The following is a 72089-nucleotide window of genomic DNA, read 5'->3' on the forward strand; positions in this document are numbered from 1 at the left end:
TTGCTGAGGATACTAATATTTTTATTTAAAGGGTAGTTTTGAGGTACAACCGCTTAAGACTCAACTCATAAAGGGACTTAAATTAAGTTAATTCTTATTATTAAAAATTAAAATTGTGTATAGTTAGCTTCTAACAGAGATCAAATCTATAACACTAAACCATTACCCTTTTCTTATTTTTTTGCCTAAAGCCTAAAAATTATCAAGAACGACTTTTGTATACTAAATTTTACGTAAATTGAAAAACTAACGTCGATCAAATCAATAATCCAACGCTAACGGCAATGATATTGATTATTGACAGTGATTTACAGGTGTCAACGTTGAGTGACGCTAACACAATGTTTCAGTGAGCTTTCCACCAGAAGTTCTACTAGTCCACTTACTACGACTAGTACATTCGATGCGTGAGCATCCAGTTAACTTCAAATATAATCAATCCATAATTTTTTAATTACTTAATAATTAATTCAAATAATTTATTTTCCCTTTAATTTTTTTTATAAATACTATCAGCATGCTCAAATCTTTACCAACATTACCAAGATCCTCCCTTTATTTATTTTTCTCTGCTAAATCTTCCCCTAAAACACGGATCTTATCAGATTACTTACTTGTTATACCATTCCTTACTTCACTTAAATATTCTTTCTCAAAAAACATTCATTTTATTCCATAAAAGTCATATTTTTAATTTTGTAACAAATCCTAAGATTTATTTTTGTGTTAAACCTTGATTACACTACATTACAGCTTCTGGTATTTGAAATTTTTTGTGGGTATACAAATTTGAGCTCTTTTTGTACATTAATCAACCAAAAAATTGGAAATGATGGGTTTTTGGAAGTGGATTTTTCTGGGTTTGGTTTGTTTTGTAACATTATTGGTATTTGTTGAAGGATTTGATTATGCAAATGTGAGTCACATTTCATATTTAGAGTCTTATGAAGTTTCCAATGCTCCTCAACCTCATATGGTTCCTATTACTCTCATTCATGGAGCTGATGCAAAGGGTGCTGGTAAATGGAAATTCTCTTCAATTTTTTACTTATTTTTTTATGATGGGTTATTGTTTTTTTCAATAATTTATTGGAATTTTGTTTGGTGTATAAAAAGTTTCTTGCTTTTTCATGTTTTTGATTTGATAAAAAGTTTAGATCTTTGCTGTATGTCCAAACTATTTCTTCAGTTTGTTCAATTGGATTGGTGTGTACTTTTTGAAAAGAGGGATATTTATTGCTTAGGTTGAGAATCAATGTTTTAATTCATTAATTGTATCTGTTGCTACTGTCTGAAGTTCATGTGTGACTGATAATAGAAAAATACTTGCAAAAGGCGGAATTTAAAATACTAGTATAGCTATTTGTAATGTTACTTGGATTTGGGTACTATGATGGGTACGTGTATTAGGTGTCAAATACTTTTAAATATTCAATTTTATGTCTAAAATGAAGTGTTTAAGTGCTATACCAATGTCCGAGCATAAGGATTGGACACGGTTACGTGAAGTAAAATAAAGAGTCTACACTATTTAGGATGAACCAACTCTTTTGTCATTCTTGTGTGTCATATGCTATGCAATTCAATATTAATATTGTTTTATCAAATGACGAGAGCCATGACCTAGATAGGCAGAGGTTAGATTCTCCCCTGCATAGTTCTACTCAGTTAAATAGTAGTTTTGTGTTTTGACTGGTTATATAAATGAAACCATACTTCTACATCTCATTTAATGAGTCATAAAGTATGTTCATATGATAGTATATGTTTTCATGTGATTTTCATGTTCAATTATACTCACATGATTCTTATTTGATTTATAGTTTTCAGCTCCTGTAGAAGGATACATTTGATTTATGTCACATACACAATTTAGTGATGTATGCAGAAAAAAAGAGTGATGTCAATTTAAGTAAAACACGCTTATTATGGGTTTTAATCCTTAGTTATATATCTGCAAGGCAATATCCTAACCAATTCATCTAGGGTATATTTACATGTAAATATGTAATATTTGATTTTATTTTGGATTTTAGTGATGCCAACTGACGTCAGTGACATCACGCTAGATCCGCCACTAAATATAGGGCTCCACTGATTATGATGATAATTGTACTGATTTTCATGTCACATACACAGTTAATATTATAGTTATGGAGTAGGACCTTCCTGTTTTGTGTTGTTTTGGTTAAATTGTGAAGTGTATGGTCTAAAGGGTTGCTTTTGTGTATTCTGGCCTCTGGGTTTAAGAAACAGTATTGTGTCATACAAATTGATGAATTATATAACCTTTGTTTATTGGGTTTTGATAGGATTAAAGCACTAATACTGTTATGATGTTTGATGTTAGCATGTTCATTTTTGAAAGCTTTTGGACAGCTTTTTGTGCTTGTTAATTATTGGTCAATGGCACACAACTTTAAGGTTATTCATATTAAACTTTCAATGTATTGTATTGTTTTCATAATGGAAATAGACGACCCCATATATTGCGATTAAGGTTTGAGTAAGGAGAAACATACGATTGTTCTCATGTTTTGTGTGATTATTGATTAGAGCCATGATGAGTTCAATTGTTTAGTACTTTGTATGAATTGAAGGAAATAGAGGGAAACAAAGAGAGGGTAATGAAGTTATGAAGAGATGCATTTTTCTTCATTCGGATAACACATAAGGAGGGTACGGAAAGGAATTGAAAGAATTATATCATTCACATATTGTGAGAAACATGTCTCCGATTTGAAAAGTCATCTATCTTCCCTCTCCTTCCGTTTCTTCCTCATTTTGTATTCAAATACACTCTATATCTTTGTTAAGTACATGTTTTTCGTCTCGGTCAGATGGGGATGAAAAATATATATGATTTGAAGAACGAATTTGGCTTCAATTGTAATGTCTTCTTTTTGCAGTTTGCCTCGACGGAACACTACCTGCATATCATTGGGATCGTGGATTTGGCTCAGGAGCCAACAGTTGGCTTATTCAGTTAGAGGTATGTAGTTATTGGATGAACATAATGGATTAAGGTCTATATATCTCAAAACTTTGCATTTTTCGTTATCTGTGGAGCACTTAATCTATTACTCATCTCTGCCATCCAATATAAAATAGTTGGCTATAAGCATCCGTAGTTTGGTTAGTGTCCTATATACTTTCGGAAACCTCTCTACTTGAAAAGTTGATCGATCGGATAACAAATAGATAATTAGGCATCCACATTTTCCATTATGTTTCCTTCTCATGTTGGTTGGAAATAGAGGTGTTCAACAGGCCGGGTGGGGTTAAAATTTAAATGGGTCGGGTCTGGGCGGGTCATGTCAAATTTTAAATGGGCCGGGGCGGATTAAACCCGTTTAAATCCGACCCTTTTTGGTCCCTTTTTGAAGAGTTCATAAAATATTATTTTTATTCTACTTTATGGTCCGTTTGGTCAACCAACCTATGTGTATAATAATATCACGTAAAATTATATAAAAAAAGTAGCAATTTTTTTTCACAAGCAATTCCTATAATTATCCGACCCTTTACACCAAGGCCCGTTAATGACCCGACTTGTTATTGACTCAACCAGCTAATGACCCGTTAAAATGCGATCCCACCCTTGATCCGTTGGATCGACCCGCCTCGTTGAGCACCTATAGTTAAAAACCATGATATGCAACTGTTTGATATCGTTTTAAGATGGTGTTGTGACTTTGACAGAGGTGTTCATTCGGATCGTGTCAATTTCGGGTGAAATGTTTTGGGTCGGTTTAAAATCGGGTTTTGTGTTTATGTTGGTTTTTACATAATTATTAGTCCATTTTTAATATTGGGTCAATTAGGTTCAGTTATGGAGTTAGATGAATTTCGGATCGTTGGGTCTATTTTGAACACTTTTACTGTGTCTATGAAGTGGAAAGTTGTCATTTTTATGCTTATTTCAGGTTTTAAGTTATTTTGTAATGGCCTATTGAGCTTCTTGTGTTGCTATGTTATGCAGGGAGGAGGTTGGTGTAATAATGTTAGAACATGTGTATACAGGAAAACTACTCGACGTGGATCTTCCAAGTATATGGAAAAAACCTTAGCATTCACCGGAATATTAAGCAATAAGCCTGAGGAAAATCCAGGTCTTTACTATTTTCATGCTAAAATATTTAGGACGTTTAAATCTTTAGCCTAAAATTGTTTCCCAACATTTTATGACTAAGTTATTGTTTATGTGTAGATTTTTTCAATTGGAATAGAGTAAAGCTTCGATATTGTGATGGCGCCTCTTTTACTAGTGAAGGCCAAGACGAGGTTGGTTCTATTTCATCGCACTACTTTTTAGAGTAGATTTCTGTAGTGAATCTTCAATAGATTTTCAATAAGTGTCACATGGAGGTGTTCAATGGGCCGGGTCATTATCGGATCGAGTTAATAACGGAAATTAGTGTAAAAGGCCGAGCCGGATAATTATAGAAATTGGTTGTGAAAAACTTTTTACCACTTTTTTTTTTTATAATTTTATATGATATTATTGTATTCATAAGTGGATCAATCCAACAAGCCATAAATTAAAATAAAAAAATTATTTTTTAAACTTTTAAAAAACGGGTCGGAATTAAATGGGTTTTGACCCGCCTTGGCCCGTTGAACACCTCTAGTGTTACATGATTCGCTAATCTCCCCGCGAATCGCAAATTAAAAGAGGCAAATTATGGTCGATTTTGGTTTATTTTTCAACAATTTTAAGCGAATCCCGAATTTAAAAGGTGAATTAACTGGCGAATTACGTTAAACTATAACTTTCAATTGTCAACAAGATCCCTTTGTATGAATTAACGAAGCAAAACATACTCGGGAGCACTCAATAACACTTAGTTGCAAATATGTGTAGGTCCACCAGCTGTTTTTTCGAGGTCAACGCATATGGTCAGTTGCCATGGAAGAACTTATGGGGAAAGGAATGCGAAACGCTAAACAGGCTCTTCTTTCCGGGTGTTCCGCTGGGGGTCTAGCGTCTATATTGCACTGTGACGAATTCAAAGACTTATTCCCAGGACACACGAATGTGAAGTGCCTAAGCGATGCAGGATTGTTCCTCGATGCGTAAGTAATTGCTGGTATTGTTTGTAGTTACGTTTCTGTATGAAAATGAAAATATAGATGTATTATTATTGAAATATTGGGGTTTCAGAATGGACGTTTCAGGTGGACACACCTTACGGGATTTCTACCATGGCGTGGTTACTTATTTGGTAAGAAATAAAAAAAATCGTATTTGAATTTCTTTGGAGTATTGAATTTTTACGAAGTAATTGTACGACTTTTTTGAAGTCAAAAATATGAAATCTCATTGATATACAATAGGCATGGCACTATTGTTTCATCTGTTCCTAACATAATGCAAAATCAAGGCCGCATCCTATCAGCCATGTCCTAAAGCTTTTCAAATCCACTATTTAAATATTAATGCAATCATGACTGTTATTTCATTTTTGCACTATAAATCCGTGAAATGAATATTTGTCGCCTTATGTGAATTATGAGTCTATAACAACGTACAAGTGTCCGATTGGAATTTGTGTTTACTCTAATACACCTTTTTCCAAAAAAGTGGAAAGTAATGATGGCTTAATTTGAACATGGAGTATATCCATACTAATGTCCAAGCTTTCTTGGCCTACATAGTTTACTTTATAATGGATGGAAGTCTATATACGTTGTGGTGTATGTGCACGAACGACTACCCTTCTTTATAACTGATGTGTCTATTTAGTATAATGCTTTTCTTTGTCATATGTTGTTGGATACATTAAGAATTTGTCCTTTTGGTTTGTTTTCTCCATGAAAAGGTTTTGCTAATGTAGCTTTCTTGTTGTCTTTGATGTCATGTAGGGTGTAGGGAAGAATTTGCCGCCTTCTTGTACTAACCACTTGGATCCCACTTCGGTAATCCATCTTTTTGGTTTTTCAAAAAGTACGATGATTTGAGTTGGATTGAAATGACTCATTGAATTATGATTTGAGTTGGATTGAAATGACTCATTGAATTATGTGCGCTTCATATTTATGTGAAGCTGTAGATGATATTTGTTATCAAGGGTTAATCGAAAGCAACCTATTTGTCATCAGAGACAAATAAGGGTAAAGTTGCTTGCTTACATATGAGCCCTCAAACCTGTTCGTTTAGTTATGTTTTCTTAGCTAAGACAGTAATATTTTGCGTAAACGTTTTTTCAGACTCCCTTGCATTCGTTAAGACAATTGTCAATGTTTGCGTTTGCAGTGCTTTTTCCCTCAAAATTTGATCGCCAACATCAAAACACCTTTATTCATCCTCAATACAGCTTATGATGCATGGCAGGTTTGTTGATTGTTATCACTAGATTTAATTTTAAACAAGTATTATATATGATCGCGTTCTTTTGTGTACATTCTCCATGAAGCCAAGAGATTGATAATTCTTTGGTTTCTGATTATAATGGGGATTAGTAAATTGACTCATTGATTCATATGCACTTCTTATTATGTAACGTTGCAAATGATGTTTGCTATGAAGGGTCAATCAAACATCACAAATTCATGTGAGAGACGGTCTTTTTGAGAGATCATCTCTAATTGGGCCGGCCCGTAGAATGGTGTATGTAGGCATTTAGATATTGAAAATAGGCATTAAAGATACGGTAAATAAGCATTAAGAATAATGTAAGTAAGCATTAAGAATACAATAAGTAGGTATTAACCTTTAACGGGCTGGGCTTGAGATACGTCTCTCAAGAGACTAGTTGATCAGACATAATCTCTTTTTTTACAAGGATAAGGTTGTGTACATTAGACCCCGGTCAATTCCACGTAGGTGGAAGTCATTAATAGAGAATATCATGCATATCATTTTAATCTCAACATATCAATCAAGATAACTTTATTGATATGATGATTATCTTGTAATATAATTATTTTATCTTGTAACTATTTATAAATAATATTACATGTGATCTTTATTTTAGTATTTATATTATTCTATGTAATATTTTAGATATTTCTTTCCTAGTATAAATACAATATAAGGTTATGATTAATATTAACAATTATTTTTAAACACTTTTCTAAACTCTCATAAACTCTCTACAGTCATTTGATGGCATTGGGGTAATGGAATGTTGATTTAGAACATTATTATCGGCCAACTAGACTTTAGACGTCTTAACCATGTCCTGTTTGTTACGAAAATCAGGTTCAGGCTAGTTTAGCTCCAAAAACAGCTGATCCTCATCACTTGTGGGATCAATGCAAAATGAACCATGCACGTTGTTCTGCATCGCAGATTCAATTTTTTCAACGTAAGTTTTTCTGCACTGTAAGCAATTTATTTCACGGTCATTCTGTAATATTCTTTTTCGGTTTAAATAATTTTTTACTGCAGGATTCAGAATCGAAATGCTGAATGCAGTAAAAAGTTTCTCAAGGTCTCGACCAAACGGACTTTTTATTAATTCATGTTTTGCTCATTGCCAAACGGAGAGGCAAGACACATGGTTTGCTGATGAATCCCCTGTTCTACGAAACAAGGTACTTTCTATCAAGGAACCAACTCAACCAAAAGCTTAAACTGATGGTTGAGACCCCTGAGATATGTTATACACTCTAACACGCCCTCTTACACAAGAGCCCATTGGGCTAGAAGTGTGGATGCGCATAGGCACTGAATATTCTACTTCAAATGAGGGGTGGTTGAGATTCGAATTCGTGACCTCTTGTTGCGCTGGTTCTGATACTATGTCATGGAACCAATTTAACCAAAAACTCAAACTGATGGTTAAGGCCTCGGGATATGTTATATAGTATTTTGAATTCGTGATTCGCTTAAATGACTCAAAAATAGCTCAAAATTGACCATAGTACACTTTTCTCTATTTTCGATTTGCGATTCTCAAAGAGATCAGCAGATCATGTGAGATAATTTTTTCACAAACATTTATTTTGAGACATGAAATTTTAAATCAATAAAATATAGTGGTCAATGGTTAAGTTGTCTTGTCTAACCATTTGAGTTTATGATAATTTGAAGTTGTCTCATTTGCTAAACTATGATTAATTTTTGGTGTTAGAGAAGGAATAATAAGCTTTGGCCTCTAGATGTGGGGGCTAAGTGTGGGCACTTAGGAGGCTTGCATGTGCTTCAATAGGGAGGATTAGTTAGGATTGATTAAAGAATAAGACCAAAAGATACCATGCTTTGGTACATAAGATTTGACTCTTATCTTATTGGTATTAGAACCATAATGTAGAACTATTTAATACCTTCATAAACATTTCACAATTATTAAGTTTGTGGACCAATTTGTATAATATTGTATTCAATAAGATAGAATCTAGCCTAGCGTTTTAACCATGATGGGTCATTGAAATTGACTATGATAATTAAACGAAAACAAAGTTCTTTTTTCCCTCCATTCTCCCAAAAAGCTCTCACGTTGTCGACAAAAGTGGAGCATTAGAAAAGTACGCGATAAGTAGGACTTCAGTCTCATCAAATTAATCCCGATAATGTCACAAACTCATTCAATTCTTACAATAAACTCTTAATCATGATTCATAACTATAATTCTCTACGCCAACTTTGGCATCTCTACCATACTGTTGATGCTCCAATATATGTTACATACTTTATCATTATTAAAGGTATTCTCAAGTTAAAATTCCGACTTACTAAATATAGAAAACAATTGATTATTTTTCTCGAAACAAAAATGTGACTTATCATTTAGAGACCGCGAATAGAAGTGGCTTACTAACCCTTTGATAAAAATTAGAATCCGAAAAATCCTTATGTTTAGCTTCATCTTTTGCCTCGTTTCCATATTGAAATGTACCTCACATATTCTCTGATTTTCGTTGTGTGGTACGATTTTGCAGCCCGTGGCCATAGCTGTTGGAGATTGGTATTTCGATCGAATGGGCGTCAAACTTATTGATTGTGCATACCCTTGTGACGCTTCTTGTCACAACTTGATATTTCGATAAGACGAAATCATCAACAATATCTTCATCCTCGTCCTCATCCTCAGCATCCTCCGTGATTCATTACAACATGGTGTTTCTGCAAACGACTTTGCTCATTGAAGTCGTAATTGTAAAATTGATTGTTCAATAATTTGATATAAAGATAAGGGTTTGATTATAAGGGCCGAAAATCGGCTTACTAGTTTTAGTCTTAGAGTGGTTGCTCTTCTTTGTAACCTTTAGTTTTACGTTAGAAGTATTATTGAACCTCATTTATTAAATTTAGGCATCATGTCAAAAAAATGTTACCTTCAATTTATGGTTAAGGTATTGAAGCTTCAACACCTTGTTGTGAATTGTTATAGTATCAGCAAAGAAATAGATTTAGTTCTCTATTTGATTTGTAGTAGTGCTTTATTTTTTTAATGTTGATGGGTATATTATTATTTGTGGTTATTTATTTTCATTGGATCGTCATTTTTTTGACAGTTTTGCCAGTGAATATTTTATCGATTGAAAAATACTCTAACAAATCAAAAAAATGTGAGTTGCACAAGTGTGCGACTAGACCATTATTCAATTTAATTATTATTATTATTATGGAAAGAAACTTTTACACGAAGTTGGTGGGAGTTGAGAAATAAATTGAGCATCCACACCCTTTTAAAAACAATATTATTATTATTATTATTATTATTATTATTATTATTATTGTTATTTGTTTATATTTAATTTATATTAGTTTTGTTTATTATCTCAAATCGTATATTTTATTTTGTTAAAGATTTATTGTTTAAATAATAATTATTTATCATTGTTGTTGATGGATATTATTGTTAATAGTGAATGCTATTCAATAACTTTGGTTTAAGCTATATTAATTTTGTTTAAGATTAGTGATTAATAATTTGTTTTGTTTAAGATTTATTGTTATTATAGTTATTTAACATTTTCGTTTACGCACATTAATAGATAAATAGTGAGGATTATAATCCACAAGCCATTTGATCATTGGTATGAAATGGCGAGAATGAAAATAAATTTTAGCTTTAATTTTTATAAAATATATTACGTCATTTTATGTGTTTTTCTTCATAATTTTTCCTTACCTTTATATCCCTTTTCAAATGGTAATAGATGATAATAAATTTTATGAGAAAAATAAATATTAGAATAAGATAAGACTAGTTATATAACTTATCATGTAGTTTTTCCAAACTAAATTACATTTAAAATATCAATAGTATTTCTATCATTAAGTTTATTTCAATATACGTACAAAAAGGAAATAATAAAAGTGGTATAAACAAATTTAGATTAGTCTAATAATTTTAATTTTTCTTTTATGCTTATGACAACAATTTAATTATCACCGGATAGGAAAAATAATTATCTTTCCATGTTAACTATAAAAATCTTTTAATCTTCTAACCTATCGTTAAATAAAAAAAAGAAGACGAACATTTTATTACCGGGAAATATACTATCAATGTTTTAGTTACTATTGATTGTGTTCTTTGTGTATGTTTTTAAGAGAGCTAATAGATTCACCAATTGAGTGTCGCCGTTCTGGTCGATTATTTAAATTGATTACAATACTAAATTAGAATTGCCTAACGTTAAATTATAAAAAGGATTTAAATTTGAACTCATAATCTTTATTTCAATAGTCAGTCTTTTTAGTGACCGTCTTTTTGAGAGATATTTCTCAGATTCAACCCACTAAATTTTAATGTCCAATTACTGTATCCTTAATGTCTACTTATATTATCCTTAATGTCTACTTATAATATACTTAATGCCCACCAAAAAAGTACTTAAAAAGTTAAAATGCCTACTTACCATATTCTTATTGCCTACCGAAAAACTTAGCCTACTAGCCAACTTATCATATCTTTAATGTCTACTTACATACTTTAATACCTACTTACAATATAGTTAATGTCTATCGAGTAAAAGTACTTACTATATTCTAAATGCATACTTACAATATTCTTAATGCCTACCGAAAAACTTACTCTATATTTTTCTTTTTAGGCCAATCCATCTAGAGATGGTCTCTCATAAAAATTTATGTTATTTAAAAAACTGTTCTCTTTACCATATAATTAAAGCCCTAAACCCTGTATTACCTGTTTTCAATATGAAACCCTATATTACCTTTTGGTATACCGTGTATTAAAAATCGTAGCTGCTCTTATAATTGTACAAAGAATAATTTAAGAGGGATTTATTTTGAGACAATTTTAAGTGGAATAAATATTTTGTTTAAATTAATTAAAATAATAAATTTGTATTCAAAATACTCACTTTAGTTTCTTAATATTTAATATGTTAATTTAAATATTAAAATTAACATTTTAAATATTAAAATATCTAATTCATTAATTATTTAAAAAAAATCAATTTGAAATTATATCACCATATGATCTCAAACAATGCCAAATTAGTTGGGACTTGGCCACAGGCCCACAATAATGCGTAGAGTATTGACTCTACAATCGGCTAAAAGTTTTTTTCGATAGGAGTATTATACAATGATTATTTTAAGTCTTTTAAGAGATTGTCTTTTTAAAAGGCTATTTTAAGTCTAATTTATTAAAGATTAATTTTTATTTATTATATTCTTAATATCTACTTATATTATTCTAAATGTTTACTTAATGTATCTTTAAATGTCAACTTATATCATTTTTAATGCTTACTTATAATAATTTAAAAAATATATAATGAGCTGACCTAATTAGAGGTGGTCCCTCAAAAAATTTGTGTACAATGATTATCACCATGGCAACTATTTTTGTGTTTGTTGGTACGTGGTAATATTTCTGATTTAATTTTAATCGAAGTTAATTTATAATAATCTATTATAAAATATGAATAAGTTTTATGATTTAAAATTTATTGTAAAAGAGGGTAGAACTTATGTTACATACCTTGAACTATTTTTTGAAACATCATAATTTTTAATTTTTTTCCTTCTTTAAAGTTGTATTTAGATTGATACTACATATTTCCTCCTATTCTAATGAAAGGCCTCAATTGTACCAGGAGTACTAAACATTATTGTTTTTAAAAAATTGCAAGGACTTATCGTTTATAACATTTTCTCCAAATTGCAATTCACATCTTTTAAAAAATGGAAAACAAAGTGACCAATTTTAAAAAGCAAAAGTAATCTAGAATAATCAAACTTTTTAATGATTTTTCTAGAATAATCCCACTTATTGATTAACTATAAATAATCCCAACTTTAAGGGTATTTGCCTAGAGAAACTTTGGGTAATCCAATGATATGCTATAGTATAGTAAGTCATTCACCAAAAAAATTAAATTGAAAATTAATGTAAAATGAAAGAAAAATTTTGAAAATTAACATAAAAAATTTTGATAATTAAAAAATTTTTTTAAAAAAATTTAATTATTTTTGTCACATTTTTTCTGTCATTTTATTTTAATTTATCTTTTTTTTAAAAAATAAAACTTATTATAACAAGTCATCGGGTTACCGAGTTTATTCTAAGAAAATATCCTTTAAAGTTGGAATTTTTTATAGTTAATCAATAGGTGGAATTATTATAGGAAAATCATGAAAAGGTTAGATTATTCTAGGTAATTTTTCCTTTTAAAAATTATTAGATTATCAACTTATATCAACACTATAAATAGAAATCATTTTATAAAATTAAGTTGCAAAATAAATTCTTTATAACTTCTTTTTTAAAACAGCTTCTTAATACAATAAAAATGTTCATAGCTACAAAAACAGAGATAAGTGACGTCAAGACTTAAGACTATGGTAAAAATATAAAAATATATCGTTACGATCTTTAATTATGTTAAAATCTTTTTTTTTTCACACGTATTTCTTCTAAGACATAAATAATAATATAAAAAAAAGAGAATTTTAAATTAGTCGGATAGAAATAGGGTTTTGCTTTTACATTTATAGCAAAAATTTAATTTTTACTACATACAAAAATAAATAATTAATTTAATTTCCTAATCCTTTTATCCTATCTTGAATAAAAAAAATGCGAAAAGTATTCTCCCCAAAGGGTCACTAAGCGCCACAAGTTGACTGAGAATATGCAAAGACAGATAGTTTAGAGACTTAACAATTATACAAACAGCTAGCAAAGTCTTCGAAGTAAAGAAAGAGAAAGGAGAGGTGTAGAGCCGCCCCAATGATTTCAATGCTTAGCCAATAGAATATAAACCAAAGATTTTTTATATATTCTTGCTATGCGTATATTAATAATAAGTATTTAAAAATAAAAATATATAATAACGATTTTACTAGTCTATATGCACCAGGTGTATAAACTTAGACAATAAAATTGATAACCATTTAAAATTTCATATAGAATATTCTCTAACATATTATTAAGTTTACCTATTTTAGAAAATATTTCCTATTAAAATAAAAATAATTATCAAATTTATCATTTAAACCTATACACTAGGCCGGTGTGTAGATTAAAAAATTACAATAATAATAATAACAATATTAATATAGTTTATCCTTTAAAAATAATCTTCATTGAAGTTATGTAGGACCTTAACAAAAGAACATGAATGACCCAATAATTTGATTCACATGGGGCTCAATCACACTATGACAAAAACTTATGTACATTCATGCATATACTACTATACTATACAATTTTTTTATTTCTTTAGTTTATTTCTTTGATAAAGCAATAGTTGAATTTTCTTTCTTATCATATATGGTATGTTTATTTATTCTTTCAAAATCAATCTATTTTTATCAATACATATTATTTTATTTGTCAAAAATTATTAATTTTGTGTAATAGATCAAATATCGTTTACATATATGATTATAATTATAGTGTACTTAAACTCTAAACATTTTAAACTCAATATCTCTTTTAATATGTAAGTAATAACTTAATAGACTTGAATTAGACTTTTTTGTGATATAATAAATAAATATAAACAAAACATGTATACTATTTTCTATGGTTATGGTGTATGTGGGTGCACGTGGGCATACACTCCTACAAAGCCCAAAAGTACCCTATGTGACCATACCCTTAATTGAAAGGGACATCCTCAACCCATCACTCTCTCTTCTTCCTCTTCCCTTATCGTTTGTCAATATCATGTACGGAACCGCCTTGTTGAGGGTGCTCCAATACTAAGTACTAACCGTTGTGAGTTGTGTGTGATATACTCTTACTATAGCCTTCTAGTGCCCTTAAATACGAGTAGAGCCATTAATTTGGTATTTTTGTTGTGATTTTGTGAATAACTATATTAATTGAAAGTAGGCACATATGAGTGGACAAAATTTTTTGGGAGGTAATTAGTATACGATAAAAACGGTTAGTCGAGTGAATTTAAGTTATGTTATTTTTTATCAGATCAATTTCAAATCAAATCATTCTGATTTGTGATTTATTAGCTGTTTATAAAAATGTTTATTTTAATTTGATTAATAATTCAAGATTCAATTTGATCGTAAAGATATAGTATGCATAAATTAAATCACATTGACATGTTAATTATCTACACACAAAATCTTATTAACTTAAATTCCAAATTCAACACATAGTTCGAACTTTTTAGTTATTTGCATGTAAAGTTAAACATATAGAAAGTTACTTGAAATTATATATGTTAAGTTTGTCTAATTACAATAAATTTAATAATACTTCAACAAATTAATATATCATGTTTTATTTGTGACTTGAGCTAATTTTCCAACTTGTTTAATGTATTAGCGTACGATAAAACTATGTTGTAATTAATCTCACGTAGGTTAGCAAAAATTCTCTAAGATGTATAGTTGTAATTTGTGTGTTGTTTAAAACGTCTAACCCAAAATACAATTATATACAAATAAAAAATAAAAAGGAATTATCACAAATTTAATTGGTCCCCATGTTTTATTTATTTTAAGAATTGAAAATAAAAAATTTGCTAGATGACATTGGAAATTGTAGTCTCTATTGATGGATTAAAAGTGATGAGTTGTGGTCCTTAAACCTTCATATAAATGCACCCAAACTTGCAAGGTCTGTTTGGAAAGTAGAAGTTGACTAATTGACTTCTCGTATTGGTTTGTGATCCGTACAAGTACATGGTCAAAAACAGGTTTAAATTTGTTCATTTGATTAAGTATGTCAATTTATGTGGTAAAATTAATCCATAGTGACCAAACAAAGTTTAGATTAATATGTGACATATATAAGATAATGGGTAGACAACTTAATTTTATTTATTAATAAATAATAATTATAAATTAAAATTTATTATATTTATAAAACTGTTAATAAAGATCAACGAATGTTTTAATATGGATTAAATATAGCCAATGAATTTAATTTAATTCACAACTAATGTAAAATCACGTACAATCAATTAAGTAATAAAATGGAACTTTGATAGTTCTTTTTAAAATTTGATCTCAATTGCCTGGATTTTAGAGAAAAAACCATGTGATACAAATATGACGATGTAATACAACTTTAAATACATGATACAAAATAAAACTTAGTTATTATCCTTTTAAGTTTTAGGAACTCATTTCAATAGTTATTTTTGTACAACATAAGCAAAAACTTTTTTAAATTAATGCTACTAATATTCTTGAATCTTGATATTAGAAATGATATACTCTCTTCGGTTTCTTTTTATTTGTCTATTTTACTTTTTTACGTATTTCAACGTAAATTTTAAGCTTCGATATCTCATAGTATGCATAATAAAAAATTGCAAAAATCATATATTAAAATTATTTGCATCAAGACGAATTTAACAAGATGCCACATGAATATATTTTGTCTTCAATATATACTTTAAAAATCAAATTTAAATTTCTCTTTCATAAAGTGGAAAAATTTAAAATGAAAAAAAAATAGAGGGAATAAGTCAATTCAATTTAGTTGAGTAACAAAACCAAGGATAAAGAAATGAGGAAGCTAGTGCACAAACACTAGTCCCTTAATTTCTTTTGTTTCACAATAACCGTTTAAGATACCATACTAATGACTATTTAAAGATTTACACCTACTTTAAAGATCCTATAATTAGATAGTGAAGAACTTTAATATGTTGAATCCAAGTTGCAATTAGCAACTAATTAAATCTTTTCATAAGTTTAGGTTAATATAGAGATTAGACATCATCTTCACATCCCATTGAAGGGGAACAAGCTCGAGATTAGAGATACCCAACAATTTTATCCTATATTGGCCCCACATCCTCCAAAGGCTAGAAAGTTCTTTCAAACTTAGAGTAGCTTTTTTGAAAAAAAAAAAAAACCCTAGCTACTACCACTAGTACTATTAATCTTCCCAAAATGATAGGTTTTCTTTTTTCTTGATAAGTGATTGAAACAAAACTACCACAAAGTTTTTATATTCTCTCCTATTTACTCTCATACTTTCATTTGATATTTTTATACTAATAATTTCATTTTGGAATTTTTATACCGGGATGTTTGGCAATGTAATTGACTGTTGGCTATGGATTGTTGGCTTTTAGCTTTTTAGTTGGCTTTTTTGACCAGTTAGAAATGTTAGCTGTTTTTGTTGGCTTTTAAACTAGTTTAAAAAACCAGCTGTTTATGGAGATGTTTGGTAAATTTAGTTATTAGTTGTTGGTTATTTATTAGAGAAAAAATCGGTCAATAAACCAAAAACCAACTAAAAAAAACTAACTGGAATAGCTTTTATTTTTGCTTTAAATATTACTTACCAAACACTTTTATTGGTTGTTTGATCAATCAATAAGTCAAAACTAACAAAAAAAAGCTAAGTAAAAAACCATCAACCAAACACTCATTATTTTTCGATCACTCTAAATTTATTTTTTATTAATCACTAAATTCATAATGTTAACTTAGTGTATTAATTCCTGACTTGCATTTGTTTATTTTGTTTGGTCTATAACGATTTTAACTACCCATTCTACAACAATAAACAAAAGTACTGCATCACTTTCTTTTTGGGATTAAGGGTACACTGAATTGCTTTGCACTAATACTATTACTAGGTCCCCTTCACCAATATTAGGTCTAACGCAATTTTTTAGTTTCGAATTATAATGAATTATAATGTATTATGGTATAACAACTCATAATTATCATATATATTTTTTTAGTTATGTGAAATTACATATAATATTTAATATAAAAAATTGATGAGAAACAACCTGTTTGATACACTATTCTACAGATATCACTAAGTAAAATAAGATTACGATTATGTACATCTGACCATTCTAAACCTGTTTGATATCACTAAGTAATAACATTGAGGTTATAGAAGTATATAAAATGTCATTAATATTGTTGTTTCAGTTTAATTATTTTTTTATTTGTCCTTTTAAATTTGCATTACGATAGATTTTTTAAAATTATATAGTGCAGACTCGAGAGGAGGATAAAAACATAATTCCACCCAAAACTTAAATAAATGAGATTGGTGAAAAAACAGGATCCGACAATGGACTCGTACAAAGTCGGAATTCACTCAACATGAAACTGACTTTCACTTGTGAATTGACAATTAGACAATGGTAGCCTGGTACAAGTATTACGTACTCTCTCTAGGATAGTAATAAACAAATAGAAAGTTTGGTTGTTTTTAAGAAAAAAATAGATATTTATAAAATTAGAAAAGAGTTAAATTGTGAGGGTGAGATGGTGAGATTAATGAAAATAAGTGAATTATTGCCTGAAAATAAAAATAATACAAGATAAAAGAAATAACCAAAAATCCAAAATAATGTTAGATACTTCGTATTCATTATTCAAGTTATTTTATATATTGCAATTAATGTGTGAGAAAAAATATAATTAAGTAGTACAATTCTGTTTAAATTGTCTAATCACATATTTTTATAATAATATTTTTTTATAAGATTTAATTATAACATTAAATTGCGTAAAAAGTTAATTATAATGGATCGGAGAAGTGAAAGACGAGGGAATACTAGTATAGATACATTTCCTTGAGTAGACTTTACAACTCAATCAGGATGTGAACTTTAATGGGTTAAATGTACAGATTCACCCTTGACATGAAATGATGTATAACGTAGTATATGTGACATGCTACTAGTATCTTATCTATTTTGCAGCCCCTATAAATGGCATGTCGATGGTGCATGTCACATATAGTCATATACCATGTTTACATCATTTCATGTCACATTAATTTACGTAACGTAATAAAAGGATAAAAAAACTTTTCAAGTTACAATCGTATTTCACTCATTTAATTTTCGATATTATAGGAACAAATTATTTTTGAATTACGAGTCAAAAATTTTTTATTATGACCAATTAATTCTCAATCAAGTTTCATATTAATTTCAGATCAAATCAAAATTTGACATGTCTACTTGAAATTAAACTATTTAATATTAAAAAATAAAGGAATAATCTCATTGGAGAGCTATGAAGCATACCTATTTTACAAGGTGGAAAATTGTCTTTTTCAAAGATTAAAAACATGAAATTGCACTCATTAAATTTGCAAGGAGCATACCGAGAAATTCTTTGACTGCACTCTTCTTTATGGGTATGAGCTGCCGTTGTTCTTCTCTTTCCAGACCCTAATTATAATTTTCTATGAGCAGAATACAATGGGTATTATGATAATAATATGTAGTTTCGTGGTTAATAATTATTATTACTCTATAATATAATATAATTTGGAAGTATCCTTCCTCTGTCCTAGAAGTATCGGCATCGAGGGATGCTTGTAAATTAAAGGACGACACTATTGTTTCGCCCCAATAACTTGGGGTCCAAATAAAAACCAAATAAGTAAGCCACGTTACTATCCTCTTTAATTGATAGGTACAAATTTATGTCTTGTATTGTGTCTTTGTGACTTATTTAGTTGGGAAAATTCAACTAATTAAGAATGTTCCCAACTAAATAGGTCACAAAGATACAATACATAAGACATAAATTTGTACCCAATTAATTAAAGAGAATAGTACACTAATACCTCTGTTTAAAAATAAAAGCGATGCGTAAGTATGCAGGAACTATAAAGGTATCAAACTTCTAAGCCACATGTGGGAAAGAGTAATAGAGAGGAGAATTAGACAGGAAACAGTAATTAGAGAGAACCAATTCGGTTTTATGCTAGGAAGATCAACCATTGAGGCAATTCATATTTTGGAGGAGACTGATGAAGAAATATAGGGTGCAAAAGAAAGATCTGCATATAGCATCCATTGACCTGGAGAAAGCATATGATAACATACCATGACATGTCATGTGGGATAGCCTCAAGGCTAGAGGTATTTCCGGTGTACATTGAGGCTATACGAAATATGTATGACAAAGTTTCGACTAACATTCAAATACCGGTGGGGATAACAGAGTCTTTTCCGGTTAAAGTTGGACTACATCAGGGATCGACTTTAAGCTCTTTCATTTTTACTGTCATTATGGAAGAGGTTTCTAAATCTATTAGGGAGAGGGTACCGTGGTGCATGCTATTCGCTGATGACATAGTGCTGGTAGCAGAAACTAGAAAGGAGGTTATTAGTAACAATAGTGGAGGGGAGCTTTAGAAGGTAAAGGGTTGCGCATTAGTCATACGAAGACCGAGTATTTGCGCTGTAACTTTAGTGGGACAGCATCGGTAGGTGAACCAGAGGTGTCCATTGATGAAGCAGTTGTTAAAATTACGACCAAATACAAGTATTTGGGATCGATCATTCAAAGGGATGGGAAGATTGATGGCGATGTAAATCATCGTATACAAGCGGGTTAGCTCAAGTGACAAGCAGCCACCGCGGTACTATGTGATAGGAAATTCCCAAGCAAGTTAAAAGAAAAATTCTACCGGGCGGCAAATAGACCTGCTCTACTATATGGGACCGAATTTTGGCCTGTAAAGAAGATATTTGAACATAAGATGGAAGTCATAGATTTGCGTATGCTGAGGTGGATGTGTGGGCACACATTGATGAATTGAATTAGAAACAAAGAGTTTATGAACAAACTAGGGGTAGCCCCTATTTCTCGAAAAATACGCGAAAATAGATTGAGGTGGTTTGGACATGTGCAGAGAAAGATTTTTGCCGCCTGGTTGAGAAGGGTAGAAAGTATTATAGTAGAGGGTAAGAGAGGTCGAGGAAGACCCAGGAGAACTTGGGATGAACAAATAAGAGTTGACTTACATGAGTTAAACCTCTTTGAGGGTCTGACTAGGGATAGAGGTAGTTGGAGGCGCCATATCCATGTTTTAGACTACTGATATCCTCTTAGGTTACCTTTGGGTGTTCTTGCCATCTTGCTTCTCTCGTTTCTTTTATTATTAGTTTTGTATTTTGTTTTGTTTTCTTTTGTAGTTGGTTCATAATTATTTATTTTAGTCATATGATTAAATTTATCTTTTCGGGGTAGCTACGTCTTATTATCTTTCTCGAGCCGGAGGACTCTTTTGGTCGTGCTCTCCTTAGTGGGTATGAGTTGCCGCCGTCCTTCCCTCCCCAGACCCTGTCCATAGTTTTTCTATGAGCGGGATACGCTGGGTAGGATGATGATGATGATGATTCAACCAATTGGGAATACTATTTAGTTGCTATCATGTAATTTAGTATTTTAACTAATTTTGTTTTTATAATTTATATAAAATTGATGTTTATAGATATTATATACACCACCTATTCTCTATAAATGTTTCATTTCAGTTGGGTACATACATTAAGAAGGGGACGAGACCATAACAATTATATAGTTGTTGAAGTGTTTTAAGACAAATTGTAAAGTTAATAGAGGTATTTTTTAATAAAATAGAACTTATAAAGAAAGAGACCACAACAATTATAAAGTTAATAGAGGTGTTTTTGTAATAAAATAGAACTTATAAAGAAACAGACCACAACAATTTACCAAATAGGAAAATGAAATACTTAAACAAAGTGAAAAATTACCAAGAATAATTCAACATTTTCATGATTTTCTTACAATTATCTCACCTATTGATTAACCATGAATAATCCCAGTTTTAAGGGGTATTTTCCTAGAGTAAATTCGATAACCGGATGATTTGCTATAAAAAAAAAAATTTAAAAATTAAATTATAATAAATGTTGAAAAAAAAATGATCTTTTTGGTTATTTAGAATTTATTATGTAAGTTTTTAAAATTTTTCTCCAATTAAATTAATTTTCAGTTTATTTTTTTGGTTAATTACCTACTATAGCAGGTCATTGGGTTACCCAAATTTACTTCAGGCAAATACCCCCTAAATTTGGATTATTCATGGTTAATTAATAATTGGACTTATTGTCGGAAAATCATAAAAATGTTATATTATTCTAGATAAATTTTCCTAAAGAAAATAGGAGGAAATACTATTTTAAAATTTACAGAATTCAATTTATCTAGCATAGCAATATTTACAAATTACTAAACACGAGAAAAAATATAATATATTTTACATGTGTTTTAAATTTTTTTCCCAAATACCTGTTGGACTTATTAAGTACAATGATCTTTTATTCCATCTGACGTTCTAATCTAGAAAAACGTTTTTACTTGAGATTCAATTTAAATTTAAATCGATCAATATATAACTTTTACATACCATATTTTTTATACTAAAAAAAAGGTTTTGTACTTTGTATGGATTTTTAGGTTAAGTTATGAGGGTGGGATAATCTCATTGGCCAAGTGGAGGTAATAGAGAGTAGAAAGTATGTGGAAGGTTTTTCTACTGCTTTCTTTGTTCTTTGTTATTTTTGTTTATTTTTAATGGTTAATATCTCTAAATACTTATCATAAAAAAATTATAAAAAATATATAATAAAAAATATACATTAAGATGAATATAACGAGATTTCATATGAACATATATATTATTGTCAATATATATCTTAAAAATTTTAATTAAATTTCTCTTTCCAAAATAGAATATTTTGAATGAGAAGAACATTAGAAAATCAAAGAAGTAATAATTTTACTGGTTATGATAGGTACTCTAAAGTCATATATACCTGTAAAAAGTTTGAGTTATCATTGATTTGGTATGTTTATTCAGCGTTTATAAATTTTTTTGACTCATTTGAGCTTTTGTGATTTGTAGTGCATCAAATAGTAGTGTTTTAAAGGGGAGTATCGGGCTTTGTTTTATTTTGTCATTTAGTATAATAAATGAGATAAGAAAATAAAAGATAGATTGACTTATGTGGATTATACTAAATAAAAATTAAAATGTGTGGATGAGATTAATATAGAATATCGAAATAATATAAAATTAGTAGAATAATTAAAAATAAAAATTAATGCAAATTGAAAGAAATAATAAACGGTAGGAGCATACTAATAGAGCATCCATAACATTAATCTTTGATTATTATACATAACCTCACAATACTAAAACACATGTATGACAATTTAAAGAATTAGAAAACGACATCAATAAGAGGTTGTGACATTATTTGAAGTAGTAAAAATGTGGCAAAAAATAAAAACTAAGATGAGTTATGATAAGACTAATGGAATGTGAAATGGAAGAAAAGATATAAGAGAGAAATTAAATGCCCAAATAAAACGACATCATTTTGGGTGCTCCTAAGGATTATTCGATTTGAATTAATATTTTTGTTCAACGTTCAATTCATTTAAAATAATATGATTTTTAATTAAACATTTTAAATTGACCTAGTATTTCATTTTAATACTAGTGTTGGGGATTTATTTTAACATTAGAATTTAGTTAGTAGAAGGAAGGGATACTATTGGGACATTTATTTATAACCATACACAAATAAGAGTTAATCAAAAGTTCTTTTAGACTTGATTAAATTTCATGTATTTTTATATTTCGGTTAATTTAATATTTTTATATTCAATATATTATTTCATCAAAAGATACACACACCAAAACACACACACAAACATATATATATATATATATATATATATATATATATATATATATATATATATATATATATATATATATATATATATATATATATATATATATATATATATATATATATATATATATATATATATATATATATATATATTGTAATAACCCTTTTTTTAAACCTCTTTTAATCTTAGCTTAAACAGCCTTGAGTATGGATTAGTGCTAGTAACTTATCTAATTATTTATCCTTAAGTGCCAAACATAATGAGAGTTTAATTTTTACAACTTTTAAGTTTAAATAAACTAAGTCTTGTTTTGTTAAATGTTATTATTATATTTAAAGTAAAGATTTCAATGTACTTAATTTTATAAAAGTTAATTTGATTTACATTAATAACATAAATTTCCTTCTAAACTTGGTTGATTTGATAAATACATTAATTTGGTTTATTGTTGTAAAACTTTATATTATTTGCAAATGTCTTCACAAACTATGATGACAAAAGCTTATTTTAAGTTCTTTAATAAAAGTACTTATATTTGAATCTAAAGAAAATATATTCATCTAAATAGAAAAGATTTAAAAGATTTTATAATGATATTATAGTCTTTTTGTTATTTAAAAATAAGTTTTAATTATAGTTTTATATTAGTTTTAAAGAAAATATATCATTTCCTAAAAACAAAGATTTTAGAATTTTGCTTGAAATTATTAGTTGACTTCTAAAATTATTTTTAAATAGTAAATGAGTATATTTTGACCTCATCTTTTACCGTATCATCCACATGCATGTTATTGAAGATATCAAACCATTAGATTGAGGTAGCTTGTGGTATAATTAAAGAAAAGAGTGTAGATTTGTACAAAGGTTAGGTTCAGTCAAAGTTTTGCAAGGTTTGAAAATACTCTAATTTACCTAAGCTATACACTATATAATTGAGTGCTACCACTTGAAAAAATTTCCTAACACTCTAAGATTTCTTTAGGTACCTTACACGACCTTATATCCCTCCAAAAATGAGAGATTCATCCCCATCTTTCTACCCCTTCACCTTAACTGTTTCCGGCAGCTTATATAACGTCAACAAATCATCCTTTTTCTCCCACGTTCTCTCATTAAGTGCCTCATATTTTTATACTATAATATTTTAGACAACCTAAGCTTTCCATTGATACCCCACACGCACATGTACAAGCTCTATAAGTCCCTCATCCTCAAGCAAACATTCACAATTTGTTGTTCCTTTTTGGTCAGTTGTATACATGAACACAATTTAAAGTGTTTATCCCTCTTTCTCTTCATGTATGTATAAATAAACCTTATAGTAATCTTACACACAAAATTCCTCACATTTTAGACCCAAGAATTGTATCAACTGGAGCATGAAAGGTTATGTTTTGCCCTCAGACATTTTGGACAACTAAGAGTAAGCCAATTTCAAACACCTTCTATTTTGTGGATTTTCGACCATCTTCTACTCCTTTTAACACTATAGTTTATTCTTAAGAACTATGGGTCTTGGAGTTGTGAGCAATTAGAAACTTGAATCATTGAATTTGGAGTTCGGAACTAAAGGTTATGAGCATTTTAGTAAGACATGTCGAAAAGGGACTTATGATGGTGAGAGATTTGAACTTTAAGTTGAATGTGAAATTTATTATTGGAGTTAGAGATAAAGATGAAAAATAATTTTATATTTTCTAAGCCAAAATAAACAAATTTTGTAAGGTTCTAGTATTATTATTCTTGAAACCTTGAAGATTATTATTTTCTCTTATTTTCTCTTATTTTGGAGTTCTTATTTCTTATTATTTCTCTTGCATCCTTGGTGCCTCATGGTACACACTTCTTTACCTTCTTACTATGTGACATTTATATTATATTTACTTGAGTATATGAAAGATATGACAATATATTAGATTGATTTAATTCTATCTTGCATGTTGGCTTAAAGTAAGAATAACACATTTTTGTATCAAAAGTAAAAGTAAAGTGTTTATTATAAGTTTAAGTATATGCATGTTATAAATTGAAAATTTATGATATTTCATATATATTAATGTTAGAAATGCTATTCATAAGTTTACATTATAAATTTTTAAGTATTGTGATTATTACCCGAAATCGGTATTAAATTAAAGTAAAAGAAAAATATATAAATCTGAAATTTTCTCATTTATATGATATTAATGATGGATATATGTTTATTGTGTCTACTTTTACTTTAGTGTTCATTCATGTAAATTTTATGAATTACTATTATGTAAAAATGCGTAAAAATGGTGTTTTGTGGTATTTTTGTAAAGTTATTGTTGTGAATGAATATTGTATGAGCTTAGTAACTTTAGAATTGTATTTTATATGAAATCCACAGTAGATAAATGTTAAAAAATCATTTAGGTTGATTTCCTTAAAGTTATTTCATTAAAATGGTTATTAATGGAATTTTAACTAATTAAATATTTTCTAATACATTAAAGGGGGTAAAATATAATACTAATAGATAAAATGGTTTTAAAAATCATATTATTATTTTTCCTAAAAGTTTGGACCATAATATAAACTTTTGATATTTTTCTATGAATTTTTACTAAATATTTTATTACTTACCGATAAACATAAATTGTTAAAATATAAAATAATTACTAAATGAAGTTATTTCGATCTATAATTTTTATAAGACTCTTATATATATATATATACATATATATATATATATATATATATATATATATATATATACATATATATATATATATATATATATATATATATATATATATATATATATATATATATACACATATATATATATATATATATATATATATATATATATATATATATATATATATATATATATATATATATATATATATATGAATAATTATTCTATTCTTCCTATTTACTTTGTACTCTTATTTATTCAATAATGTAATCAATAAAATCAACGATACAAATAAAATAATAATATACAAGTTTTAAGAATTTTAATTAACTTGCAAAGTGTCTTGTATTTATCTATTCTTCCGATTAATTTTGTACTCCTACTATTTATTCAATGTAAATCAATAAAATCAACGAGACAAATAAAATAGTAATATACATGTTTTAAGAATCATAATTAAGTTGCTTATTTCCAGTTACAAAAGAAGGATTCTTTTCAAATTCTAACTAGCAACAATGGACTAGAAAATGGTACTTTTTAGGAAGAGTCTATAATACTCCTATAACCTTTGCAATAGACAAAATTAAAAATTAAATGCACAACTAAAAAATTATGGACAACCGTTTACCGAAAGGAAATATTAGAAATAATATAATTTAGTGGTAAAAACAAATAGAAAGGATTAACTTTATGTACAAAAAAGGTACTAGTGCACAACAAAAATTGTTAAGCAATTTCCTATTGTGAGAAAAGATCATATAGGTAGACACTTTAAACTAAGTTGTTGCTATCATAATCATGGTTATTGTCCTTGTTTACTTCTACTATTTAAATAACATATAAAAACTCAAAAAGGTTGATTTCAAATTATTTTTTAATGTTAGGATGAAAAGGTCCTTATGATCTTTTAGAGATGTAAAAATGACTATGTATCATATGGCTATCTATGAGTTTTCCCATTTATTTGTAGTGAGAAAGCAAAAGGGTAAAAATTGACAATTATATAAGACTGCGTTTGGAAACGAGTATTTTATTTTAAATTATAGATTTTAATTATGCAATTATTAATGTAGAATTTGAGAATAATAAGGTTTGGGAGGTTATTCTCAAATCCTCATCTTTAAACCATTTTTATAACAATTGTAGATTTGTCTCAAATCCAAATTTAAAAATTTTATATTTGTCAAATACTAAATTTGAGTCAAATCTATATTTTCAAATGAAATCATCATTTCCAAACATAACATAATGGGACAGGGGTACTTTAAGGAGAAATAAAATATCAAAAGGGTGAAAACAATCTCATCTATTAGAGATGATGATAGACACCCATTCAAGGACTATGATTTGATGAGATTGTTTTCACCTAGATGGGGAATAATCCTTGTTAATCAAGAATAGTAATATTCAAAAGTACACTTTTATTTATCTAGTCTAGATATTAAAAATATGATATACTACTGTCTTTCTCAAGTCGAAAGACTTTTTAGCCATATTCTTCTTAATTTATAGATACAATTTGTTGTCTAATTTCTTCCTTTCTAAATTCTGATGATAGTTTTATGAGCGAGATACATTAAATTAATGATGATGACTCTGACCCAATAAGTTAACATCCTTTTTGGATTGGGATTGTTTTTAAGGGGAGTAGAAGTTTTAACTTTTTTTCATTTGGTGTATATTAATAAATGTGAAAATATAAAACAGATCAATTGAGCTATATAGATAATATTCATAGATCATAGTTTAAATGTGACGATAAAATTAAAAAGATATGATAAAATTTATTTTCAAATAAAAAATAAGATAAAATAAATAAAATTACGATTCAAAATAAAATATGAGCTAGATTGAAAGAGACAAAATGAATATTATTACATTAGGCTTGTACATATCATGAATGAGGGTTCTCTCCTCACAAACTTCTTCATGTGCTTTTGCATAATTAACATCAAAAAAAAGAAAATTAGGGGCCCTACGAAAAGGAGTATTAGTACAATAAATCATTTTCTAAGAGTCTAAAATTTTTTAAGTATCAAAAATAATGATAAATAACACATTAACATGATATTTTCAGTGATGTAGCAATTAACTTGAAAACGAAACTTCAGAATTATTGAAAAAAAGCGACATAATTAATTACTTATTGATTAATGACCATGTTACTTGATATTAGCTCATTCATGAGTTTTGAATGTATACCTACTAACAAAACTATTAATATACTATTTTTTTAAGTATTCAATAACTTTTGTTACAATTGATCTACAAAACTTGTATTTTAAGTCAAGAATTGATCATATGTTCATTGCAACAACTAACAAGGATAACCTCATAATTGGGTATAATAATATAATATTTTTTGAATATTTAATTTTGAGATTTTAAAACATGAAAAAGGAGATAGGGTTATGTCACTATCTTTTCCTCTCACAATCAGCTTTTGGCATAGTTGAATCTAAACCAAATAAAGAGAGGCTAATTATGTACAAAATTCACCAAGAAATTCACATTACAAGCACTCTTTCCTTCTTTCCCTTTCTCTTTCAAACTTACTTCCAACTTCCCTTCAATGTAAAGGATTCCAGCTACTTGTTTGCATGCCTAATTAGCTTTGACAAATATTCAGTTTATTTGTTATTTGTTAAATGACTGATTTAATTAGCTGATTGTCGATTAATTGATTTGATCAGTTAATTTTGAAAATGTTGGAGAGAGCAACTTATTCTACTTAGATAGTTAATTTAACTAACTAATTCACCAAACAGTAGCATTATATGGTTGACTGCCAAACGATCAATTTGAACATAAATAAGCTAAAATTGACCGATAAACTATTTTGCCAAACATCTCAATAATTAAACAATTTGTATATATATAAAAAAAAATAATTAATATCGTAGAAAAATAAAAAAAAAATTCTAGAATGATAATCATCACCACAAGTATATAATGAAAAAGTCAAGCCTCATTGTTGTAACACAATAATTCACACAAATATTCCATTAAACTCCCCTAAAATGTCATGTATTTGGTCCTATTTACAATAAACAAAATCAAATTTGATATTTAGATAAAAAAAAAAAAAAAAAGCCCTATAGCACACTTGTAGGAGAATCAAGATAACTAGAAAAAGAAGAATTAATAAAAAAATGAAAAAAATTATACATAACTTCCCCCTATTTTTTGGAAATAAATTACTCATTTGTTTTTCCCTTCCAATTCCTTTTTAATTAAAATTAATTCATATATAGAAATAATTTTAGCATTCCTTTTGATAAGGATATGTCGTCTTTCAACTCTTCTCAGACCCTGAAGCCCGATACATTGATACCCCAAAGTGGAATATATCGAGACCCTGAAGCAGGATATATCAAATATGATGATGACGATCGATCGAAATAATTTAAGCTTAGAAAATTTGCCCAAATGCTTCAGCAAGCCTTTGTAAATCCTTGTTATATAAATCAGAACCATGAAAAGATGGTATCATAGATGATGAAGATTGTTGATTTTGTTGCCATGGTGATGAACTTGTTATATAATTTAATTCTGTCTTAATCTCACCATAATTATTATTAACACCACCATTACTAGTTTGATTAAGTGGAGCTAATAATAATGGAGTTTGCAGATATTCTGACCATTTTATCTCATCTGGGTTTGTATTTGTACCTTCTAATCCATTATTAGTATTATTATTATTAATATTATTATCAATATTATTATTTGTATTTTTGCTGGACGATACCCAAGAATAGTTGTCGAAAAACGAACCTGCATTATTATTATTATTATTATTATTATTATTATTATTATTATTATTATTAGTAGTAGTAGTATTAGTACTGTCTTCATGGCTTGTACTGGTGGTAGTCGCGGTGGTGGTGGTGGTGGTTGTGGCAGTAGGAATATCCATATTATGAAACCCGTTATATCCGGCGGTGTCGGTGGGTTGACCCGTAATATCCATGAAGGGAATCATAGAAGGAATGATGTTAGATGAATGAGCTTGATGGGTTGACCCGAAACACTGAAACCCGAATGACCCGTATAAGGAATCTGGGAAGAATTCATGAGTTGATAATGATTGTTGATAAACCATTGGAGTTGTTTTATTAGGTGGTGTTGTTATGGTGTTGGTGTTAAAATTGTCGTTTTGAATGATTGTTGATACTGAAAATTTGTCAGTGTTTCTAGTGTTGTTGTTGGTTTTGCTACAATTAATATTGTTGGCGTTGGTGTTGGTGTTGTTTGATTTAGCTTTTTCCTCTTGAATTTCAATTTCAGATAATGGTTTGTGGGTGTTTGGATCAATACCTCTTTGTTTAAGTTTCTTCTTTAAGCAAGAATTCCATAAATTTTTGATCTCATTATCTGTTCTTCCTGGTAATTGCGCTGCTATTTGTGACCACCTATTAAAAAATAATAATAATAAAAATAAATAAAAAAATAAAAAATAAAAATCCATGGAAAAATAAAAAGCTGACAGAATTATGGGAATATAACATCATATCATTATCATTTATATAATACCCATATGAAAAAGGAAAGATTTATCAAATTTGATAAAAAGAATAATAAAGATTAATTAACAGTAAAAGATATTTACTTGTTTCCAAGAACAGCATGAAGTTCAATGATCAAATTCTCTTCCTCTTGTGAAAATGCCCCTCTTTTTAAATCTGGCCTTAAGTAATTAATCCACCTTAGCCTACAACTTTTTCCACATCTCTGTAATCCTGTCAAAAATCAAAATAATCACAAAATTTCATCAAATTATTTTTAATTAAATTAATTAATTCTCTTTAGGGTATACATTTATTGTTATTCTACAATGATCACATCAATACAATTAATCCCTCTGCTCATAATAGTTGACTATTGGAAAAATAACTCCCATATTTTATCACATTAAAGAATTAGAGAGATATTGACTATTATATATACTTAATGGGCTACTCCTTCTAAGACCCTAATCGGATTTAATTTGTGTGCAGCCAACTTTTCTCTCTTATAGGTCTTGTGTACAAGCCCAAACTTGTAATGATATCAGAGCCGACAGATTTCAATTAACTAAAATTTAGAAACAATTCCTTCTATATATCCATATGATAAGGATTTAATTCTTGTATTTCGCCCCTATTTGCTTGTATGTACGTTCCGTTGCTGGTTTCTAGCAAGGGAACATAAAATTTAACCCAAAAAAGTAAAAAATAAATAAAATGAAAGTACCTGCAAGTTTAGGGACAGAGCTCCAACAACCATGGCCATATTGAGTAATATGGCGAAGAAGTTTTTCATCTTCTTCAGGAGACCACAGGCCTTTCCTTAGTTTTTGCTTGTAGCAACAAGAATGTCTTCCCATAATTATATGTATATATATATATGTTTTTTTTGTTAATTATTTTTTATATATTTTTGTGCAATGCTGTTGATTCTGCAACTGAATTTCTAAAAGTTGTCAACAAATAAATTAAATAGTTTTGGTAATGTTTTTTTGGGGTTGTGAGGAATGAAGAGTGTCAGCTTAAGTTTGAGGTGTGGGTGCTTATGAAATAGACTAATAAGGAGGTGAAAGAAGGTTAGGGGAGTTTTTAGAGATAGAGAGAGAAACAGAAAGAGAAGGGTTGAGAAACTGAAGTGGCAGCTGGTAGGGAATCTTGGTTTATAAGAGCTTCAAGAGATGAAAAGTCACATCTAAATAGGATCATTCTACTCTTCCATCTCCTTTTGAAATTTTTGAAATATTTCTTATATTACATTGTTATTTGTAAAAATAATTTTCTCTTTGTTTTAATTTGTGTTTCACGGATTCTAATGCAAATTTAAGAGTTAAATAATTTTAGTTGTGAGTTTTAAAAATTCTAAAATATTGATATTTGAAAAGTATATATTGTAACAAATCTATCAAGATCCACATAAATATGTTTTCATGAGAAAACATAATTAAAGTTTAACACTAAAATTCGTAAATTTTATTTGAAAAACATATAAAAGCAGAGGGAGTTGATTTGAGATCTTATTTGAATCGTGTAATTTAAATAAAATGTGCTCTATAATGGAACAAAGAAAGTAAGTACTTTTTTAGAAATATAAAATATTGATTATACATGTATAAATTATGAAATTTTTATAAGATATGGTATTTGTTATTCGAAGGAGTGTATATTTTCACCCTATTTAAGATTGTGTATAATGTGTATACATATGACATAAATTACATGGTACTCTTTTTTTTATTTTTAATTATAGCTGGTTAGATTTTTCTGATATTAAAGTATTAAAGATTATTCTCTACAAGAAGGGGAAAGAAAAATTAATATTCCTAAGTATTGTAAGAACCAAATTTTTATCTTACGAGTGAAGAAAATTTCTTTAACTACTAAATAAATTCATAACATTCGATTTAAAAATTTATAATATGTAATTAAAGAGTAGTTTTTTAAATTAATATTACTTTTATATACTTTTGTAAATTATAACAATATATATTGTTATTTTCATAACGCAAATAAATCTTCTACTTTTAAGAATAATATGAATAATAATTTTTTAATTAATTAAATATCATTTTTTGGCATGAGTTGATGAAGAATAGTGGAGATGGGGCTATACACAGAAATATGACTTGCACAAGTCTTATCAAAGGTTGGAAATTAAATGACTGGGGTAGGCCTGCCTTTTGTGGGGGCATTAGTAGTATTTTACAATTTTATTTACAGCAATATTGTAGGAGGATTAATTAGAGTATGATTTTATTTATTTTATTAAAAAGACAGATAATGTCTTCTTGGGATCACCAATCTATACAAATTTATTGGTGACCCAGATTTTGCATGTCCCTACAACCATAGTAAATCCTTTTTAAACTTTTTAAATCCGTTAAATAAATCATAGTAATAGATTAGAATATTGGTAAATAATGGTAAATAACTATTACGTGGAAGAATTTAATCGGGTGGGATATTTAGAATTTTTTTTTTATTTTGTAAATTTTATTGGCATTTGTATTGTTTTTGTGGTAATTTATAAATCATAGTAATAGATTAGAAATATATGAACTCTAGTAGTATGAGATTGTCTTATTAAAGTGTTAATTTAAAATGTTTATTTTAAGTGTCAATTTTAAGAGTTAGAATGACGTACTAAATATTAAACAATTAGTTTTTCAAACGACAATTTGAGAAATTATTTGGTTCTACTCAAGATTGATTCTGTAAGAGAAAAGAGGAATCTGTGTCCCAGACCCATCCAAAATATTAAATATACAATTCTTTAATAGTTAATATTTAGCGGCCAATAATAACATATTAAATAGTTAAAGATCCGTAATTAATATTTGATTCTACTCTTATGTGCCCCTCTTCAATGGAAAAAAGGGGGAAAAAGACATGTTTAACAACGGTAGAATTTTCACCTTTCACAAACTTTTGATGTGAAAGGATTGGTTTTGACAATCTCAAATTCATGCTTGTTTTAATTAGTGATAGGTGTGCGTAAATAATTTAGATTGTGCGGGAATTATTTGAAGTTAAAGTAATTTCTATTTATATTTTTTTGTGGCACCAAATTATAGAGTATGAGACAATAATTAACTATTTAAAAAAAGTTAAAGGAAAAATATTAAAGATTAGTTTTATATAGTAATTTATGAGCATAGCCTACAATTATGGTATTTGTGATGTCAAAGTTAAGATGATTTATTTATTATTTATAGACAAAAAAACGAATGAGCAGAAAAATTCCATCCAGCATAATTCTTAAATTCCGACTAAATGCCAACTAAATTACAATTATCTTTAAAAGATTAATTTAATATATGTACTTTTTCTGATTAATTATGACTAAATCTCGGATATTTGCGAACCCACCCACACATGTGCTCTAGCAATATCCAACATGCCACCACGGTATTGCTCTATTATATATATAATTTTCACGGTCTAACCTACGTCTCTTGATACCAATTATAGCCCCCATTAGTCTTGAACGATTCACATTAGTGTATTTCACTTTATACTAAGCATGAACATATTTATTTTTGGACTACTTTGCAAAATATCTCATACTAATATATAGAATTTGATCACTTATTATAAAAACTTAAATTGTACGCTCACCTCATAAAAATATAATTACATACTAGTTCCTTCATTCCCGCATAATCAAAGACACTAAAAAAGTTACGATATGGGACCGTCTCATCGTGAGCTGGGTCCATATAAAAGACCTATTAGTAAAAATATATTAAAAAACAATGAAAACTGAATTCCAACTTGTAAGTTGTAAAGGAAGCATTTATTTTTGTTTGGGCTGACTCAATTGAAGTCATCTCACGATGAGACGCCCACAATAGAGAATTAATAAAAAAGTTAATATTATGAAAATAATCATTTATACAATTCAAAAAAATCTTACATGCTTATATTTTTTCTCACACATTATTTATGATATGTAAAATAACAAAAATTTTTATAGTAAGTATTTTAGAATAAAGGTAAGACCAATTTCACTTTAAAGTTTAAACCCATTTATCATAACATCAATTCTTAATAATAAACATAAAAATAAGTACAATACCTTTTCTTGAAGGTAAGAAAGAAAATAATGAATTTCCTTTTCATAATCCCTATTTAAAAACAAGTCTATCCTAGAGTCTCTTAATCCAAAATCAGGCAGAAGATTCCCAAATGGGAAAAATATTCTCTAAGGCTATAACCAACCATGATTAGCTAACATGGGCTTGATATGGTTTAAGCCATTAATTATTGATTATAACCTACCTAAATCTTCATTAATTTATATATTAAACACTTTTAATTGTGCATTTTTATACACCCACACGAAACAGAGACTACCACTTTATTTATTTTCTCCTCCTTTTTTTAACAAACATAGATTGCAGAACTCTTTAACTAAATTAACTCACCCTTAGGCCTTAAATCCTCCTTTTCACTTTTATTTTGATTATTTTTCAAAAATCTTTATCCAAGCTATTTTTTAAAAAAAAAATAAAAAATAAAAAATTGGAGTACCTTGTAAATATGATAAGAAAAACTCATTATTACTACAAATTTTAAGTAAGAAATAACTACAATCAAAGAGGAAATCGGTAACTTTTTATTATGGTGGGACCAGATATATAGATGATACATTAGCAAAAAATACTAGTTAAATGACAGATATACTAGCAAAATATTTTGGAAAATTTCATGTGGTGATCCTAAACTTTTTACTTTTTCATTAAATATTTTTTAAATTCGCGTGGTGACTTTGAGTTTCCATGTTTTCCATGTAATTGAAAAAATGTTCTGGTTTTGGTTAAATTAACTGGATTTTGAAATATGTGGTCAATTAGGATGATCACGACGTTTGTTTTTTTGAAAAAAATATCATTACATTGATTAAAAATAGCGTAAAGTTAATAATAAAACTTTTTTTTAGTCTACCACGTGGAAAATTTAAAAGGTTAAGTTTACCATGTGCATTTTAAAAAGTTGATCTACCACGTAAAAAAGTCGAAAGTTAAAGATTACCACATGAAAATTTTCAAATATTTATAAATGGGTGATTGGTACACTTTGCAAAGAATTATAGCCTAATGATCGATTTATACACTAGAAAAAATTGTAGCAAAATTAATTTCTAAATAGTAATACTTATTCTAGCAGAAAATATATTCACATGATTTTTGCAGAAGCAAAATAGTTATAGAAAAACTAGTTAAAAAGTTGATGTTTTTGTTTTTGAATAGAACGATTTTATGGTTTTACACGTGAAAAATTGGACGGTGTTGAGTGTGTTGAGAGACAAAAATAGTTCAAAAACTTATTAGTAAAAGACGAAAATTTGAACCAACGACTTTAAATTTCATTTTTACTTTTTGTTCATTAAACATTCCTTATTTTTTAAATATTTAATGAGTCTTTTAATTATATATTTCATAATTATTTAGAGGTGTGTTAAGTACAATAAGTCGTTATTTAGACGGATCCAGCGTCCTCCGAGCTCCATGTAGCTATCTATTCACTTATATTAACTTTATTTTTATATGTTTTTCTCTAATAGAACTTATGAATATTAGTTTCAAACTTTGACTATGAATTTTTATTTATTTATAAGAAAAAACATATTCATATGGAATCTTGTTAGATTCGTCTCAATATATATATATATGTATATATATATATATATATATTCTCAATCAACTTTTTCGAATTTTAAAAAATTCGGAATAAAGTTATTTGATTTTAAAGTTTGCATTGAAATTTACAAAAAAAAATAAATGAAAAGAACATTTGAAAACAAAAGGAGCAGTGAATATTAATAATTGCTCATATCATAGTATTTAAATTAAGAATCAACCGTAACCTAAATACTAAATATAGAAATTATAGCATATGTTCTCGTGATAATATTTATGTCAAGATGCACATGATATTTACTCATCATCATTATATACCCTGTGTTTTCCGTACATAGAAAAACTATGATTAGGGTCTGGGGAGGGAAGAAAGAGGATAAATCATACACATAAAAGAGAGTGCGGTCGAAGAGTCCCTCAACTTAAGACAGATCTTCAAGGGTAAAATTGAAAACAATCTTTTTATTAGACACTAACAAAGGTAAAATTGCATAAATCTGACCCCTTAAACTTTACTCTAGTTAAAAGTCAATTTATAGTGTTGGGGTAATATTATATAATGCATTCTAGCTATTCTCACAATAAATATTGTTGAAAATAAAAATGTATTGGGTTGCATTGTTAGTCAAAAAAACAGTATACATCAATCTTATATTAAAATTTTAAAACATTGCCCATAATTTCTTCTTCCCTATTGTTTACTTTCCAATTCTCTAAACAAAAACCCATTCCTAAAATCACATTATAATTAGTATAACCAAATTAATACATAAGACAATATCAATAATGTAGTTGTGCAATACTGGATTTCACTGTGTATAGATAATGGAGACAAATTTTGAATTGATTAATACAGTAGGAATACTATAGAGTATAGAAGTTGACAATATTGGTTTTGCACATCTAGGTGTAATTTTATACAATATTATATTTAATTCACCTCTAATCCTAATTAGATTGCAATTAGGAAGTTCTAATTTTGAAAGTGATTTGTCTTAAATCGTTGTTAGTTAAGTAGAGCAATTTTGATACTTTACTCATTTCATCATCAAACAAGTTAATGCTTGTTTTGAGAATCGGGTTTTATTTTTATTGGAGTAAGTATCAGTTTTCTAGGTAAGGTCGATTCTTATCTAGACTTCTCCTTTCCTCAGCCTACTAACCAACAAAAAAATGTTAATACTGATAGGTTAGAGTTAATTTCACTCTAACTCGATCATTTTGTTGGACTTTAGAAATTTAGTTCAATTTAGTTTTTATTGATAAAAATATGCTCATAATCTATTTTCACATTAAAGAGTAGTTTAATATTCTCTCTAAGATCAATTTTCTTCACTTGCATATTATTGCGATTATTCCATTGATTACACTTTTCCTTACTAGTGTCCAATAATAATTGGCTATGTATGAGGTTTGATTTGGGAATTTAAAAGATATAATATTAGGAACAAATTAAAGGAAAAAGTTGAAGTTTGGAGGCGATAGGTAAAACCGAGTCGGCATACCTTCATATATAGAGCCAATATTTTTATGCACATTAATCTAGGGCAATTTAAGATTATTTATTCCTTACCAAAAATCTAGCTAATAGTTAAGGTACTTATAATAGCGGATTAAAATGTATAAAGGGTCGATGTTGTTCGCAAAAAATATACAAAGATTAGATTTTTTTTAGAAATAATCAATAATTGGGATTTCACAACATATAGCAAATATGTGAGATTATTCAGAAAAATTTTTCCAAAGTGATATCGTAAATGACTATATCAGTATTTTCAAGCTAGATTGATCTAGTATTTTCAAGTAAGTTTTGGCCAGTAGACTTAATTCACATTAAAATAGTATTATATATGATTCTCAGTATTATCTCCTTTCCTAATTAAATCCCTTAATTATACTCTTTAAATTTAAAGGTGTACAATATTTTTATGCGGACTAAATCTATATAAAGACTTTTATGTAGAATTTATGGAATCAACTAAATTTATCAGAACGAAAGAAACACTACTTAATTTGTTTATAAATTACTAGAATTTATGGAATCAACTAATAATTTTTGTAATAACACAAATATTTTTTAATTATAATGAGCTATATTAAAATGATCGATTAAATCATCTGTATTTCCAATTTAGGTGAACCTATGGTCATTCTTGTTATTATTACCAATAAGAGTAAGCTAAGGTTGCACATTCGACCTAACCTCAAAGCCTCCAATTGGTTTATACATAAGTTTTATGTTCCCCTTGGTTTATAGATCATCATAAAATCATTTTTAAAGTAGGATTAAGGTCGAGTTAAGTTACACAAGGTAAAAAAATATTTGATCAGATTAATTTTGAGCACTTCTAGTGAGAATAACCATTTAATAATATTCTGATGATAATAGAATAAAATAAAATGCATTAAGAGCAACTAGAATAAATTTTGTGAATTCAATTTGATTTCATGTCAATTTCATAACTCGTAAATTTATATATCAAACTAAACTAGCTAACATAAAATACATGTACTTAATTTAAAACTTGTTATTTCATCACATGTAATGTATGACCTCATTCATAATGTCAATCAAAAGAATGCACATTGTACTATTTTGTTTATTTTTTACGTTTACAATCTTTTTAATTGGTTGAGAAAATAAGTAAATAAATTTTATTAGTCTATTAATTTAATAAAGGATTTCAAAAATGTTAAAAAGTCTTATAAAAAACAAAATAAGAAATTAATAAATCTCATATCAAAGTTAATCTCTAATTTCTAATTGCAATATATAACATAAAATAAATTATCTCATAATTATTTTTATCAATTATCGTGCAAGATACCAAACATAAAGGGTCAAAACAAAAGTAATGATTATGGTTAGGATACATCATGATTTCCCCATATTTTTCACAGCCATAGATGTTACTAGACTGAGCCATCGCAACCTACTAAAGATCTCTAAAGCATTAAATAGCATGATACTAAACCTATTAGATTTTACGATTATTCACCCAACCTTCTTCATTCATTAGTTAGTTAGAGAATCACTTGTTCATAAGAAACTGCAAAGTTACTCGTCGTACTATGAGATGTTTAAGCGTGACTAACAACAATGATTTCTTAGAATTGAATCTTTATTTTTCCTATTATCCACACATTTTGGAGTTTTATGTATGGCCTAGCTTGTAGGAGTGCATCATCATGATTCATACTTAAAAATTTTCATAAATTCATTAATATATACTGTCAAGAAACCATCTCAACCAAAAGCTTAAGCTGATGGTTAAGGCTTCAGGATATGTTATATATTTTAATACACCCCTCCATACGAGAGCCCATTGGGCTAGGAGTGTGGATGCGCGCTTGCGCTGAATATATTCTACTTTAAATGAGGGTGGTTGAGATTTGAAAACGTGATCTCTTGTCACGCTGGCTTCTGATACTATGTCAAAGAACCATCTTAATCAAAAACTAAAACTAATAGTTGAGGATTTAAGATATGTTATATACTCTAACATATACTCATCTGTATTCTTTTTTTGAGTTTGCATGATAAGTGTAAATTTTGTATGGAAGCTAGAGTAGCTTTGTATATGTACTCTAATAACATTGAATGTGAAATGTACGTGGCCTCTTTAGTTCATTTGAAGAAACTTATTGAGTAGTCTCTTTTTCCCACAACTTGTTCAACAATTACAATATATAAATCATATGAGACAAACTAAAATGAAAAATATCGCAAAACATGTAAGAAACGGGAAGTACGTGGTTTATTTCCATAAATACTAAATAGTTCGATTCAATTCAGTTCAATGATATTATTTATATTCTCATATATCTCACTAGCTATTCTTTCAATTTGGTTTCATCCAATTCAATTTACTTGTTATAGACTACATAGTTTTATTTAAAGAATAATAAGCTAGAGAATTTCTACAGACAACGGAAAGAAAAATTGTTAGACTTTGTTCGATTAAACTTATAGACATACTTCTTATTCAGTAAAATAAATTTGCTTAGTTAAAATAAGTTTAGTTTAGTTAAAAGAAGTTTAGTTTAGTAAAATTAATTACTTATATTATCGATTCTAATTTTTTAGGATTGATACTTTGATATTTTTCAAGTCCATAATAAGACGACTTTAGTAAAATAACAATTTTGCAAAACACCATACTTCTAGAAAACAAGTCCTTACGCGGTGTCGGCCTTAACAAAAGGAAGAGTTTCCCCTCAAAGAGGAAAAAAGAAAGCATAATATTTTGCTAATTTTGCAAATAAATCTTATTTGTAACTGCTTAAATAAATCTTATTTGTAAAAAAATCTTATCGGATAAGGAATCAGGAGTTTAGAAAGAAACTAGGGGTCGCCCTTACCTTTGCAAAGATGCGCAAAAATAGGTTGAGATGGTTTGAGCATGTGCGGAGAAAGACTTTTGACGCCCCTGTGAGAAGGATAGAAAGCATCATAGTAGAGGGTAAGAGAAGTCGAGGAAGACCTAGGAAAACTTGGAAGGAGCAATTAAAAATCAACTTGCATGAATTACACCTCTTTGAGGACCTGACCAGGGATAGAGGTAGTTGGAGGCGCCATATTCATGTTCTAGACTATTGACCCTTTTAGCTTACCTGCTGGTGCTCTTGTTCTCTGGCTTTTTCATTATTAATTTATTTATTTATTTTTCTTTATTTTTATTCATTTTTATTTTATTTTTATTTCTATTATTTTATTTTATTTTATTTTATTTTTATATTTATGCATTTTATTTATCTTTATTTAATATTAAACAATCACGTTTGGGTGATAAGATTCAGGCTTATAGAGTTAACGTCAGCTTCACTCAGTTTTATTCTTTGCAGGAAATACTCATGATCTTTCTTGAGTTGAGGGACTCATTGGTCGCGCTCTCCTATAAGGATATGAGTTGCCGTCGTCCTTCACTCTCCGTATCCTGCTCATAGTTTTATGGGCGGGATACACTAGATAAGATGATGATGATGACGACTATATACTAAAGTCGTAAATAATCATACGGTCAAAAATACAAATATTCAACAATCAACAAATATTTATATTCATTAATATCAAATAAGATATTCTATATGATATATAAAAAATATCAAATAAGATATTATTTAGAATTAATAAGCCAATAGTAATATTTGATTAGTTTATATTTGAATAATATAACAAATTTAAAGCAACAAATATAAGCTAAAGCACACATCTCTTAACCATAATTTTTATGCCCCTAACTAAATTGAGCATTTAGGCCTTATTTATTTCACATAATATTTTTCAAATAATTTATTTTACTGAATTACCTTTACTTTTTATAATATTTTGTATCGATCAGATTTTACATAAATGAACTTACTTATTTTAATTAATTTTTAATTCAAACTTAATTAAAGTAAAAATTATTAAATTATCTTCCAAAAATAATGTGACAAATTTTATCCAAGAATAATGCTACATGACACACAAAACATAGCTTATTGCAATACATGATATAATTGCCAACAAAGTAAGAGTTACAAGCACATGAAGAAAGATATAAATAAGTATGGGACTATAGAAACATCCAAAAGAACTACAATTTAATAAACTCTTTATTCAACTTTCTAATACTTTTTAATATGATTATAATCCAATAACTTTGATGCTTATCATAACTATTATATTAAACTCTTTTGGCCTCCAATGATTATATATTCTTAATTTTCTACCTCCATTATGTATTATTAGTTGTCCCTTGTAGTCTTACTAGCTAGGCTTTTAATTTATATCATATACAATATATAAAATATAATATAGTGAAATTTCCCTTGTCAATCATTATAATATATTTGTCTTCTTATGGTGTGTATCGAGTAAGGTTATTCTCAAAGTTGAGAGTTTTACTGGCTGCAATTCCTTTTATATTTCATTCAAAATTCCTCAAATCTTATCACTTAATATAATTATTATGCGCGAAATATAATAAGTATATATATGATGATGTTTTAATATAGAATTAATTAATCATAAAATTAAAATAAATTAATTAAATATTTAATTATAATTGAGACCCCATAACTTGTTCATGATCATAAGCTCATGATTACATGAGCTGTGATTGATGAAGTCAAACCCTTTACCCCCCTTAATTCATGTTGATGATGATGCATGCTTTTCCCACTTTTTATGTTAATCATTTGTCGGCACGAGCAATTAATTTTTGTAATTTTTAATCCAAATTACTTATATATATATATATATATTAATTTAGTTAATTATCTAGCGTTAATTATTAATTAGTAATTACTAAATGTAAAGTATAATTAAACAATATAATATTTTTGTAGCTCTCAAAGGTTGACGACTTACATTAAAGGGAAGTGAATGTCTGCCTTCTAATGACAAAGTCCAAAGAAGGACCAAATTATAGGAGTATTAATGTTTAGGGAATCTAGATGATTATGATATTTATTATTTGTTTAATTTTGAAAGAAAAAATATAAGAAAAAGAAAAATTAATAAATTATGGTGATGTTCCTCACCGCGTTACAAGCTGGTTACTACTTTGCATGATTAATGATGCAATTAACTTATTAATTTGATTCTAATGTCTATATAATGGCATGATGACAAAAAAGTTAATTTGATTCTATGCAGAGAACTACGTATTGTTTCGGTCAGAATAAATATCACTTTTATTTCTATGTTAAATTCGATGTTTACTTCAAACTTGCTTTTCTTCAACCTACCTTATAATAAAAACTAAATTTGATTGTAATTTAATTTGGAAAGTGCTGCTCAAGATTTACACCATTGTCTCATTGGTTTTGAGTTTTGAATTAAATTTTATATCTTTTAAGGTAATAAAACTTTGATCATAAAAAAGTTTTTTATTTACAAATTTTATTACCGTTTAATATCACATCTTCCAATGATAATGCATTGAAATGAAAATTATGAAAAAAATAATTAGATAATGAAGTTGGACAAACATAACCATCAAGATAGCAAAAGATTTTTTAACTAAACTTACACTAATTTTTATTTTTATTACTACCGTTTAATACGACCTACCAAATAAGGTTCAATACAAACAATTAAGTTAATTAACAATTGCTGAGCTACAAACTCACTCAATTAAGTTAATTAACAATAGCTGAGCTACAAACTCACTTGGGGGCATTCATATTACCGGATATAATTTAATTCAAAATACAAAAATTAAATATAGATTCTAAACTTTGAATTATATAATCATTAATTATATCACCTTATATAACACATGAAAGTGAAAATCTGAACTTTATCACAAGGTAGAAGAAAAAAATATAACAACTACACCAATTCTTTTTATTTTCACATTATTGTTATTAATTGATATGTTTCTCTTAATTTATACCATTTTGTATTTTAGTTTGTGTCACTAATTTTGCACTCTTTGTTTGATAATAGTCTCATACTCTTTCTTTTATCTCATCCACAATTTTAATTACTATCTTAACCATTAATTTATATTTATCATTTTTTTGTCTTATTTTCCAACTCAATTTTATTTTTCACTAAATTTTATGTATTTTACAATTTGTGCAAAATAAAAGGGACAGAGGGACTAGAATTGAGTGTACAACGGATAATTAATATGAAAGGTTACCAATATCTTTCTATTGGCTTTTGATTTTTGTTCAACAATTTATATGTCAAACAAACAGTTAATGTTTACGAGAATTGTAGGTTAGACTACAGGTATTTAAGGTCTATTTCTTTTTTTTTTGCGATCAAGATTTAATTTTCACCGTTTGATAGGAAAAATAATACCTTCTTCGCTTGCCTGTAAAGATTTTTTAGCCTACTATAAATATAAAACAAAAAATTATAAATGTCTACATTGTGTTTAATACATCATACAATCTGATAAATAGACTGTAAAATTCCACTTATCATTCTCATAATCATATGTCATATGAAATAATTTTTACCAAAATTAACATTAATTTATTTTTTAATATATAAGTAATATATTACAATTAAATATGTTAGGATAATTGATTCTCCTTGGAGGACCTTTAACTCGATGGACCATGAAGGCCTTGATTCTCCTTCTCTTAGATTATATGTTCCATGAAAACAAACCTCAATCCTTTCTTGTAATCCAAATCAAGTCGTACCACTACAAGAGACAAACTCAAAAAAAAACAATTGACATTTTCATGCAACATCCTTATAAACAGTTCTGACTTGATTTGTTCGATTCATCGATTGTAATAGCCAAAAATAGTGGTTGGTCTAATAAGTCAAAAGACTCCCTTAATTCATTATTATCCATTCATTTGAATTTTTATACTATTTATCCATCACTTTGAATCTGTATTTTCTTTTTAATTTATAAGTTAAAATATAGTTAAGTGAGATCTTATTTGACTTATCACAATCAATATACATTTTATTGTCAATTTTTTATAATTTTTGATGGGAAAAGTTGTCGTGAATCATACAAACTTTTTTTGAGTTCCTAACGATTATACTAACTTTTGATTAACCATGAATAATATCAACTTAGGGGTATTTTTTCTAAAATAATACGAACTTTTATCTAACCATTAATTTACCTTTGTTTTTTTGTCAAATACCCTACTATAAACAGAATTTAGTATTATTCTAGGCAAAAACCCCTCTTTTTATTCATGGTTATTTAATAGTTAGTATTATTGTAAGGAAATCAGTAAAAGTTTGTATTATTCACGACAAATTTTCCATTTAAATTTTACTTGAATAAATATTAGAATTTAATATATCCATCAATAATCGTGTAAAAATAAAATACGACAATAATAGTGAATAAGAAAAACTCATTGATTTCTATCTAAAAAAAAAAAACTCATCGATTTCATCACGTTTTTTCCCTATAGAAAAAGATAGACCTATAATTATAAGAGTTTAGAAGGCTTAAGTCAACTTTAGTAGAAGTATCCAATACTATGACACGAAGCCTAATTTACCAACAATATTGTAGGTAATAATAATAAGTACCATATTTTTGTGACTCTTTCACGCTTTCAAATCCATGGTCAACATACTCAACAACGAAATTTTAACATTTTCATTATTTTTTCAAAAATTTATATTTAAAAAAATTGTACAAGTATAAAAACATTAATTCTAAAACTCACTTAACACGTAAAAAGTACTATAATTGAGTGAGAATTAATTATTAAATTATTCATGTAATTTCATTTTCAATATGGATTTTCTAACAAGAGCTTGAAGAAAAAATAATTTTGTTTTGTCATAATCTCAACTCTTAATTCAATGGGTGTGAATCACATTGGCAAGATATAAATTCATTCCACAACTAATTAACAATATATTAAGTAACCTATTTCTCACTTTATTATGTTTTATGGTAGGTATCCTCTTAACATCTTTTCATCATCATTGTATTCAGTGTATCCCGTCCATAAAAAATATGATTAGGCCAGGAGACAGAAGAAAAACGGCAACTCACCCATAAAAGAGAATGTGGCTAAAAAATTTTTCGGCTCGAGAAAAAACTTAAAAAAAAGAGATTCCTATAATAAAAAGGACTTAGTGAAATCCGCGAGCTGGCATCTTCTAAGGCAAGCAAATTGGTCCTTTTGATGCACACTGTTAGAAAATGGAGGATAAAGAGGATGGGTTTTATTTATTCAACAACTCATATGAGGTTGTATTTATTAGCAAAATTCTTATTTGATGGGAAGTTGAGTAGTATCATGTGTACTTTGCTTAATAAATAGTTGTTCATACATTAAAATAGACTATACTAAATGTCATAAATCATTGTAAGATAAATAAATTTGAAATTTGTTTTAAGTAAACCTAAATGGGTCACCGTCAAAAGTCATTCAAAAGATAAATAATAGGCGCGTGATCAATGTTAAAATTGAGATCTAAATTGTGAAGAAATTTTACAAATCTATGATTCAAAGTATATCAATTGAGCTGAATCGATCATAGTAACGTGCCAATGCAAAATTGCCATAGAATCGAAACAATATATCTGTCAAAATCGGTGGAATTGTGATTTTACAAAGATTTATCCCATCATACTTGATGCTTAATTTAGCGTTATCAACTTTTACATTTTTGTCACTTACAGGCATTCTTCATAGTAGCAGTTTGTCTTCTTCTATTAAGGGCTCACTTGGATTGATGGTAAATATTTAAGGGGTAAATAAAAATCAAAATAAAATAACAAAGTTAGTTAGATAGATAATTAAAGTAATTTTATTGTTAGAAAGATCGAAGAATTGGTATGAAAAATGGATTAAATGGTAATTAGTACTATCATTTTGGGTATAAATTTACCTCAGGGGAGTGTGGGGATACTCTTTTCTTCCAAATGAGGAAAATCATTTTTTTTATTTGTTTTTTTAGTTTATTCTTATTCTACCTACTTCACAATTATTTCAATTACTTCATTTGCAACTCTAATTACCTTTGTTACATTAGTTTAACTTTTTTTTATCCTCCTAATAGTTACTCTCAATCCAAACGAGGCATAAATGTAATTTATTTCTTCATCTCTTTTCTTTTAGTTTTTCTTCCTATACTTCCTTTTCCCATTAAAAGGTATTTTCGAAATTATTAATCAAGATTTCAAAATATGATTTATTATTGTTTGTGTTTTCTTCCCTAATTCATCTTTTATTGCTTTAAAACTTTTACTTTTGAGTATTTTAAAACTTGTAGTTGGACTTAAGTAGAATTTTATTATATTGCTTTTAGTGCAAGGATTTAAATGATGAAGTTACTACATAGACAATTGTATTCATAATTTTCAATAATATGCACTTGATATATTTACCTTGAACATATTTTACGAATAATGTCACTTTTTGATGAAAAGAGATGAAATTGACATTGAGCTATGCCTATAACTAAGAAATACATACTCTATGATGTAATAAATCATTATTACAAAATAAAAAAACTCATTATAAATGAGTTTAAGTGTTTTTCTTTACGTTGAAAGTGCATTAACAATAAATACATTCACCTATAATAACTATAATCAACAACAATTGTATAATCGATCGATTATACGATTTAGTTTAATTATGCTTCTGATTCAAAGTAGAATTTGGATTCTGAGAGTTTGTCAATGACCCCTATTTTAATGAAATAGTGGAATGTGAGACTCCAAATGGCATGTTGCAGTTAACTAAAATAAACTGGATTATATGAAGATGAATCAAAATGATTAGTCTTACGTTTAGACAAAAATTATTTTGTTTTTATACTTCTAATTTTGAAAGAAGTCAACTTACCTTTAGAAAAAAATTATTTTTTTGAGTTAAATTTCGTTTTAGTAAACTAAACAAATACTTTTTGTAACACCCTGAGATTTTAATGACGTAATTATTTAATATTTTAATAGTTTTTAAAGATTTTACAATTATTATTTAATTATTTCCGAATTAGTTTTAATAAATTTCTTTCATATACGGATTTAAATGTCGACTTATATATATATTAAAAATATAGTTACGACTTCTCCAATAAAGAGGTTTGAATCGAAATGATTATTTATTAGAATGTGTGAGCCCTCGAAGGTGAGTCTCTTAGTTAGGTCTCGTAAGAAAACAAATCGAGATGAAAAATAAATAAATAAATATATAATAATAATAATAATAATAATAATAATAATAGTAATAATAATCATAATAATAGAAATAACGAGTATAAAAACGTTGAAACCCTAAACACTCAAGAGGGAGCCGTCACTTCTTTCCTTCTTCTCCTCCTTCTTTCTCTTCTTCTTCCTTCCTCCCTCACTCCTGCATTTTCCCCCTTCCCACACAGCAGCCCGACAGCCACGAGGACACCAGCAACCCCTTTTCTCCCCTGCGCCACCAGTGAACGACCAGCAGCAGCCCGCCTTCTCCTTCCCGCAAGCAGCAGCAGCAAGGCTGCGTTCTCCTCTGACCAGCAGCTGCGTTTTCTTCTCGCCACCGCAGCACACTCCCTCCTCCCTCGCTGTGGCTGGCCGGCAGCAGACCCACGAACAACCGCCAATTGCTGTTCGATTTAAGGCCCTCTCCAGCCCTTCTTGGCTTTCGTGCACCACCACCAGGACCTTCATCCTCCTCTTCACCATTCTTACTAGTTTTAATCTTTGTAAGCATCTCACTTTCCAATTGATTAATTTACTAATTTTAATTAGAATCTACCATGTTCATGAGTTGTGTGTTGATTGTGTATTGTATTAGCCTCATTGAATTCTAGTATGGGTAGTAGTTAAAAGAATTGTCATTGAAATGAAATGATTAGGGTTTTATTTAGAGATGTGATTACTAGTAGTGTGTGTGTGTGTGTTTGTATGCTACTTTGGTGATGTGATGATTTATTCAATAATCTTATAAGTAGTTGAGACTTTGTTGATTATCGTGGTGGCAATTAGTAATGTTTTGATTACAATTGACTATAAAAATGGTTTTGGTTGTTAATTGGAAGTAGGAGTTGCTAATTGTTATTGATTTAATTGTAGAGAATTACTACTACCTTATTAGGTTGTTATTGATGTTGTAAATACGTAATTTCAATAAGTCATGAGCATAGTGTCTAACTTATTGTTGAGAGTTGCTAAAGTTACTAGTTATGATGTCGTGATTGTAGTTCTTCCTAACCTTGAAGAATATAATGGATGATATTGCGATGTGATAAACTTAAGATTCGTCATTGTCGTCATATTAGCACTACATGAACATCGCAAGATTTAAGTGTGAATTGATATGTTATCCTAAAGTAACGTGGATCGCTATAACTCAAGTTGATTAATGTAAAGAAACTATTCACACATACTTCTACTTTAAATTGATGGAAAGACTTATGTTGTATTGAGTTAATAATTTTTGACTTGTATTGAATGGGTTGTGTGCGTGCTAGAGTAATCGGAAACTCATGTTGAATGGGTGATAGCGGTTAAATTGGTATTTAGTTTGGTATGTCAAAGTAGTTAAGGGAACTTAATAGTTCTACTCATAACTTATATAGGTGCCTATTACGTAAGAGGAAAGTAGAGCCTTAGTTGGGTGATTTTGTGACTTTTGATCGTGCGGTGACGCTTACAGGTACGTACACGCAGTAACTAACCCTTATACGCAATTTGCTTTAAGACATTATTGTTTATTGTGATAATATACATTGCATTGAAACTATGAGATACTATTGAGTACACTTTACATGAAGAGCTATCGACTATGAAATCCTTGCGCTTAGAATAGTTTAGAGAATGAGAGTTAATAGAGGGCGAGAACTACCCCTTATTTATTTAAGAATTAGATTATGCCTAATTGGAGTTAGAATGACTCCTTTATAGGTGAATTTCATATTCTATTGAGTGGCTCAGTGGGTTTTAGCGCGCTGCTATCCCAGGGCGCTCATTAATAGTTGAGAGTGGAAGTTATTCCCATCTGATAAGGTACTATATTATGATTAGCTGGCGTGACTTAAGTGGATTATGTCCGGTTGTTTTATTAGTCCCCTAGGTGAGGTTCGACGGGACCACCGTAAGGGGGGTATGAGCATGCTTGGGTCATTGGGCGCCGGGAGGCCGATAACGCCCCTTGATCGAGGTGTTACCATGCGGGCCTTGCAAACCCCAATATGGTGGCCTCTTCACTGGTTTAGTACCCCAGTGTGTTAGGTTTAGCCCGAAGGTGGGACCCGAGAGGGTCAGCTGGAGGGGGCATGAGCTCATACTTTGCCATTGGGCGCCGGGAGGCCGATAACGCCCTTTGGAGTGTCACTATTCCAGGAAGTAGAGAAAAGATCCACTGATAGAAAACTATTCAGTGATAGAAAGTTTATTCATTGATCGAAAGTTATGTAATGATAGAAGGTTCATTCTTTGGTAGAATATTTACTCATTGATAGAACGTATACTTATTATTGATAGAATAGTTTATGCTAGTGAGAAGTGTGCCTAAGTTAAGTTACTTCAAGGGTATTACGAACTATGATCACGCTTACCTTAAGATAGACAAGCTCTATAAGGGTATGAGTTAGGTATTCTGTTAATGCCTAGGTCGAGTTAATCTATGCGTGTTTTGCAAGAGTTTATGTTTGAAGAGAGGAACGTGAAGACCTGCATTCTACCCGAGAGCACATGGTTCGGGTTGGAAAGCACGTAATGAAATTAAGAAGTATAAGTCGCCGATAAACGGTTACTATCCGTGCTTGCGTTTTATGAAATCATCTTATTTGTTTTATGATATAATGCTATCTAGTAGTTGGCCTTATTCTATTTGATGTTAGTTACTGACGTGTATGTGTTTGTGTTTATGTTTGTTTGTTGACTTTCTATGATTGTCCTGCTATGACACATTGGCCCTTGGTCTAATGTCGAGCAGCAGGGGGATCATAGACCAGCGTAGCAGGTACTGGAGCTTCTTATGCATTGCATTGCATTTGGGGAAAGTGATGAGGGCGAAGCATAACTTGTGTCATTACCCTATCTTTCGATTTTGTATCTCTTGTTATCTTTTGTAAATTTCGGTTGTATATAATCTGTTATGAGGCCTTGTGTCCTCCCACGTGTATTTGTATTTCCGCTGCGTAGTTTATAACTCTGTATGGTTTTGAGTAGTTAAGTCTTTTTAAAAAACGCAAACGTCGACACTCGAACCACGATCCATGTTTGGCATGTTGATTTGAGAAGCCGGCGACGAATCATTCCGCCGTGATATAGTTTTGATAAGCCGTTAGTGCCTTTACTTTATTAGCTTCTTAATTAACTTTTGTTTTTCTACAAAGGCGCACAGTTTTAAGGCAGATGCTGCCAAAATTTCCACTCACCTTTTAAAAGTTAATAATTAAAGTTTATCTAAATTCTTTTCCTTTTTCTTTTATGTAACACCCGAATTTCCTCCCGTCCTTTACGGTTTTAGTTTCGTTAAGGGGTCGGAAATTCTGAGGTGTTACACTTTTCCATTGAATCAATTTTTTTAATAAATTTAATTAACATTTATTGAACATTATTGTTTTGATGTGATGTATGTCTAACAAAATCATTTTATCTTTAAATTAACTTATTCATATGAGTATACATTGAACATATATCATGAAGGAGAAAGAACAAAATTAAGTCATCCAATTCAACCAATTACTATCACCACCGATTTTCCTTAGGAAACATAATAAATCATTCAATCAAATATGTACTCATTGATTAATATAATATAATATATAAATAAATCTCAAAATAACAATATAATCCATTCATAATTAATTTTAAAAAATAAATGTTGGTATAAAGAAAATGATACACAAAAACATTCGTTACCAATTGTATTTTCATAAAGATCTTATATGATTCATTTGATACCGAATAAGTCGGTGACAGACTGAAATGATAGTACACAAATCATGTATTATGTCCCTAATAAACCTTATCATTAGACGGTATTTTGTCTTCGTTGAGTTTTTGGTATTACTGGTGTGTTTTATTTATTTAGTATTATTTGTTATTTTAATTTATTTAATTTTTTATTTATAAATAATAATTTATTATTTTTTTAAATTTGAACAATACATTTTAACTATTTTTGAATTTTATTCATATAATATATTTTTTCTTTTCATTTGTCAAATATTTATATTTTTCACAAATAATACTCAATTTCTTTTTAATGCTAATTTCAAGAGACAGAGTTGTATATTTGATGATGCTTTGATGCTTCCCCCTAATCCCCATTTCCATGCTACGTATAATGAATACTCTCTCTGTTTTTAAATGTTCTTCCTATTTATAATTTACACAGTTTTCAAAGTAAATTTTGAATCTTAATATCTCTAAATACGTATCATAAAAAATTATAAAAAATATATAATAAAATAATATACATTAAAACAGATCTAACGAGATTTCACATAGATATGTTTTATCATCGATATATATCTTAAAAATCTTAATCAAATTTCACTCTCCAAAATAACATATTCTAAATGCGAAGAATATTAGAATACCGTGAGAGTATTACAAATAAATTGTTTCTTAGTGTGGAATACTTCGCCATAATGATTTAGATGGTTTTATTTTATGGGAATAACAATTATTTAGAAGGTTGTCATAATAGTGGATACTTATTGATACTTTTGTTTCTTTAAATTTATTTCGTTTGTCATTTTAGGTTGTAATATTTGTTATTTCTATAAGGAGTATTTGTATTTATATTACAAATTTTGGATAAAATTAATCTTATGTCCTCATTTTTATATTTTAATAATGTTTATAGTTCTTACATATGTTTCACTAACTTCATTTTAACATTTTTATATTGCTCATATTTACCATATATTTTTCAGTACTAACTTAATAAAAATATTATTTTAATAGTTGTGGTCTATGTATTTTTTAATGTTTATGATTTCCACCTTTTCTCTATCAAATTTATTATTCAATCATCTAAAAAATTTCATTTTTATTAATTCATATGAACATTTGTTGTTTAAAGTTATTAAATAGTAGTAATCATTTGAAGTAAAACTATATAAATAATGTAAAAGGTCAATATTATACAAATTTTAATGTACGATAGTATATCATCAAGCTTAACTAGTACAATTTGTTGTAGTGGCACCCTACAATGAGAATTAAATCCTATTTACAAATAACCTTTTGTGGCTATCACTTCACCAAAATATGAAAAAACCAACAACAAAATAATTAAGTATATCCAAAAAATTTGGACACACATATATTTATATATATATATATCGTAGTAAAAGGTGTACATACTATTTTATAGGGTGTACGTATTTTTATAAAAAAAAATTTATATTAATTATAAAAATGTCATCCGAATAAGTACACCTTTTAAACATGTATGTACATCTATTCCTCAATAAAAGAACATTGATACAAAGTTTAAAGATTTTGGTTAGGTACCCATGGAATTAACCCATTGTGTTCGTTCAGTACTAACACTAGTTTAATTCTTTTTACTATATATAACCTGCCTCCTTAGTTATGCATAATACTTGGCCACATTATGCTGTCATTCTGAAAGCGATTTTTGTTGATCGATTACGCTTAAGGTAAATTAATATTTTTAGTTTAATTTCAAGAAAATTTCATGCCATACTTGTTATTTAAATTTGCGTAAACTAGATTTAACGAACATCAATTCAAGTAAAAAAATCACATGCATCATTATTTAGGTTTTAGAATGGTTTTGAAATAATTAAACTTAATTAAATTTGAAATAGTTATAATTGACACTCAAAATTACTTCTTTTAATTCCTTCCTCTAAGTTTGCCACATTTATTTTTTTATATTGAATTGTTCAATTCATTTTACATTATTTCCTCGTTTGGATATAAATTATATACCGCCTTCATTTAATCTCATATACATACTTAAACTTTTTTTTATATCATCTACACAATTTAATTTCTTTTTTCATTTTATATCAAATTTATTACAAAAGACACAAAATAATATCGTTTCAAATTGTCCTTAAAAACAGCCCTAAACAAATTTGATGCTATTTAAGTGAATAAAAAAGTAATACTTTTTTAAAGCCATTTATGGACATTTTATATTTCAGCTTGCTTAAACTAGATAAAGACCATCAGTTAAAGTCAAATCTTCACATTTTTCAATATTTATGATACATAATAGTTTTGAAATAGTTAGAATAAATAAAACTTTAATTACCGAAAATAGCGCATAAATATGGCTCTTTTCCTTTTCAAAGCTGGCTAAACTTGGCTAGACGTGATCAAATGACTAATATTTAAGTAATACTTCACATGCATCACTATTTATGATTTATGATTATTTTGAAATGGTTAAACTCGATAAAACGCTAAATTTTTTGCCTTTTAAGCCCTTTTAAGACTTCTTAGCCTAAACTTGTACAAACTAACTCAAACAACCACTAATTCAAGTAAAAGTTTACCTTCATCAATAATTATGACACATAATTTTTTTTTGGATTTTTAAAATGATGAAACTTCAATGAATGATAAACTTTACGTAACTTGTGTCACCTTATAAATGATGCAATTAGCCCTTTTTAATAAACCAGAGTATTTTAAGTAGTAATGGTTGATGACATATGATTAGATCATTTAAAATTTAATTTGATATGAAACTAATCCAAAATCGATTTAAAATTATTGGGTTTAGAGTCTTCATTTTTAGTCCGAAACAATTATATTTCTTGTCAATTTCAATATTAAAAATCATTTGTTTTCTTGCATTATGTCGTCACAAGGGCGTCAAATTGTCAATCTATTGATGTTGGACCATTTATACTCTTTGGTTTATTCAAATACAATTTCGTTTTATTATATATATGATTGTGAATATTTGTTACTCCTAATTTTATTTGATATTTTGATTTGCTTTATGAAAAGATTTCAATGATGTATTCTAGGCTCAAAACCTATAAATATATTCTATATAAAATTATAAAAAGTATATAATAAAATTATGTACGTTGAGGTAAATCTAACAATATCTCACGTAGATATATTTTAACATGTCCATGAAAAAGCATATACAAGTTTCTCTCATTGTGAATAGAATATTCCTTGTGAGAAATCAAGTGAAATAGAGGGGGTAATATTTATCATTCAAGCTTATTTTATATATTGCATTTAATGTACAAGAAAAAATATAGTTATGTGAGATCTTGTTCATTTTTATAGTCGCATACTTTCAAAATATTATTTATTCATAATTCTTAGTTATGCGTAACTTAAAATATGAATAATATAATCAAAATAATGCATTTTTGCTCGCATCAAATATCCATGCTCGGGGTCTTTGAGGGTGTGCGTGGTGATCGGCCATACAGGACCTCCTCTTTCTCCCGTATATGAAAAAGCTAATAAAAAAGAAATATGTTAAATTTATTAATAAAATCGATATATTTACTATAAATAAGACACAAAATAAAAATTTTACACATGAATCCAAATTTTTCAAGATGGATCTGCCGATATCTACTAACTTTTATTTGTTATTTTTTTTATCATTGAGACTTAAACAACACTCTCCCTAGATTCACTCTTTTCCATAGACAAGATACTCTAAAAATCTTTTTTAAAAACCAATATATTTTTAAATAGTGATACAAGTATGAAGCATAGATATCAATTAGTTTATATAAAAGGCGCACAAGAGTCTTAAAAGAAGGTTTTGAATTTCAAAGACTTCATTCTAAACTTTTTTAACATCATACATACTAATAAAAATGCTAAAAAAAATAACAAATATCAATTTTGTATAAGTAATTATTAGATAGATTCCCCTGCAAGCACGGTTTATGAATTATTTAAATAAAAATTTACTAATTTTGTATAAGTAATTAAGTTATTATATGACTCCTAAATCATATTCAAAATATAAATTCATTTGTTTCAAAAGCTATAAAAGTATTACTATTAGATTGAGATATATATTACTAATATATATAAAATACAATCATAAAATCATGCACTAAACAATATAGATTATAAGTAATTACATAAAAATAATAGAAAATTTCAACACATACAAAAATAATATAAATAATAATTTAAATGTTTAATATCTTTGTAAAACCTTACAATAAGTTTTCAGCCTAAAGAACATACTCCCTCCAATCCTTAAAGAAGTTCCTATTTGCCATTTTGGGGTGTTCCATTTATTGTTCTCATGAAGAATTTTTTGTTTATGTTACAAATTTTGAACAAAAATAACCTTATTCATTCTGATTTAATATTTTAATACTTATGGCTCCCACATATCTTCCACTAACTTCATTTTAACACTTTTATATTCTTTATGGTCTCTATATTTTTTTCATTAACTTTATAAAACTATTTTTTATTAGTTATGATCTCTATATTTTTTCCACTTTATTTTATATATTTTTTAATGTTTATAGTCTCCACTTTTCCTCCATAAATTTATTATTTAATAAAATAATATGTTTATTATTTAAAAGATTCTATTTTTCTTAATTCCCGTGAACATTCTTTATAAGAACTTCATTAAGGAACGGAGGGAATATAATTTTAATATAATAATCAACTTATAACCTGATTTATTTATTTATGTGTTATAACTTTGTCAAACGTAGGTGATAGAATTATCATTTGAAATTTATTTCACCAACATCTTTTTCTTATTATTTACTTAAATAATTAATGTAATCTATTTAATTTGTGTAGTTTTTTTAATATAGCCACGTAAGTTGTTTATATGATTATCTATAAAAAAACTATTTCAAAATTAATTTCTTTTCTTAATTTATTACAAAAATATTTTAATGAAAATAAATTTTTTTACATACAAAATTAATATGTTATTCGATAATTATCTATTGTAATTAAAAGATACTACATATCTTAATTAAGTGTATATGGCAAAAATTAGTAAATAAGACATAGTTTTAAAATCTTTTGTTACTAATCTATTAAATAAATCTAATCAGAAAGATATTGCATGATTTGCTAAAAAATATTTGCCTAATAAGAACATGAAAAGAGCAGAAATTTTTTTATTGTGAAGTCGACATGTGTCCTAATTGTTTCTTCATTAGTATATTGTATAGAAGATATGATAGTTAATTACATGAAATTTTTTACTTAATTTAGAATCTGATTTTTTAAAAAAAATTGCAGCTAAATTAGGTAAAATATTTATATAATTTATCATATCAATTCTATATACCTAACCTAGAATTTGTTATATTTGTTTGAATGAAAAAGGGATATATTCGATAAATAATTTTTAAAAAATCAGTATTTAATTTTTGCTTTTAGAAAGTAATGTATTCGATAAATTTAATCGCAATAATATATATTTGCATTATTCTTTTAAATATATTTTTATATATTTCATACTCACAAATTCATGCATTGCATGAGTTTCTATACTAATATTACATATTATTGATTAGTGTTATCTTTGGACTCCTTCTCAGACTTCTCTTTAAGAATAGGGATAAACTTATACCTCAATTATGTTTCATCCATTTCTTTTGGTGTGTCCAATTTGCTTTTTTGTGTACAACTTATTAAAGGCTTTTTATTTGTATTTTATTTTTTATCTATAAATTAAAATACAGTCATTAAGTGAAATTTTATTGGAATCATTTCATTGTAAATTTTATAAATACAACGTTTTATAATGTTTACTAAAAAAATTAAGAATTATATTAATACATAAGACAACATGTATAAGTAAATGAGACAATCCAAATAAATGGACGAAGCAACCTCTTCATATTTTAGTCATTTTTCTAATATACTTAATTAAAATTATTAATAATTGAATTAATTTATAAAAGTATTAAAATATTAAAGATTAAATATGTGCATCGATTAGCTTATAGTAGTAAATCAGACAATTTAAAAGAATAGGAGAAAACATTTATTAAAAACTTCATATTTTAGTCATTTTTGTACTAACGAGCTAGTCTAGATCAAGCACATCAAAAAAAGCTAGATCAATTTCTCAAAATTAGATAGTCTAACAAAACTAATCGAAAATAAATAAGAGTTCACCTTATTAAAATAACATGACTCAAATTGACACTAATAAATTGTGTAATTTAATACTTTTAAATATTACTTCATTGTATTTGAAAGGACTTTATCTTTAAATTTATAGTTAATAGTCATCACGTCAATATACCGAGAATACTAATCTAATTTGCTAGTTGAAATTTGAATGATGAAAGAGAAGTAATCTAGTCCGCTAGTTGCACCAGGTGAGGGATCACCAGAATTTGGGGCCTAGAATACCATTAACGTAATAACCCACGAAGCAACATGTATTATTATTCATGGTGTTCAAGGGTCCACCATTAAGAATATAATAACTTAAAAGTACAAAAAAAAAAAAGCAAAATTTTTAAATGTACTCTAAACCTATTTTTAATGGATACAATTTACAATGTTTCGAGTACTTCATGGACTAATAGATTTTCAATACTCATGGACTAGTGTGTGTTAAATTAAGCTGAATTTATTGTGAATCTCTAACACCCCCCTCAAGTTGGAGCATGCAGATTACAAATGCCAACTTGCGAAGAAGAAAAGAGAAATGAGCTTGCGCCTTAGTGAAAGTATGAGCAAGTTGTGTAGTAAAAGAAACATGAGAAGGACTAATGGTACCATCTTGAATGGCATCTCGCACAAAGTGAAAATCAATTTCAATATGTTTGGTGCGTTTATGAAATACGGATTTTTAGCAATGTAGAAAGCAGATTGACTATCACAATACAAAGACATTGCTTTTGGGTGATGCACCCCCAAACTACTAAGCAAACCTTTGAGCCACTTAAGCTCACATGTCATAACAACCATGGACCTATACTCTGCTTTAGCTGACAGTCTAGAGACTGTAACTTGCTTTTTGATTTTACACGAAACGGGAGAATGTCTAAATCACACCATCCACTTAAAGATAGATCACGATCTAAATCACACCATCCACTTAAAGATAGATCACAATCTAAACGAAGAAGAATGCCTTGACCAGAACATCCTTTTAGATATTGAATCACTCGAATTGCAACATCCCAATGATCACGACCTGGAGTACCAAGAAATTGAGAAAGTATTTGTACAGAATAAGCCAAATCAGGTCTGGTAAAAGACAGATAAATAAGTCGACCAACTAACCCACGATACTGCTCACCATTATTGAGAAGAGGACTAGTAGATGTTGCCAACTTATGATTTTGCTCCACAGCAAAAAGAATAGATTTCGAGCCAAGATTACTCGATTCAGCAATGATATCAAGAACATACTTCCTTTGACACAAATAAATACGCTTTGAATTTCTGGCAACTTCAATACCCAAAAATATTTAAGTATACCAAGATCCTTCATATAAAAGCATGAACACAAATATTTTTTGAAAGCAGTAAGAGCAGCAAAATCATTCCCAGAAATTATTAAATCATGTACATAAATAAGGATATTAAGTTGAATACGACCTTTCTGATAAATGAAAAGAGAATAATCTGAATAAGATTGGCGGAAACCATAATTTCAAAGAGAAGTAGCCAACTTAGCAAACCAACATCTGGATGCTTGTTTTAAGCCATAAAGAGATTTCTGCAACCGACATACCTTACTAGGCTGAGCACCGTGAAAACCAAGCGGCATTCTCATATATACTTCCTCAGAAAAATCTCCATGCAGGAAAGCATTATGGACATCCATTTGGTGCAACTCCCAATTTTTAGCAGTAGCTACAGCTAGAAAAACACAAACTGTAGTCATCTTTGCCAACGGAGCAAAGGTATCTAAGTAATCAATCCCTTCAACCTGGTGCTTCCCAAACACAACCAATCGAGCCTTAAGGCGCTCCACACTATCATCTGAGTTGTATTTAATTTTATAGACCCATCGACTACGAAGAGCATTCTTTCCAGGAGGAAGATCTGTCACACGCCAAGTACCATTGTTTTCTAATGTTTGAATTTCATTCTGCATAGCTTCTTGCCAATCAGGGTCTTTTGTAGCTGCCTTAAAGGATTGGGGTTCTGAGGCTGCGGAAATAGCTGCAAGAAAATTTCAATCCCCCACAGAAAATTTATCACAATCAACAAAATGTGATATAGGATAGGAAATACCTGAGGTCTGGGACGAAGTAGATGACAAAGGAGAGAAAGACGAACTGACTTTTTGAATTGTAATAGTAACAAAATCACGCAACTTTGTAGATTGATACCTTATGCGCTTGTCTTTCCCTCTTTGATCGTCGTTGAGAGTAGTGTGAGTGGCCACAGCCTCCTCCCTCAAGGAATTAGAAGACCCAATACTAGATGCCACATTATTACCAGGAGCATTAGCCGCAAACTCATTACCACCATTCTCGTGATTACTGATGCCTGTAGGCTGAAATTCCTCATTGCTCGCAGACACTACCCCCTCGCTACTGATGGAATTAGTAGAAACATCCCTCTCATGAACAACCCCTCCATCAGAAACATCGTCAGTCTTATTTGCACCAAAACCAAAAGTATCATCAAAAGAATCATCAGCATAATCAAAATTAGGTGCAACAATATTCGTTAGAGAGGATGAGGTGGAAGGAGTATTATGAGCAAAGGAAAATCAATTTCATAAAACTTCACATCTCTTGATACAAAGTATTCACCTGTTTCAAAATCATATAGTTTCCACCCCTTCTTCCCTTGCGGATAGCCAACAAATAAGCATTTTCTACTCCGACTCATAAACTTATCCCTCTTGAATTTGATGTTATGAGCATAGCACAAACACCCGAAAATACAAAGTGTATCATAGGCAGGGGGAGTATTAAACAAAACTTCATAAGGACTTTTATTGTCAAGCAAAGGAAAAGGTGTACGAGTAATTATATAACTAGCGGCCAAGACACAATCACCCCAAAAAGATAAAGACAAATCAGCCTGAAATCGTAAAGCCCGAGCTACATTCAAAATGTGACTATGTTTATGTTCAACTCGTCCATTCTGTTGAGGTGTATAAACACAAGAAGTTTGAAACAAAATTCCATTATGCTAAAAATAATCTCGCATACAATTAAAATTTGTGTCATTATCACTTCGCACCACTTTAACCTTAGCATCAAATTGTCGCTCAATCATGGAAAAAAATAAACTAAACATCTTATAAACCTCGGTTTTGTCAAATAGAAGATACACCCACACCGCTCTAGAATAATCATCAACCAAAGTAAGAAAATAAGTAGCACCACTAGAGGACGGAGTATGATACTTTCCCCATAAATCACAATGTATAATTTCAAAAAACGCTTTGTCGCTTTGCTGTCACGAATACAGAATCTCTAGTTTGTTTTGCTTGATGACATATATCACAAGCCTTGCTAGAAAAGCTACAAGATTTAACCAAAAAAGGAAGTGACCTCATGACTTTAGATGATGGATGGCCAAGACGTTGATGCCACAGATCAGAAGAAGGGACTCCATCGATATTCAATGCACCAATCTTGGGAAAGTCACGAAAATAGTACAGTTCGTCTCTCCGTTCACCCACTCCAATCAAAGTCCTCAAGCGTAGATCCTATATAACACAAAATGTTTTAGTGAAAAGTAAAACACAACTCATATCGTCAGTCAATTAGGTAACAAAAATCAAATTGCAATGTAGATCAGGGAGGTAAAATACATTTCGTAGAACAATATCGAAACATAGTTTCACATCACCCTTCATGGTGGAGACAACCTGTTTACCATCTGGTAGCTTAATCGGACAATTGGTAATAGTATGAATATTGCTCAACAAATTAAAATTACCAGTAACATGATGGGAAGCACCCGAATCAATAAGCCAACAAGAAGTACTACCATTCAAACGATTGCGAGAATCGCTTGTTGACCAGTGACCAAGCCAGTCAAGAAAATATTGCCATTGTACTTTCTGTATCCCAGACAAAATATCATAAAAATTGACCATAAACAGCCTCGTCATTGTGAGGACATGATATCGAAGCTAGCACACGAGGTACTTGTGTTTTACCCGAAAAATATGTTACCATAATAAAATAAAAAAAAAAGACAAATTACCTTAAACTTGTCAATTAGTAACCAGTCGGCTTAATGTACACCGATTATCTGTGCCAAACAAAATACACTTACACTAAAATTAATTAATTACACCGACAAATGATTAAACAAAATGAAAGGACCAAAGCAAACAATATGAAACCCCAAAAAAACTAACCACGATCCCTTATAATTGGACCATTTCTTTACTTGATTACTTTAAGGTCATAAGTAATCATTGTAAGGTTATAAATAATCAATCTAAGACTATAAAAATTTTTTATTTAAAATTATAAGTGATCACTTTAATGTTATAAGTGATCACTTTAAAATAGAAAATGTATATTGGGCCAGCCCAATAGAGATAGTCTCACTGTGATTATATATATATATATATATATATATATATATATATATATATATATATATATATATATATATATATATTTATATATATATATATATATATATATATATGTATATATATATATATATATATATATATATATATATATATATATATATATATATATATATATATATATATATATATATATATATATATATATATATATATATATATATATATATATATATATATATATATATTTATTTATTTATTTAAATATATATATATATATGTATATATATATATATATATATATATATATATATATATATATATATATATATATATATATATATATTTATATATATATATATATATATATATATATATATATATATATATATATATATATATATATATATATATATATATATATACTACTTCCTCATTTTTATTATACTTGTTACATTTTTACTTTTTATACAATTTAGTGCATAATTTTGATCATTTATATCTTAAACTATGCTTAATTAAAAATTACTAAAATTTGATATCATAAACATATGCGATTATACAATTCAAAAAATCTACATAATTATATTTCTTCTTTTACATTAACCGCAATACATAAAATGAGTTAAAAGAAATACATTAAATGTAATGTAACGAATAGTTCAAAATAGTGGAAGTATTAACGAACATGATTGGGATGACATTGGGTGTCCACTGTCCATTTTATTAAAAACGGGGCATGGGTTTTACTTCATTATGTTGATTTTTGTTTTTCTCTAGGTTAGTAGACAAAAGAACATAATGCTCATTTATTTGCCAACTTTTTTCTTTTATAATGTAACCTTTTCTAAAAAGAAAAGTTCAAAATGATTTGAAAAAATCAAACATTATATTGATTTATATGGATTGCCCTCTATATACGGAGTAGACTTTAGCCCTTTGTGTAAATATGACATTTCATTTTAAAAATAAACTCAAACTAAATATCTAACAAGCACACATACCCAATATATCTCGCTCATAGAAAACTATGACCATCATCATCATACATAAAATCATTAAGTATTAATTAAAAATTGATCAAATCTATTATTTTTAATTTAGTAGCAATGTTGTGAATTTAATTTTATTGATATGTTTATGATTATATTATAATTAGGGCAACGTCAGGAATTTAAATAAAGAAGAGCCAAACAACAATAATACATATAATTTTCCTCGGCTTATATTATAAACTCAAAATAAAAATGAAAATTATCGATAATAAATTAATATTTATGTGATTTGATAAAAATAAATCTATTTATTATTTATTTTTAAATAAATTCATTGATATATTTGTTAAAAAATAAACACATATATTGTTTAAAATCATCTTCAGAATTTCTTTATTGCAAGTTAAGCAATTAGGAATAAATAATAGTTAATTTTTTACATCAATTATAACAAATAAGTGAATTAATTTATATAAACAGAATAATTAATTATATATTCAGCAAATTGAATAAAAATTAATTTATTTTTATTAAATTTGCCAAACCAAAATGGGCTCAACTGTATGCGTATTCAAACATACTGCCAAACGTTTCGCGTATAACTGAACTTCTATAATATATAGTACTCAAAAGTAAAAACAAAATCCTTCACTTTATTATAAATTAATAAACTTTTACATTGTAAATTTATTCTAATCTTGTATACTTAAATCTTCTATTTTCTTCAAAATTTGAATTTGAGCCATGATCCAATTTTTGTTTTTCATAAAAGTATTTGTTGGGGTTCATAAAGGAATTAAACTGTAATTTTAAAAATTTAATTATGATGTTCTATTGTTCTTTTAACTTTCAACTTTTGTCCCTTAATGGATTAGGCCTTAGGCAACCTTTTCTTCGGACTCGAATCGGACTATTTTCCTCGGATCGAGTCGGACTAGGGTCGGATTCGGACTGAATTGCCATCTCCAGTCTTAGGCAAGGATACTTCTTCTCTATTTCTGAGCAGACCCTAAATAAGCAAGAAAAAGAATTATAGTCGTATGATAGATACAGTATGAAAATAATTACACTAAAACAAGTTGTAATTCTAGCATTTCTTTTTTAATTGGGCTTAGGTTTTTAGTTTGGGACTTGAAATGCTAGAAGAATGTTAATATGCTAATAAACGTTGCGTGAGTGTCTTAGAAGTCCAAAATTCTATAACATGTTCGGTTATTGATACTAATTGGTGGTAATCTAAAAAATTTATAACATAAATGTTCATGAAATATACCAGATCAAAAGACTTTTGGTGGAGGCTGCTATATCAAACAATGATGTGATATAGAGGACATGCTTCAATGTTATATTCCTTTATAATGATTGTGATTTTATCTATATAGAATTTTGTTTGATTAAAATTGTTATATATTTAATTGAATGTTATATTCTATTGTAGATGTCGTATGATTTTTGTCAATGAATTATTATGTAATTTTAATAAATGTATTATAATTCATGTTATCTTCTAACATAATATGTACCATTCTATATATGCAATAAAATTTCTTGCTGATTTTAAATTATTTAGTTTATAAAGATAGTAAATTTACGGCATGTAATAATTTTGAATCAATAACTTAGCTAATATAGATCAATCTAAGCCAGAATCATTTAATTTATTCAGTTTTAAGAATAATAGATTACTCGGTTTAATTAATTTTTAAAAAAATTAAAAATAATAGGTTCTTTATTCTATTGGCCACGCAAGGCAACATCAACCAATAAAATTCATTTATTTAGTGGAGCTCTGTGAGAATGGCACGTGAAAATTTTCAATCTTTTTATTAGATTTTATGATTAAGTTTAATTAATTAGGAGGCGGAACTGTTTGGACCGTAGTGTAGGCCTCTTCGTGTCCCAGTAGTACTCTTGTCTAATTACTCCCTTCGTTTCGTTTTGTTTGTTTATTTTACTTTTTGCATGCATTTTAAATTAAATTTAAGTTTTAATATCTCTAAGTACGCATCATAAAAAATTGTAAAACTTACATGTTAAAAAACTTTGCATTAAAAAGAATGTAACAAGATCTCACATGAATATATTTTATCTTCAACATGTACTTCAAAAATTTATTTTAAATTTATATCTTCTAAAATGGAAAAACTTAAAATAGACAAACAAAAAAACAGAGGGAGCATAAATTTACCAAGTATACAATTGTATTTTGGTGAATTACTCTATTCTTACATTTATTTAGCAATTCTTCTTATTCATTTTTAATTCAGTTTAATTCTGATAAATTTCATTGAGTTTAATTGATTTAAAATAATTTAATCTCATGTTGTTAATTACTTTAACTCCATATCAATAAATTTTCTTCGATTAAATATAATTCATTTAAATTTTGTTATAATATAAGTTAAATACAAATTCAACCATACAATTAAACCCTAAAAAATCCGGAAATCTTTGAATTTTCTAAAAGTAAAATGATTATCTTTATTCTTTTTTCCATGCATGTATGCACGAGAAAAACCTAGCAATTTGTAATAATTACATAAACATCGAAGAGGGGATAATTGGAGTAGCTTGTAGAAAGTGATAAGTAGACTCAATAATTATTTGACTTAAATCCAACTATTATATGCAATGTGTATTACTACTAATTTCCTTATTGGAGTACTAAATATAGTATATTTACAACATTGGGATCATAAATTTTAGATTTACCACTATAGCTTTTCTCTCCAATGTTTTTTCAGTCTATCTTATTAAATTTACGTTATTATTATTTATAATTATGATTAGTATTTTTTTAATTTTTCATCTAAATATTTATTTTATTTTTTTAATTTTATCAATACATTTCTCATACTTCCCAAGAAAATACTTAAAGACCCGCTCTTTGGTTTCCCATCAAATCACTACGGTCAATTTTGAAGAAAATCTTATATGAATATAGTTCATGTTATTTTACTATACACTAATTTTTAAATAGTACAAATATAATACATTTTTCCATTTGATAAATAAAATTAATGATATAATTATTAAAAATTATACATTATTTTTAAGTTAATACGTATTAAAATAATGTAACTAAATCCTACTACAAAATTTCATGGGGTAGAGGGACTATTTTTAAGTTAACCCGAACGAAGTTTTGATCGAACTGCTGTAAACCTAAACCAATTTTTAACATAGAAGTATGATAGACTCATATTCAATCATCTTTTTAAGCTAATAAAGTGTTAGATATTTTAATAAATTAAATTTTATAAATACATGATTTCCTATATTTAGAGTTAATAATCAATGGTCAATGTTTATTTAACTACTTTTAATCGAATTAAATGAATATTGATAGAACTTTTAATTTCCGATCAAACAAGTAAATGTAACAAAATAGTAATGATTACTAATTAATTTGCATTTTAACTATTTTTCTTTAAATAAAGGGAATCTTGTCATCAATTAAAAATTGACTAACAACTTAATTTAATATTGATTCGATCGATAGTAATTAGTAATACGTAGCTGAATTTTGCTTTTAAAAAAAATCGAACCCGATCTGTACCCGACAAACTCGAACCAATTAGTAATCAATGACAACCCAAGACCGATTGACACTCGACACGAACTTCAACCGACACCGAACTGATGCTAACCCGATAGCTTGAATAACCGATCTCCAACCGAACCGTGACTAACCGACTCGACCCGAGTGTGACCCGTTGTAATACACAACCAAAAATAACCGATCCGAAACGAACCAAATTACACCCGTCCGAAACCGACCCTATCAACCGAATGAATACCTCTGGTCTTGCTATGTTTGCCAGCAATAGACACTGTTCTTAAAGTAAGATGACATCATTTTATTGACTTTCTGGCCACAACATTTAGCAAATGGAGTATCGAGAATTAAGCTCTTTATTCGATTTGAAAAAGGTGATTATATATCCAATATGTATAAAATGATCATTATTCTTTGCATTCCCATGCTTTTTTATTAGCTCATCAGCTTTTTATAAGAATTTAATTATGTGTAATAATTATAATTTATTAAAGTATAGAGAAAAGAGTTTCATATCTTGTGTTAATTCTACTATGAACCTACAATAAAAAGAATAATAATATCCTTAATTTCAAAAGATTATATCACCTATATAATCTAATACATTATTTTCTATTATATAACCTTATAGAAGCCGATTATAATTAATAGTAAGCTAGTTTTATTAGTATAAAAATTAAAGTTAGTTTCTATTAAAACACAATGATAACCTAAAATAATTTATTTTATTTTATCTCCATAATTAATGATAAAATGTGGAAGAAGAAGCATAAGGGGGAGAAAAAGTGAGTGCAATGACTAATAGGTACCTACATTAGCCAGTTAAAATGTGAAAATAATTACTGTCAGCAAGTAATATACAAAAGTTGGATTGTTTAAAGTTAATCAACAGTAGAGATTATTCACTTCAAATGGACAATAAATATGATTATTTTGAATAATTTTTCATTTATTAAAACATTCATGAGTACATAATTGGCATTTTAAATTCATGATTTAGAAAAAATTTCATAATGAATAACTCAAATATAAAGTACTCCCTCTGTTCAAAGTATATATTCCCTTTTGATTGAAATAATATACTCACATAGATAAAAAAAAAAAGGTGAAACATATGATTACATATCATTGGCAGGAAGATTATACTTTTAATTGGATTATATTAAAATTTAGGATTTTTTTTTCAAATTTTTGCTATAATTTTTGATAAAAGATATATAGTATTATAAATTAGTATGTTGTGAATATGGAGTGGACTGTGAAGGAAAATGAAGTGGGTATGTATAGCTAGTATGGGATCAAACAGGTGAAGAATAGCGAGTACGACCCATACTCAGTAGCTTCACATGACGTTCAAAACTTTTTATATACACTAAATTTATATTCATATCTTCTTTAAGCTTTTAAGCGACATGATAAAGAAAAGATATGATCTTCAAGATGTCAAGATTTTGACATGTTTGATGGGGAACTTGATCCACTACACTGTATAAGAATTTTCATAAATTTACAAGTGAAGAAGAGAAGTCATTTCCAATCTTATTGTAATGTTTTTGTAATTAGGCTAAAATTATTCTCTATTGTAATCTACATATTGTCACCAATACTTTCTTCATTGGTCATCATGTCTTTACATTATTTTCAACCTAAACAAAGACACTATGTTACTATCTATACATTTTTACATGGTAATTAAGTGAATGATGTCAAAATGGGCTGGTGGGTGTTGATACATCCTTGCTCTTCTATGTTTATATATTTAAAATTTTCATATCTATTATCTACTCATTATTGATGAGTGAAATTTTCATAATGTGCTCACTTGTTTATCAAATCATTCCCATATACCCACTATGATCAACTGGATATACTAATCATGATTATTCTTATTTTATAATTCCATCATATTCACTCGATTTGTATTATATTCGCTCTTTATCTTTATAAATCCCTATAAATATATTTGTATTTCTAATTATATTACAGAATGAAGTGTTAATTAATTAAAATTTATACGATCCATCAAATCACTACCCATGATGAATAAGATATTCAGTACCCATTTCAACTCACTTTTCACTAAATTATAAACTAAGTCCACCCTAATTGGGCAGGGTGCAAAACCCGTATAATTTTATCCTTTTGTTATCCCTAAGTAATAAAGTCATATAGTAGCTCATGTTTTATTTATTTATTTTAATTAAAATTAATTCATTCATCAAATTAGAATCATATGAAATCACATCCGAATTAACAACATGCAAATACATAATAATCACGATAAAATAACATTTTAAGTTAATAAAATCAAACTAAAATCGTTGTAGGTGATATATAAAATTGAATTTGATGGAAAAAATTCATAGGATCCAAGATTGATATTTTCTATCACATTAAAGATAATCATCAAAAAATCAAATTTTACCATAAAATTAAAATCATAAACCTAAACTCTCACAAGGAGAATATAATAATTCAATAAATTAAATGGATAGAAATGATCCAATACATAAGTACAATAACTCTTGAATTATAGAGAGGTTAAAAATATATTAATAACATAAAAGATAAAAGTAGCGAAATAAAGAAATTGCCTCTTTATTATGGATCGTATGAGCCTTTGATTGTTGGACAATCTCCCCTCAACCATTAGAGAGCTAAAATTTTATTTCAAATGTATGTCATATTTTATTGATCTTAAAATAGAAATAGCTAATAAAATAAGAATATTTATTAAATTAACATCAAAATTAATTTCAATGAACAACATCACTATCAATTAACTTAATTTAGTAATAAAGCTCATCAGTAACTTTAAATAGGTAAAACAATTTTAAAAAAGTAATAAAAGTTTATCAATGTTTGGTTTATAATTATGTGTCATTATTCATAAAATTAATTTTAATTAATAAAAATAAATTTAATTTAACAAAATTTTTTATGAGCAGTAGATAAGGTATTGCCGCCAATGGTACAAGCCTACAACTACAAGGTATAATTGGAATAAAAAGGCCAGTTACACGTACAAATTGTGGGTTCACCGCTATTTTCTTAATCCTAAAAGAATAATTATTTTGAGAGGAATTACAAAATGGACAATCAAAGTTTTTTTTAATATTGTGGATCCATGGTGTCTTATGAATTATGATGGTTGCTCTTTCATATCAATTAAAAGTAGGCCTCTTAAATGATAAGATAGGGTTTTTAAGGATGGTGTCACTTTCTTTTAAGTTCAATGACACATGGATTATGTCTCCTTATAAATCAATTGAAAATTTGATTATAAAAGAAATTTCTATTTTTTTTAAAATAATCTTTTTAATTTCCGTGTATCAGTAAGTGTCAATATATATAACATATATATATTGGGGCATCAATTATATATAACATATTTTGGCGCTTCAACCATAAGCTTAATAAGCTTTTGGTTGAGTAAGTTTTTTAACATGGTATTAGAAGTCAACGTGGCAAGAAGTTACGGGCTCAGATTTCAACCACCCCTCATTTTAAGTGGAATATTCAACGGTAGGTATAAGAAGGACATGTGCTACATACATACTTATAGCCCAAAGGGAGTCTCGTATAAGGGGCGTATTAGAGTATATAACATATTTTGTGGCCGCAACTACAGCTTAAGCTTTTAGTTAAGTTGGTTCCTTGATAGTAAGGATAGAAAATTAATCTATTGTATAAGTGGTGAAAATCAAACCCTGTGACAAGAGTAAAAATAGAAGTCATTAAGCAGCTAATTCAGAATTCTAATGTTTTCCTCTTTATTAATTTCCAAGTTATTGCTTATGCTTATAATTATAAATTTCAAATCAACGACACAATTGAGTAATTCCATTAATAAGATTTATTATCCAATGGAATTGCATTTTTTTGTTGATCAAATGGCTAAGAGAAGTGATGTAATGGGTTGTGGTCCAAATATAATGAACATGATTAGTTCTTAATTTGACTTGGTTCATTATATACTATTATTATCTTTGATTAGATTTTTTGAAGAAAATCACATTGATGCATTCACTCCATCCTTATTCAGTCTAGCAAAAGTCAATTTTATGTGTTTCTTTTGATTAGTTTTGTGAATGCAATGCTTGAAAAATAAAATGTCATGGACTTTCAAACAAATTCTATACACGGGAAATGTCGTGTTTGAAAATTATGGTTTTATATGAAAATAGAAAAATTGATTCAAATTTAGTGTTTGATAATGAAAAAAATTAAGCTTTGATTTGAGCCAATTTCATAATTAAGAATTCGAGAATGATTTTACTAAAATTTTAGATTTATAGTCATTCTTAAGTTCTTTACTTATTATTTCATAATTAGAATCTATCATTTAAAATGAGTTAGAGTAATATTCAATACCTAATTTGAAGGGAATAAATCAATCTTTTCATGATTTTCAATATCATTTGGAAATTTTGAAATTCTACTTTGAATATTTCATTCAACGAGAATAAAATTTTGAATGTAGTTTTTGAGAGACATGTAGAAGTTAAAATATAATATTGTAGGATTTTATTTTTGGGATTATAAAATAGGTTGAAGAAATAGACGTATTAGGTGAGATTCGATTCCATAATATTGTTTGGAAATGGCAATACTTGTTCTAACTGAGACAAATACTTAATTTTATGTGAAATCTTGAAAAGATTTTTCATAATGTATAGATTTTTTAATTATGTATTTTTTTAATAATTTTAACGTTACTTATTTATAAGTATTAGATGATTGAATATGTGCATTGAAAATTGCGTGAAAAATAAAGTAGATAAAATTATTAAAATTATAAAAGTGCACAATTTTTGTTATTGCCAATAGTTTTTAGGATGAAGTTTTAAGGCTCATGCTTTATATACCTTGTTTCATTTTTATTTTAAGATGTATGAGAGTTGACATTATTTTGAGACATCATCTAGCTAAGAGTTATATGTTTTTTTACTCATTTCACCTTCATTTAAAGATGATTAATTAAGACAAATTAAGCTCAAGTAACTAAACCTAATATATTTTGCGAGACTATCAATGTTATGATGATAGTAAATTAAAGGTAAATTTTAAATTATTAAAAAATAATTTAAATATGAGATTTTTCACCAATAATAGATGAAAAATTGAATTATTAATATCTACTTAAAAAAGACCCAACTATCATAAAAATATACAACATGAAAAAAGTGGCTCAAAGGTGACTTGTGGTAAGGTGGTATACAATACCCTCAAATTCCTGTGAAACGGTCTTTTTGGAAGACTATCCTTAATTTTATCAATTTATTATTATTTTTTAGTTTAATTAAACTTTAATAGATATTTTTTCAGAAAATCGGCTGTAAAATGAAGTATATTACCTCCTATTCACAAAAAGTGTTTCATTTACTTTATGCACTCTATTCAATGCACTTATTCAATTATTAATATCTCTAATTGTGCATAATTAAAAATTATGGAAAGTTGATATCAATAATCCTTGCATTGATCAAATGAATCAAACAAGATCTCGCTTGACTATATTTTAACTTATAAATTATAATAAACTACAAATTAAAAATGATAAATAAATAGTATTCAAAAGTAAATAAAATACTTGTAATGAATAGAAGGGAGTATTAGATAACAACTTTTCCACCATAGGTTAATCATGTGTAATTGTGTATGACTACCCGGAAACTTCAAATTGATATTTTCGGGTTAAATTTGTTGTTCCAATGCTTTGTAATAAAGAAAGATTCAGCTTAAATTTTAGTAATCTTTTCATTTCTTTTTAAATATTTCATTTTGCTTTAGGATTATTATTTATAAATTACTTTTAATTTATATTTTATTTTTATTTTATGCATTAAAACATAGGCAAATAAGATCTTGTTTGATTCGTCTCAACATATAATTTATTAATATCTATTTTTTTATAATTTTTAATTATATACAATTATCGCTTTTAAGTATTGAATTAGTGTATTGACAAA

General features: G+C 27.9%; 2 protein-coding genes across 2 annotated transcripts; one reads left to right on the forward strand and one right to left on the reverse strand.

Moving 5' to 3' along the window:
• The first annotated feature begins 287 nt into the window (after window positions 1-287).
• Window positions 288-9429, forward strand: LOC130828415 (pectin acetylesterase 6-like). Its single transcript, XM_057694395.1, has 11 exons — window positions 288-1019; window positions 2910-2992; window positions 3983-4112; window positions 4211-4284; window positions 4865-5076; window positions 5165-5225; window positions 5866-5919; window positions 6257-6334; window positions 7205-7310; window positions 7394-7539; window positions 8887-9429. Exons 1-11 carry the CDS (start codon window positions 830-832, stop codon window positions 8992-8994), a joined length of 1242 nt encoding a protein of 413 aa, XP_057550378.1. The 5' UTR covers window positions 288-829; the 3' UTR covers window positions 8995-9429.
• Window positions 9430-26785: 17356 nt separating this feature from the next.
• LOC130828416 (transcription factor MYB61-like) lies at window positions 26786-31186 on the reverse strand. Its single transcript, XM_057694396.1, has 3 exons — window positions 30762-31186; window positions 30139-30268; window positions 26786-29941 (listed from the first exon to the last, which is right to left on the reverse strand). The coding sequence occupies exons 1-3, from the start codon at window positions 30892-30894 to the stop codon at window positions 28939-28941; spliced, it is 1266 nt and encodes a 421-aa protein (XP_057550379.1). The 5' UTR covers window positions 30895-31186; the 3' UTR covers window positions 26786-28938.
• Between the last annotated feature and the right edge of the window lie 40903 nt (window positions 31187-72089).

This window comes from Amaranthus tricolor, chromosome 12 (genome assembly GCF_026212465.1).
Source record: "Amaranthus tricolor cultivar Red isolate AtriRed21 chromosome 12, ASM2621246v1, whole genome shotgun sequence".
NCBI lineage: Eukaryota > Viridiplantae > Streptophyta > Magnoliopsida > Caryophyllales > Amaranthaceae > Amaranthus > Amaranthus tricolor.

Bases quoted from the DNA above. Each gene is read 5' to 3' on its own strand.
- LOC130828415 (XM_057694395.1), top strand. From the start codon at position 830: ATGATGGGTTTTTGGAAGTGGATTTTTCTGGGTTTGGTTTGTTTTGTA. The intron at 2,993-3,982 runs GTATGTAGTTAT...TATGTTATGCAG, and splicing joins GTTGGCTTATTCAGTTAGAG to GGAGGAGGTTGGTGTAATAA. The intron at 5,077-5,164 runs GTAAGTAATTGC...TTGGGGTTTCAG, and splicing joins GCAGGATTGTTCCTCGATGC to AATGGACGTTTCAGGTGGAC.
- LOC130828416 (XM_057694396.1), bottom strand. From the start codon at position 30,894: ATGGGAAGACATTCTTGTTGCTACAAGCAAAAACTAAGGAAAGGCCTG. The intron at 30,269-30,761 runs GTACTTTCATTT...GATTTTTGACAG, and splicing joins CTCTGTCCCTAAACTTGCAG to GATTACAGAGATGTGGAAAA. The intron at 29,942-30,138 runs GTAAATATCTTT...ATTTTTTAATAG, and splicing joins CATGCTGTTCTTGGAAACAA to GTGGTCACAAATAGCAGCGC.